This window comes from Gallinula chloropus (genome assembly GCF_964237585.1).
Source record: "Gallinula chloropus genome assembly, chromosome: 3".
Classification (NCBI taxonomy): domain Eukaryota; kingdom Metazoa; phylum Chordata; class Aves; order Gruiformes; family Rallidae; genus Gallinula; species Gallinula chloropus.
The window spans coordinates 10,814,738-10,886,513 of NC_140087.1; the positions used below are offsets into that span (position 1 = coordinate 10,814,738).

Consider the following 71,776-nt stretch of genomic DNA (forward strand, 5'->3'; position numbering starts at 1 on the left):
AAATTTTATTATAATATGTTTTGCTTATGTGAAACTGGGAAGTAATAAAGGGCAGAAGTACACTTGGAGAAACAGAATTTTCTAAGGAAAACAGGCAATGAAGAACACTTTTTAGAATGGGGAAAAAACAAGTAATAGTCATAAACATAGAATGGAATTAGTGTATTGTGACCTGTGAACTGTGCTTAAATTTAGTATCAGGAACAAGGATTTAACTGGATTTAAGATGGAGCTTGATTAATTTAATTTATGAATGGGATTATACAGTGTTGTCCTCTGCATTGCACAGGATTAGATTTTTGGTTTAAGGATGACGAATCCTAGCCAAATAGCAATTTAGCCTCTCAAAATATTTGCACCTCAGTCAAATCTGTTTATTTTCCAAATCTATTTTCCAGGACTGCTTTACACTCTGTATATAAATACATCTAGGTGAGACATTTAACTTCAGTCACCCACAGATGCTTAGAGGTGCCTAATTTGTTTAGGTATCTGGACAGCCTCCTAAATTCTCTCTCATTCCCAGGAGAAGCTTGAAAAGGTGCTCTGGGGATTAGATCTGTGACTGATCTCATCTCATGTGAGAGTGGTCATTCTGTCCCTGACAGCTAGAGCATTCAGGTGATGATGCCATGTTAGAGGACTGATAAATATGGGTGCAGTACTCAAGCTAGGTGATTTAAACCTATGTCTTCACCTTCTTAGGAGAGAAAGAGCTAGGCATTAGAGGAAAAATGCCTTTCAAGTAACCAGCACATTAAGCTGGAAGGATGCATATCTAATTTTCTAATCAATAATTCTGGAGATGGTTTTGTCTAATAATAATATATACATTTGGTTTAAAGCATAATTATTTTCTGGGATTAAGATCTGGAAATTTAGTTCTGCTGCTTGCAGCTAATACCCAAATTTCTGGCTAAGATTCACCTTTCTTATTTCCTTGCTCATTTCCAAGTGCTTTAACACAAAATATTCTGTGGCTTAATGCTTTTGCTTACTGCAATTAGGGAGGCATGAATTTATTCCTCTTAATCTGCCTTCCATCCTTTAATCAGCCTTTCCATTTCTCAAGCGAGTTCTCTGAACAGCAGGCTGTTCAGAAGGCAAGAGCCATCCTTCCTTTGGTGTTTTTGCTTCAAAGAGGGTAGATAGAGTTAATCTGAAGTACATGGCAGCCTTTTAGATTTCCTTTTGGTTCCATACTTGTTAGAAAAAAAATAATAATGTAAATGGACTGGATTGCTCTTTGTAGGTACCTGTGATTTCTGTGCAGGGCATTCAGCTAGGTATGGTGATTTCCAACTGCTAAGGGGACTATGGTCCCAGCCATGCCCATCTCCTCCCCTTCTCCCTGCTTGAAACCAACATGTTGATGACAGCAGCAATATTTGATAATCACAATTTTATACAGTTGTATTCCAGTACTGTGTCCTACATTCTCTGAATATCTACACTTAACATATCTTAAATGCAGAAGGAATTATAAAATTGAGTTCCTTGGTTCTTATGTTACCTACCCCTAAGGCAAACAGGTATCTTTATTATTTCATAATTACATGTACTATTTCAAAGCCTAACAATTCCAAGCTATCTTTTCAGAGCTCCCTGTAGAGACAGCTAAAGATAATCTCATTTCTCCATCCCTGTTCAGTCGCTATCTACCCTTTGCTAAATACTTGTAAGAGAGGAGGACACAACTTTATTAACTCTCTTACTAAGTGTGGCCTTCCTCTTGCCTGGCTGGGCTTACCTGTTCGCTGTATTGTAGTGAATAAACAGACTCACCTTACTTTCCTTTTCACATCTGTAGTACCTCCACGCCCTCAAAGGAGTCAGCAGAGATCTGTGGCTACTGTTTCCCTTCTCAGGGCATGTTTTATGAGTACCACATACAAAGGTTCTGAGGGCCATGAATGTTTTCTCTGAAAGCTGAGAACGCCTTATTTTCCCTGATAAATATGTAAATGGAGGGGTGTGTTATAGTGATTTAGTAATGTTGATGCCATAAGCTTTGTAGGTGTGCCTTTGCTGTCTCTTTATTAAGAATTCTGATGTAAGAGGAATGCATGATTGAAAAGTCTTTTCACCCCATCAAGATAAGTTCCTTTGCAAAGCTTCCAAATACAAATAGTTTGTTTCTCCTTGAAATTCAGACAGGATCTCCAGTTCAGTGACTAGTTTTCATTTTGTATTTCCAGGCCCAAATCAGAGAGTGCAAAAATGTAGGAATTTCAAAATGTTTGTGCCTGCAGTTATTTAAGCTAGTAACTTTAATTGTTATTTGAAGCGTGACACAAAACTAGATTATTTCAAAAATCAAGTTTCCAAACCTGGGGTCAAAAGAAAGCAGTAAATGCAGTATCTTTGTCTGTTTCACCATCATACCCATTTCATCCCAGTGATTTCTAAACTTCTGTCTGATTTGAGCCAAATCTCATAGGGGAGCAGGTATTTGAAAGGTTGTCAAACTCCTGCACTTATTATGAAAATTTATGTCTTTGCAAATGTTATGGGCAGTGGAAAGGTGACAGTGTTAGTTTACATGTAAATAGATACAGGAAACCAGAGAGGAAAGGCATCTTACAGATATCCCAATTATGGGAACAGCTTTAGTTAAAGCTCACAATCAACCATGACACAAAAGCCTTGAGAGGAGTAGCTTTAATTAGTTCTAGTGTTCACAAAAAGAAAAAAAAATTAGTTTTCCCTGCAATATTTATTCCTTTTCTGGCAAGACTATTTCTCAAACTCAGGCATGGACAACAAAAGTAAATGCTGGCTAGAATTAATTCTAGTATTTAAATTTGGAAAAAATACATATGTAAATATGAGATCTTTTAATGCTGCTTATGAAATTACAAGGAAATTAATTTGTCTAGAAAATAAGTTTTTTCTGTGATATTTCAAGGTGTTGAAATTATAACTTGCAGAAATCATGAAATACAAATAATTTATTAAAATTTAGCACATTTTAAAACTTTCATGCAGGTAACACCTACTTGCTATAAACTTTGCTAAATAAGTACTGATTCTTTTATAGGCCAAAGGATGCAACCTTATTTATCTTTCATCACAATGTTATAACAGAAAGGCAAATATCATCACATTCCTGTTAGTAAATACTGGTGTGAGCAGTTTCTTTAATTTTCTTTTAATTTTTCTAATAGGAAAAAACCTTCCTACTGCAACTTAAAATGTTGGCCCACAAAGAATCTCTAGCTTTAGAATAGCTACATAAAGGACTGGGAGTCTGGGAGTCCAGACCTCAGACTTCAAAGGACATAGAAACCAGAAACTTAATCAGGGAGGAAAAAAAATCCTTACTTGCAAAGTTGAATTTATGCCAATGTGAGTTTAGAGTAGGTTATAGCAACAACTAATGGTATAACTGAAAGAATTCATAGAACCATAGAACGGTTTGGGTTGTTAGGGGCCTGAAAGATCATCTAGTTCTACCCCCCTGCCACGTGCTAGGACACCCTTCACTACACCAGGGTGCCCAAAGCCCCATCCAGCCTGACTTTGAACACTGCCATTGAGGGGGCACCCACAGCTTCTCTGGGCAGCCTGTGCCAGGGCCTCACAGCCCTCACAGGGAAGAATTTCTGATACCTCATCTAAATCTGTCCTCCTTCAGCTTAAAGCCATTACCCCTTGTCCTATCACTGAGTGCCCTGATACACCCCCTCTCCAGCTTTCCTGTAGCTCCCTTTAGATACTGGAAGGCTGCTGTAAGGTCTCTCTGGAGCCTTCTCTTCTCCAGGCTGAACAAGCCCAGCACTCTCAGCCTGTCTTCATAGGAGAGGTGCTTCAGCCCTCTGATCATCTTCATGGTCCTCCTCTGGTCTCAGTCCCACAGGTCCATATCTGTCTTTTACTGGGGACCCCAGAGCTGGACGCTTTATTCAAGGTGGGGTCTCACCAAAGCAGAGCAGAGGGACAAAATCTCCTCCCTTGACCAGGGACACTGGTTTTGATGCAGCCCAGAATACAGTTGGCACACACTGCTGGCTAAACACTATCCTGATACTTAGACTTGTTTAGGTATGCTCATGTAATGCAAATGCATCCAGAATGCTGTTGCAGCTTTTGGATACCATATTGCTAGAATAATGCTGATTAATAGATGGTACTTGAGTAAGAGTAATAAAACGTTACTGGAATTAGTGGCGCTTATATTGCTTTACTCCTAAGTAAGAACTAAAATTTATAACTGGAGAATTGCTAGTAAAGAAAGGGTATGACACCTATAAATGCCAGAACATTACAAGCAGTGAGAAATAAGAACCTAGTGTGTCTAATCTGAAAGTATAAGGGAAAAAAACCTCAGAGGACAGGAGGGAGAACTAACACATTTTCATACATACAGGTTGTAGTTGGTTGTAGAAGAGTTTACCCAAGAAATTACTGGAAACCCCCTACCTAGAATGATTAAAATTGAATGAGAGGAATACTAGAAAAGCTATTGCCTCCAGCAGCACTGCACTGGGTAGGAAATTGGCATGTCTGAGTCCTCCAGTCTTGACTAAGCAAATCTCTCACTTCAGTGGGGAGTTTTGACATTATGCTGAGTGAAGGATGAAATGATCAGTTTCTAGTCTTCAACAAAATAAATCATCAGTGTTTCTGGACTGTTGAATATTTAATAACAATTCTGTTCAAAGGTAAACAACTTCTCTTTGAGTGTGAATACCTTTTTCTCTGCAACATGTCTGTTCAAACATATTAAGTGGCATAAGTGGCTGTAGACAGGGAAAAACATTGTTTATGCACATTCACTTTTTTTTGCAGCACATGCTCTTCTGAGAAATTCTGTTGTTCACAAAGGGGAAAAAATCTACAGAGAAGCTCAGCTGGCACTAAGGTGATTATTACAGATCTGTACATCCTGCTCGATAGTTGGTGTATCTTGATTCTTCTAAAACTGTGGAAAAGAAAATCAAAACCAGCAATCTGTCTGTCGTTTATGCGTTTGGTATCAGCATGAAATGCATTTGTGTGTTTGATGCCACAGCGTAAAGTGCAGTGAAAGTTTCTTTTTTTAAATACATGGCTTATCTCTGGCTCTTGCAGTGCTGACATCACTTCTTCAACTCTCTGGTAATGTTTTCAGGCATGACAAGGTTCTGGTAGTCATTGTTGACACTGTTACTTAGCGAGTACTAGTTAGTATAGTGTGTATCAGTGGTGCATTATTATATGGGAACCACATGAGTAGCTCCTGCACTGGATGAGGTTTCTTAGTCACAGCCCTCTGTACAGTGGTCTCACTGCTACTGTAGATTCCCAACATTATTTATTATTTCATTAGCATCCAATTTCCTTCTCCGATTCAGCTGTGAGGTCGGCACGATGAAAGGCTCAGAGGGTTGTATTCCCCCTTCCTTCCTTTCCTCACCCATGCACCACTCATTTCTTTCCTTTTTTGGCACATCATAATTTAATATTTACCAGTTGTAGCCTGGTACCAAAGGAATAATTATTTCTTAATCACTCTGCCTTCAGGGGGTTTTCCACTTGTGTCTGGGGGGAAAAGGGCAGGCTTTGGCCACCAGCAGCGAGTGCTTCTCTGTTCCCTTTGTGAGGACAGCTCTGTTGTTAAGGCAGGGCACTGTGCCTTGAATTCCAATTCCCTTGTGCGAGGGCCAGCCTGTTTGGAAGCAGCCCCACGCGGGAGGTGTTGCCTGGCATTAATAGTGCCGGCACCCGGGGGATCCCTGGAAGTTGGCGGGGCACCGCCGTAGGGAGCGTCGCGCTTCAGTGCTGTAGTCAGGGTGGAAAACCTCCCCTTCCCAGCACCCACCTGATTATTTTAGCAGCTGGGAAGTTCAGGTACCATTGCTTTAAATATTCATTATTTACTGCCACGAAATCCTGTGCATTCCAAAGCAGGTGGTGGTATCTGTGCAGTAGAAGCGTGTTGGGCATTCATTTTGCATGCCTTTGGTAAATTTTATAAAATGAAGTTATACAATCGATGTGTGCATTTAACAGGTCTCATCCTGAACTGATAAAGGACAGTGTGACACAGCAAGCTCTTACTATATGGAATGCACGTTTTTCAAGGAAAATCTGTGGAAATTTTTCCCAGGTAGCACATTATAGTAGATATGCTAGAACCACAGAAGCCCTACCCTTAGTTCTGGTACTAAGGTTTTTATTTTAACTTAAGACTGGGTTAGTTATCTGTCTCTGTCAAGACTATAATAAAGGGCTTTTGTTGCAATCCGTCATAGAGCTTTTGTGTTATCAAACCATACGTAGAAACTGTTAACAGGAAGACCAGATTAATGCTGAGAGAAAAATGTCATCAGATAAAACATAGGTCTCAAAAAGCAATTTTGGATCACATAGCATGGTATGCATTAATACATTTTTAGCCTTTGGGGAACGGAGGAAAACTTGTAATCAAAAATTAATTTGAGCATTCTTGGCTGTACCTAAATTAGAACCGAGGATACTTCCAAAGTTGTTTTTAAGCAAATGACCTGACAGGAGCTCACTATGAGAAAACTAATGCTGATAAGAAATTTTTCAGCTCTCTTTTCAAATCTTAAATGTAATAATGGAAAAGATTTATTTGAAGGCAGCAGTATGTGTGTGTACTTGTATATAATGCAAATATGTTGTGCATATGTTTTACATTTTTAAAATTAACTTCTGCAGAAAGCTTAATAAAATACAAGTGCAAGGAGGCAATTTTTTTTTCTTGACTAATGTCCTAACAATAAAAAGCAGTGTGGTTCCACATGACTTCAATATTTCTCCATTAATTTATAGGCACATAAAATGAATTTAATTAACCGTTCTTTTGCGGTAAGGTATCACTAGAGCTTGTGCCTGATTTGGGACAGTAATTCTACAGTCTCTTCTGTGAAGTATTCACAGATTGGTTTTGGTTTTGTAATTCTTCGCTGTAGTTTAATACTGTAGTTTCAATTCCAGAAGGAAAATAATTAGTTTTGTGCCTTTAAGATTTTATTTGGAGTTGAAAAATACATTTCTGTCCAGTTTCTGATGATTGACTGTTTTCATACATAACAAAAGTATTAGTTGAACTGTACTGGGGAGTAATCTTGTAAGGGAGGAAAAATCCCCAATTGCAAATAATTCTAATCTAATGTCTGGAAATCTATAGGGGGTTTTGGGGAGGGCGGGGGGAGTGGGGAATTTTTTTGGTGGCCGTTAAATATACTTAAGGATTTTTTTTTAACAGAAATTTTATTTTTTGTGTGTTCCTTGGTTTTTATGTTAAATGTATTTTGGAAGGAAGTTGTTACATAAAAAAAAAAAAAATCACTATGTTTTTCTTTTCCTTTTTTTTTGTTTCCTTTTCTGTTTAAGATATTTAATGTGGAGGAAATTTATAGGAAGGAGGAAATGTGCTGTAGACATGCTAAACAGTGTGAGGTCTAACTTAGTTCATTAAATTTTGTCTGTGAGCCAAAAACACAACTAGCTTAGTGCCTTATTGCCCCCAGCAGTCTGCTGTTCAGGTAGGTAGTGTTGAACCTTTTTTACCAAGGGCGATTTGATTTGATTCACGTAGCTTCTTTATTAAGACAAACAAACAGTTTTACATTAGTAAGGCATTAAATAACTGCACTTCTGGATTATTTTTTTATTTTTGCTTTTGCTTTAGCAAAATTTGATACGAACAACTTCACTATGGAAGGCATCTTTTAAATGTCAGAGAGAAGCTGTTGGTCAGGGCCAGAGGGACATAAAGGAAGCAACATGGTTGAAAGAATCTATGCTTAACAGGTTGACAAATCCGTAGGTACTTCCTTATATTCCAGAAAATCAGAGGTGAAAACACTGGAAAAAGCTTCAGTTAGGTGAAATCATGCTGAGCTTACCCTTGTAGAAAGAAACTATCTAAAAAAGCCGGTTTGTGAGCAGCTCTGTTCTGCATTGTGTGTGTTTGAATTCCACCTTGTTAATAGGAATTTTCCTTAACAAAAGGGACGAGACTTGGAAATTCTGCATGCTGCTTCTGTAACCCTATTTTGAACCTGTACTGGGAAAAAGGAACCAATATTGAGTTGAATATTCTTTTATATCCCTTTATTTAGGATATCATAGGTTTTTGCTTAGTACACTTGGTTGGAGTGGAATCTTTCACTAGTGCTCAAGGAGAGGAGAGGGTGGTAAAAATGATGGTGACAGCCTCTGTCATCTGCGTACTGGGACCAGAGGGGATGGTGACAGCACAAACAAAACAGGGGAGAGGAGTCTGACAAAGTGTGTGAGGACCCTGAGCAAGCCCAAACCCACACAAACAGGTTGTAGCTGGAGTCGAGCTCTAAAGATCTTCCCCAGCAAAAATGGTGTGGAAGGCCTGAGGCCTTCTGAGCAAGCTCAGTAGAAAGCGGTTCCTGCGTGCTGTGGTGCTGTGTTTTGTTAGGAGTAGCTCGCTGACCCCAAGTGCAGCATCTTCTGAAAATACGCTGTTGCCTCCTCTAAAACTTGAGGTGGCCCATGTAGAATTGGCACCTTGGCTTTCTCCCCTGAAATATTGCTGCAGCTTCTGTTAACAAAGCTGCACTTTCTGCATTAGCAGCACTACTGGGCTGTTACTGGGGGGTTGTGTTTTGCAGTGCTGCCTGTGCTGGGAGTTTGGCTGTTGCTGACATTACTGGAGTTATCTCAGTGACAGCAACTATTTCAGATTTTCTGGAAAAGACTAATTTATTGTAGATAAAGCCCTTAAAAGTTAGCAAACAAATAATTAATCAGTCCATTTCTTCTAATCCATAACTTTACAAAATTGCCTTTGTATTTATTGCACTGTTTCATGACAGTCACAGCCAGTGTGGATCTGAAAATATGAGCTTGGTTTGTTTCAGTGAAAAAAAATTACTGACACCTTTTTCATTAGTTTAGCTGAATAAAGGTGAAACTTAAAATGCTTCAGCAAAGAAATAGATGCAGCTGTGGCTTGTATCCATGATCAAAGCCATAATTTCTGAATGTTTTTTTCCATGTGCCTCTGTGTGTGTGTGTGTGTGTGTGTGTGTGTGTAGGTGTGCATGCATGGGGAAGAGATTGTAGTTTTACAATACACACCTGGGAGTAAATTGACTGCATGGTAGCTGCAGAAAAGTACTTCCTTAGCACTTTCTGTGATCTGAACTCAAGTCCTGCCCATTTTTTGACTCTGTCATGACAGGTGTACTGAGGTGGTTACAGGCTGTTCCTTGGGAAGAAAATCATAATGTCACAGGCAATTAAAACAATACAGAAGTCAGTCAGCATTAAATACAGACTAAAATTACAAATGCATTTTAAAATAAGTTTTATAATTCTGTGAGTTATAAATCTCATCACTATTATCTTGCAAATCAAATGCTTTATTATGCAGCGTTGCTGAGAGAGACTTCAGTGGCCCCTTGACGTACGAATCCATCCCTGCATAATCTTGTCTTCAGTTCAACAGAATATTAAGAGAATGTTTGAGAGACAGTTATTGGTATTTCTTTGGGATTTGGGTTTGTTGGGTTTTTTTATATTTGTGGCTACAAATAAAAGAAGAAATATTTTACTAGTGACTCCTTGGTTGAATAAAAAAAGAAAATATCAATTTCTTACATATACTCTGCATAGTTATTGTTCCTTACATTGACCAAATGCGTAACGAGTTTTTTGAAGAAACTGTAGGAAATACCAAGATATAAACAATTCCTTTTGCACTCATTGCTAAGCACCAATGATGTCAACATCACTCTCTAGTAATGTGTTTTTCATTTATTTTCTTTGACACTGATTTTAGTTACAATAAGGTCATCTTGTCCTGGGCATCTGCAGCTAGAAAAATTACTCAGAGCAAGTTGCAGAAGACTGAGATTTGAGGGAAGCCTTCCAAGGAGAATATCTCTCGTTCTGTGACATGGTTCATAACAGAAAGGATTGCAAAACTGTAATTTTAACAGATTTCTGTTGAATTGTCAATTTAAGATGTCAGTTGTCATCTTGTCGGTTCCAAGATGTATCCTCTAAGGGGTGTTAATTGCCTTCAGGGTTTTAAAATCGTTATGTTGACTCAGCAGTAGGTGGTAGTGGCCTACTTTCTTGAAGGACGCCATACTGCTGGTGTCTGGTGTTTTCTCAAGCTTTTACCTGGAACTTTATCTTGCAGCGAGAGCTGTGGGAGAAACAAGCTGCATGAAGTCTTTCCAGGCTTGCCTCCTCATAGTAGAGGTGTGTATTATAAAATCTTTGTCTTCGAATTTTCTGCAACTGGTAGTATAGTTAAAAGAAAATCTGACAAGAGGACAAACTCGTTATTATTAACTGATACAGTTCTGATTTTACCAGACTTGTTAACACACTTGGGGATTTTTATTAGCTGCTTCTATTCCATCCCATAGTCAGTGTAGTGTAGGTGCAGTTAGTACGTGATTGTGTAAGTATAAAAACTATTGTATATTCTATTTCTGTTTCTAAGGGTGGGTGGGGGAAGCGTTAAATTGATTGTTGCGTTTCAAACTGCGGTCTGTGCTGCCAGCAGCTAGAACGTGATCAATTAAATGAGGCATATGAAAGGCATTGCTGTTGCACATTGTAAAGGAAAATTACAAGAAGTAGGGTAATATTAAGGCATAAAAAGATGTGCTGTGGAAGTGGTTGTTATTAAATTTGACCCTGCAAAAGCAAGGGCATTTAGTGCTGCATTATTGGTATAGTATATTAAGAATATAGTTTAATGTCTTGAATGCCAAGAAAATAATGTCAAACTGAGTAAGGATGAAATGTAACCTAATCAGAAGTAAGCTTTCATTTAAAAAGACAGGTGATTGTAAATTTCCAAAGGAAAACTGGAGTGTAGTTTAATTACCAGTAAACTGTCAGGCAGATTGGTTAGTTAGTTTTCCCCACCTTAATGCTAGGCTGTCCTTCCTGCTTGTGTCCTGTACTTGCAAGGTATCAGTACGGTGACAACTGACACTTCAGATTTTTCCTAAGCTGCTGGCAGTGCACCGTTTCTCCATGTACCTCCCAATCCTGAGGTTATTTCTGCAGTCACGTGTTAAAGGGAAATGGATACGGTTCATCTACCTGTGCTTGCCAGGGCCTTCCCTTGGCACCAGCAGCAGGGTACCGGTCGGAGCGGTGGGAGCAGCGCTGCTCCTGCAGTGTGAGCATGGGGATGGGTGTCCCCAGAGCAGGTTTCTCAGCTGCTGCCAGAGGTGTTTGGGGAAGTACAAGACAGAGAGGAGGGTGCCCACCCGTAAGGCCCATCATAGCTGAAGAGGGCCAAGCAGCACACTGAACAACTTGCCTTTTGAAAAGAAGTGTGGTCAAAACTTACTAAGGCTGTTCTTCTAAAAAGATACTAACTTTTATTAGTGCCATTGTTCTGCGATGCTCTAAGTAATAGGAATTACTTTAGAAAGCAACTGGAGCATTTTCACCCAGTTCCTAAAAAATCATGTATTAAAGCATGATAGAATAATAAAAACCATGAGACAGTCATTATGTACACACATTCGTATTCTGTACTCATACCCACAGCCTGTGCATGGGGGGTGAGGTTGTGCCAGCCATTGTGCAACTGAAGTAGCAGAGGGGATTGTAAAGAAGATTAGAGTTGGCTTCTCAAGTGGCTTCAGAGCGCTTCAAAGGATGCATAGGAAGTGGGGGAGAAGAGTTTTCAATAGTGGCTCTGAGAAAGAGGTCGGCATCTCTTTGTAAACAGGAGTTTCTGTTTAGGATCAGCCCAGAGTAAAGCACTCCCATTTAACTCGAGTGTAAACTAAGTCTGCTGCGTAAGAATTACCTCAGAGATTTGTCCGGGACTGTAGAGAAGAGGCTCTTGTGTTTGAGGATCCCTTCCCCTCTCTGAGTTTTGAGCTGGGGAGCAGTGGGGCTGAGGGAAGGGAGAGCTCCCAGACTTGTGAGACCAGGAGGACAATGAGCCTCTGAGGGGGTGTCATATAACCTGTCAGAGGAGGGACAGATCTTCTGCACTGAGGAGCTGCTGCTCTCCTGCCTGGCTGGGCTTAGCTGCAGTATCCAGGGCTTACTTGGGAGCAGCATGGTCACGGCATTTATGATCTAGGAATGAATTTTTCCTTTGCTGCCCGAGAGCCTTGGGTAATGTATGGTTTGGGAGCGGGGTGTGTGTGTGTGTAATTTTTTGCTTTTCGCCTTAAGGATATACTAGATTGTAACTGCCTGTTTTGCTTTTTCCCCTTTCACAGCTCTAAAGCTGCATAATAGATGTAGTGGCTTCAGAATTTTTCAGCTTGCTTGATAAAGAACTGCATTAGGAAAGACACCTTTTATAGGAGCGAAGAAATTGTTTGGGTACAGTAAAACTCCATTTGCTGTTGCACACCTGTTGCTCCCCGTGCTGGGATCGCTAAATACAACTGGGGAGGAATCATCAGGACCTTCTAGTAGTTGCAACAAACCCCAAAGAATATGTGGTCCTTGGTGGACAAATTACCGGCAGGTATTTTTGTTGTGTACAGCATCCTGTGGTGACGAGTTCCACAATTTATTAAACGTTGTCTGAAATGCCTTTTCAGTTGTTCTAAGCATGTTTGATATTTTCCTTAATTGCATTCTTGCTCCTGTTTCTGGGGGAAATGGGGAAATAGTCTCTGCTCAGGCTTTGCACAGTTTTCAAACATGGTACATAATTTGGGAGGTTGCAGTTGTATCTTCCGTCATTTGTTTCCCAAGTTCATTCTCGTTTTAAAACTATACCTTTTACTATACTTACTGTTCCTTCTGCTACCTTTTCTTGTTATAGTGCATCTTTGAGTAGGACAACCATGACTGTTAGTCAGATATTAACAAATAGTATTTATGGGGTTTGGGGGAGGAGAAAAAGATGAAAGACTAGTTTTGCTGCAAAATCTAGAGAGGTCAAAGAAAGAAAATTTCTTATGTCTTAATATGGACAAATTTGGAGGTTCAGTGTTGTAGATCTTGAGGTCCATGGACTTCTGGCTTAATCTCTGCTTGTGTGGCATTTTTTTAACCCTGTTGCAGGAAATGTTTGAGCCAATACGGTGTCTTTGCAGCTGTTTTGTTAAGTGTTTTATCCTAGAGACAAACCAAAGTGGTAAAGGTAAAAAAACCACTCAAATGCTGTTACTTAAAATCTAGCTAACTGTTGGCTGGAATTACTTTGAAGATTCTCTTTTTTTCAATTGCTATCATAGGCAGTTTTCTAAAGAATCTGTTACTTGAGCATCTGAAACTTTATGATCTAAACATATTATAAATTGGCAAGTTTTTTCATGACTGATGCAAAATCAAAGAGGGAGACCAATATTGTCACTTACATCTTGGTTACATAAGATGAAATAAAAAGTGCACTAGGTATCAACTGCTTTTATGCTTGTTATTTACAGATTTGGTTTTACTTCTATAACCCAGATCTGTAATAGTTAGAAATAGGGGCTATTTCAGTTTCTTTTTGAAGTAGACTGTTACGTGCTTGTTTGGACCTTTCTTTAAAAGATGTGCCTCCTGTCCCATTTATGCAAGAGTATCATTAAAGCAGTAATCAAGAAAGGGCTTAACTCTGGAATTAATATTTAATTGCCTCTGTAGAACATTGCTCATGTATCATTTGTTGCGTTTCTTTTACAGTGACAGAACAGTTCTTTTATTTTCTGTTGGGGAACCACGATAAGGAACCTGTAGTTAAGGATTTCTTCAGGGGCTTGTTACGGGTGGGGAGAGGGATTTCGTGCTCCTAAGACAGCAGCAGCTCTGCTGGTGGGCCCTGTTTGATCTCCCTTGCTTTGTGCTACACCTGTGTCTTCCACAAGCAGGTATAAAGTCTCACCTTCACTATGAACACTTTAATTTTGCCTTTGTCTGGAGCAGTGTTCAGATTTGCACCTTTTATTTTCATTAGCTTCTGTGTAGCAACTAGCCTCTTATGTATTTAGGGCCTGGAAAGGTTTGGGATATTGCTAGAAAATAAGCATAAAAATCGGTTCTTGTGTTTTTCCCATGTACACTTCCATAGTTACTTACTATTAATATTGAAAACGAAAAACATTTTAAGAAATTTATGATCTTTCCCTTAAGCCAGTGGCCGGAACAATTATTTTCATTGTGTTTTATCCTTGAAAACCATAAAATGCTTTTGATTGTTCTCTCAAGAAAGTAAGAGCAACAGACATGATGTTAAAAATGCAGTAAATAAAGTTTAATCAGATCCTGGAAACACAGAGGTCTTTCTCAGGTAGATCCTGCTTGGGTCCCTCAGCTATGAGCCCTGGCTTTGCTGAAAGAGTATACTCCCAGGAAAAACATCAAGGAGAAATCTAAGCAGTCTGTGAGAGGAAAATACTCCATTACAGTCGTCTTTGACTCTTAATTCCCCGTGCCATTCTAGGTCAGCAGAATTTCAGCTCTACAACCATGATACTCTTTTATCCAAGAAATCTCTCTCTTTCAACCAAGGAAAGATGATAGTGGTAAATACATACTGCAAAGCCCTGGCTGCATCCTGGGAACGTTTTGGAATAAAGCTTCTAAGTGGAGGATGGATGAAGCTGTGTCAGGATGTCTGGTTGAGGGACTGGGACTGCAGGATGCATTCACTGCCTTGCCATCAGGAGAAAGTGCAATCCCTTCCACAATCCCAAGTGTGTCCATTTTCAGTGTATCACGTGGGAGTTCAGCATCGGTCATTCAGTTTCACGGGACAGATGAGGGACAAATTGCAGAATTTTAGGAAATGTATTTTTCATGAAGGGAGGTTTTAATAGATCTTAATAAGCAGCACGAATAAGATGAGAGGCATAACTTGTCCCCTGGGAAACTGCTTCTGATCAGTGCTGTGGGTGCAGAAAATGACAAGCCTGGGATTCATGGCTTGAAGATTCTTATGCTGTTTGCAAAACTTGTAAAGGCTCTCAGTAAAGTTAACATACATGGATTTGGAAAGGTGCAGAGAGTTGGGATGTCTGAATCGTGGAGGACTTTGCACTCCAAGTTTCCTGAGAAGACTTCTGTATTTGGAAGATGTATTCTTAGCTGAATTTATTGCCAGTAGCAGTGTAGGTGGAAGGGAAACATCTTCTCTTTCCTTATTTTAATTTAGGTATGGTTTAGAAGTGGTATTTAGACTAAAAAGTGACTCTTACTAGTAGTATGACATTACAGAAAAAGTGGATCATGTCTGCCTTTCAGGTGGAATAGACAACTAGTTTGACTTTGACCTTGTAATAAAGGGAATTTGTTGCTGGACTTTGCCTGGCCTGAATAAGGAAGTAGTCCATCAAGCAGGAAATAATTAATGTTTTTGTACTGCAAAGATTTTCCTGTCTTTTTTTACAGGGGGAAAAAGAAAAAAGCATGAACTGTAAAAAATTATTTGTCACTTCACTGGCATCTGAGTCAGGTAAAGGTTTAAAGAGAGAGAATGAAATAATCTTTCATTGGGCAAAGAAGAAAAGATTAATGTACTCACAGAGCAATGAATCCCATCAGTACTATTGAGGTATTTTTGTTTTGTTAGGATTAGTCAATTGAACTTAAGACATAATGTGAATTTTAATTACAATTAAACTTACACAGTATTTTGTCTCCTCTACAGGTTTGCTGGTCCTCTGATACATTTCACAATGCCGCTGGTAAAAAGAAACATAGACCCCAGGCACCTGTGCCACACGGCTCTGCCCCGAGGTATCAAGAATGAATTGGAATGTGTCACCAATATCTCCTTGGCAAACATAATCAGGCAACTGAGTAGCCTAAGTGAGTACTTTGTTCTAATAGCTGTATTTAGAACTAATGTATCTTACAGTTGTTGTAGTTTTTGTGGTTGAAGTAGGAACACCTTTTCAGATTCTCCCTGGAAAACTGTGTCTGAGACTTGAACGTATTCCTTTTGTGGCTAGTGACTAGTGTGGACTTTTGTGAAAGAAAGCTTGGGATTTTTCCAGCAGCATGTCTTGAAACTGTTCAGCCATATTTTTCTACCAGCAGAACATGACAGAGAAAGATACCTGGTAATTAACGAACGCACTAATTGCTAGTCTTAGAACGATTCTTGAGTACAGAGTATGACATGAGGACTATATCACCGGTTGCTTAATCCTTGTTAAGGTAAACTTCTTGTCATGTTGTGGTCATTCAGAAAACAAAGTAGTTGTCTTTTAAAATAATAAACCTTGAAATGTAGTTACTACATGGCATTTTAAACAGCTAAAGGTTTTTCTTTCCCTCCTCCTCCTCCTTTCTGTCAACAGTTTTTCCCTTGGTCCATTTGAGAGGTTAGTACCTCTCAGGCTCTAGAACTCTGAAGGCATTTTTTCTGAAAAAAAGGATTGTTTCTGGGTTGTTTTTTCTTTAAAAAGTTGTCAGATAAAGCAGTATGATAGCATTTTGAATTTCCAATACTACAGGTACTTTTTCATCACTAGGACTTGAGTATTTTCCAGACTACCAACACATTAAATATTAAAGTGTGCATGTATATACATCTACAATGTGAAAAGCCTTTCAGCTCTGTCAGTAACTTAAGGTCATAGGTGATACTGCCTAATTTGTTAATTAGATTGATTTAGTTATTGGTTTGATGGTATACTGTTTGGTGACTCTGTTTTGGCAGCTTTTCAAAGCTGTTAGGGTGCTATTAGGTTGAAGGCTCTAATTGAGGGCACTAAATTATGCAATCGAGACAGTGATGCTTACAGCACATAAATATGAACATTATTAGTATAGCTGCTGCAACAGCAAGGAAAAGAACTGTTTAAATTCTTTTCAGTGAACTACAAGCGTATCAGATTTCCATCTGTGGTCTTCATTCTGCCAAAAGCCCTTCTCAGACTAGCTACTTGTGTACTAGTCTCCCCTTCCCAGTCACTCTTATGAATATTGTATTCATTTATTTTAGTTTGCTTGGTTTATAAATTCTTTGTCTATATACTCCATCTAGGATTATTTCTTTCCTAGGTAGCACACCAAATTCACATTCCAAATTTTCATTTGGAAGTTCCATTTGATCTTAAAAAGCCTCAGCAAATCACTTTTAATTTTGAAGAACAGCAACTTCTAATCCAACGCTGTCACCTCAGTGCTTACCTATTGGCATTCAACTGCCTCTGCTGTGTTTCCTCAATATATAAACCTTATGTTTGACGTTGTGTATAGAACTGTTCAGTAAGAGGTCAGGACTAAGCAATAAGAGAACAGAAAGAATCCAATTAAGGGAGAAAAAAAAGAAATTCTAAAACTATTGAAGAATATCCATGGAATGCTCCCACATTGTTACGTGGAATCTATCAGTAATTATGCAAACTCCTTGTCTGTGAAAGGAATGCAGTTCTACATAAAGCCAGCATACATAGGGATGAGCCCTAAATTAGCTGTTTTCACCTCAGAGGAGCTTCTGTCATGAAGTAGTGACTCACTAGTGGTCAGAAAGGCACATGATGTTGGCAATAAGGAGGAAGGTAAAAGAGAAGGGAAAAGGTACTAACTTACTGTGTAACAACAAGCCCAGAATAGGTCACGCAGGAGGTTGTTTTTATATGTCAGAAACTGATGAACAGGACCTGCTACTTCAATTATTTTTTTTTCTTCATCCCTCCAAATAGCATCGTTGTGCTTGGAGGTTTTCTGTGGGCAGAGTTTAGCACCAGCTGAACTACTGAATGGCAAATGTTCCTTTTCTGAGTTGCATTTTAAATCAGCAGCTTCAGTTTTTCAACCTGTACGTGTTGGGGTGTTTTCATACTGTGTGTGGTGGTAATAACAGGTATTTATTCCGACAGTTTTGCAACAAGAATGTGTTTTGCAAAAATAATCCTTGTTTCTCAGCAATGTTAAGGATTGCTCTTTGAAAATGGAGATAGGTTTACAAAGGTGTGGGTACCTATGAAAGTATTTTATTCCAGAATTCTTTGTTTTCTGCCCATTTGTGTGAACAGGAACACAAATTCAATACGATTTGGGAGTTCTGGTGGAGGAATTCTGTCTCCCACGTGCTCAAACCCAAATAATCAGCCTTTGCTTGGTGTGTCACTGCTACCGGTCTGCAGTGAGGTCTGCTGACAGGCAGATAAATTTTAGTAGCTGTCTGTGAGTCACAGCCAGCAGGCATGGTTTTGCAGCAGTCCCCTGGCAACCAGCTTCTCTGCAGTCCTTCCCTTTTTGTTTTCTGTGGATAATGTATAGTTTGAGAATCAGCCTTTAAGTTGCAGATGAAATGAGGCTTTACTCCGCAAGCAGAAAAACCAGTGTTGTGGTAGGGTTCAATTTCCTTTAAACCAAAGCTGCCTTTGCTTTTGAGAGCAAAGTTATGCAAATTTAAATGAACGGTCTTTGACCTGATTAGCACTTAGTCATTTCTGCCTCTAAGATTTTTCAGTTACCAGCCCTCAAATCGAGTATTAAACTCCTGCCATTATGACTCAAGACCAACCATTCTTAACCTTTCTTCTGATATGATATGGACAAAGAGCACTGTGATGGAATTAGAGCCTCCAGTGTTTTAAATTACACATTTTTATTTTAGAAACTCTAGGTGTAGAGTTTTGTTATGTATGTGGCTGGATCTCCATTCCGGCATAGTAATAACTCGATTGGATTGGTCAAGCAACCAGATCTAATTGGATCTGCTTTGAGCAGGATGTTGGTTTAGACTTGTGGAGGTCCTTTCAACCTGGACAGAACTGTGTACCTGTAATCTTGGATACCATGTGTAAGTAGGACATGCCTGAAGAAACAACACCTATAAAATTACAGGAATCCTGCTTTCCCATGTTTTAATATAAAATGAAAAGAGCTTTACATCAGTGTGTCAGCAGTAGCTGCTCTGTGTCTCCATAGGAAATCTTGGTCCTTTCATAGCTTATTTGATGTGTTGCTTTTAATTGTTCAGTTTGAGACAATTTCTGACCTTTAAAAAGAGTAGAGATGAAAGGATGAAATACTTATTTCTGCTTTGAGTGATAGCCCTTGCCTTTCCCTGGAGCATGAAAACACATCAGTCTGTCTTGACACAACACACAGAATTGCCAGTAAGTAATTTCCCCCCACTGTCTATTCCCAGTGTTCTCTAACTTCATAAAAGGATCTGTCTTCTGACAGCTTTTCTTAGCACTATGGCAACAGAAAGTCTCTGGACAACAGCAACAGCTGGTTTAGTTTCCTAGCCATTCTTCCCGGTGTTTCATCCCTTCTGACTGTGGAGAAGTGCTTACCTATTGCTTTCAGCAGTATTGCAGATACAGGAATAGTCTGGTGCTGCCTGAGTTGATGTATGTTGGGGTGTGGGGGGCTGTAGCATTCCAGCCTACATGAAACACTGTGCAGCTGTGCCATTGTTAGAAGCTGGATAAATAGTTCTATTGTCTGCATGTAACCTCCTCGTTTTGTTCACAGCTATTGACCAATCTTGTTTTTCCTTTTGTTCAGCTGTTCCCTGTACACAGAATCTCAGTACAACATAAGAAACCTAACTGGTGGGGTTTGTTCTTGGCCCTGGTCTCTGACACCTCCATCTGGGGAGGAGAATGTTTCTCCTTTTGAGTATATTCCTTTAATGAACATTTATATCGCAGGAATTCAAATCAGAACTTTCATTCAATCATAGAAAAACGTAGTTTCCTTTTTATCCCCTACCTCTGTATAAAGAGACTGTTGCGTAACTCTGCTAAGCTGGAGTGCTGTTTATGCTAGTGCAAAGAAATCCCCATTAACATTGAACCTTTGCTAGCCTTTCCCCTCTTTACCTATTTTTACCACGTTCTCCTAGTGAGTTATTTCTTTTCCTCGTCCATTATTCGTTGGTTTTAAGGAATGAAACCCTGACTTTTGAGCATATTGTTTCTCCCTCTTACTTTTTTTTTTTCCCTTCTCAGGTGCTTTTAACTTCTCTTCCTTATTGTTTGCTCACCATGCCATCACCTAGAGGGTTTTAAATGCTTCTCATCTTCTGCAAGACATTTTCTTACTTCAGGAAAACCTTCCGTTTGCCGTGGCTTATAGTGTTAACATTCGTTAAGTGGGAAGTGTTCCTCCAGAAATTCTTACCAGTGAGGTGCCTGGACTGCAGCGAATCTTTAGAATCAGGCCTTTTCATCCCAAAGACCAGCCTCTCTCTCCTCACCCTGCGTAGACAACATCTTCAGCACACAGTGAGGCCCCTGTGTGTTGTGTGATTGGAAGTTGGTCGCTGCAGATCTGCAGCTCGATCTTCAGTCTAGAATTCCAGATTCAGACAATCCTGCCCTGGGAATCCTCCTCCTTACTGGGCTCACAGGTGTATTCAGTATTCTCTGTGAGTTTTCTTCATTAGTAACTCCTCTTTCTCCTGATGGCCAGGGAACACTAAGCAAGTGCCCTTACACACATGAGGTAAGGGAACTGATAGATTTGAAGACTAAAAGCTTATTCAACTTTCCAGAGACCCTCACCCTCTCAAAGACCTCTTTCTGATTTCACTGTTATCTCCCCAGCAGCAGTATTGGTGGCGTGATGCCGTTTCACCTCCACCTCGAATGATCATGAGGGGATGAGCAAATAAATGGTCAGTAATACCTCACTGAAGAAAACCTGGGTGTTAGCTGAACAAAGTCCTGCCTGTCATTAATTGCTTGCCTACGCAGTGAATTCAGGTGATACTATTGAAGGAAAGGAAGAGCAAGACTTCCCTGTGAAATGAACTTTAGGAATGATGTCTTCAGCATCAGGTTCAGCTCTCAGCAGTCTTTCCCAGATTTCCAGATACATAATGGATAATCTCAGCCAGTTTACGTGCTGGTGTCCTAAGTGGGAGTTAAGAAGTGATATGTCAGACCTCCATGACTGGAGATTTTTGATGGCTGACTTTTTCTTCTTGGATGTTACCAAGAAGCATTAGGCCCACTCCAGAAGCAGCCTGTAGCAGAGTTTGATTCTTTTGATTCCCTGATAAATGCCTGGTTCGGTTCTGCTGGCTAAAGGAGCCAAGTTGTTTCTTCAGTACTCTGATATTCCAGTTACAATCCTTAAATCCAGTCCTCGTGGACTAACCTTACACCTTCCTACTGATAGGTTCCTAATTGGCATTGTTGAACTGCATTTAGTACTTTGTTTTTCAGAGCTCACTCAGCCATAGCCACTAAATTTCTCAAGGATCTGCCAAGGTTCTTATCTCCGAGCCTGGGAGACAGTTCAGTCTCCCAGCTTTTAGTCTGTCTCCTACTCACTCAGCTGTGAGATTGAAACAATCTGATGAGAAGCAAGCCTAGGGCTTCAACTCAGATATACTGTGATTTTTGCTAAAACATTAAATTAAATAGAATTAATGTAGTGAAGACTTGACACTGGTAGCTACTAGCTGGCATTCTGCTTTCAGCTCAAAGGTCTGTTTCAAAAGTCAGGAAAATAATTGTCCAAAATGGGCTGTCAAAACACACGCATGTTCTGTTCTCATGGGAGGGGGGAAGGACTACACATCTCTTCCCAGACGTTTTATTTGGCAGTCACAAAAAAAAGGACGTTGAGTGACAGCAGAGGGAGCTGCATTCCTGTATCCCTTTCTTACTGAAGGGTTAATTGTGAATAAACCCCCTTGACACAAGAAAAATGTTGTGAAAAGAATAATAAGGTAACTAGTACATGCCTTAATTCAAAATAAATAATAATGTATCCTCTTACTTAAATGGTAAATAAAAGCCAAACAAACAACAGACTTGTGCTCTGTTAATAACATTAAATCCTGGACTGAAAGGAATGACTAGTAATATTGGAGGGAACATGACTTTTAAAAATGACAGAATTTTGTTAAGTGTCTGTTCAGTTAAGCAAGCTTGCAGGTACAGTCACATGAGCTTCTCAGAGATGTGAAAATAATTTATTTGGAGAAGTCTATTGTCATTTAATTTAATGGCAAACAAGATCACTGGTCTTTCTAATCTGGTATTTTGTATCCAGCTGTGACCAGGATCCTAAGGCGTTACTGTTTTAATTGTCACAGTCATCATCCTCTTTATTGCCCTGAATTCATCAAGCAGTCCCATAATGATCCTAAGTTTTCTGAAGTGGTAATATTACTTTGAAATATTAATTCTATAGAACTGAATTAATTTTGATTCCTTACTCTTCTGACCTATTACCTGTAAATTAAGCGGAACGAGATCAGCTTTGGTTACTAATATATGGGGTTGGGTTTTATTTCTGTTTGAGTCTTCATGACACTTTGTTCAGTATTATCATGTGTGATCACATCTATCAAAATCGAGGTTACATTCATATGGAACACACACAAGCACAAAGCAGATTGTAAATGCAGTTACACACGTTACACATCCACACTCAGCGTTCTTTTGAGCGGCAGTTGTACCTTTCACTGAATGCAAACGTTTTGCTCTGCTTGGGAAAGTGTTTGGCTAAGTATACCTCAGGCTAAGTAAAGAGGCTGCCAGGAGGCATGGAGGTAGAGCTGTTAGGGTTGGCACACCACTTCAAACACGACAGGTGGGTTTTAATGTATTCCCCGTTTGAGGATTAGTGTTCACGAGCGTGGTGTTCAAATTATTCCTTGCAGGATGTTTTGTGGCTGCATGCAACGTAATGGAAAGATTTTTGGGACAGATTATTTGCAATTGGAGCTCATTAATGGGGTAGATGAATTGTAAGCCTGATGAAATGATACAGATAAAACAAACTATAGCCTTAAAATACACCTATAAAGGGGAAGTTGTTAGAGTTTACAGCCCTGCAATTTACTTTTTATTCTATACGTGAAATTTTACACTTGACCTTAATTTTTATTTGCAAATCTCTGAATATTTTGAGAGTTGTCTAATTAAAATGAATAATGTATCTGAATATATTACAAGAAATACATTAAAGTTGTCGTAAATGTGTATTAAAAGTTCAGTAATCTTGCTCTTGGTGGTTCATGTTTTTAAGTTATTTCTCTTGCTGCAAGTACTGGTTAAAGAACATAAATTTTTCAGAGTTTCAAGATAGGTATTAGAAAGTCTTAGGTTAGCTAAGTAGACATCACCAACTTTCTATTTTACTATGGACTGGTAATGAAAGACAAAGTTTTGAAGAATGGCTGCTCCTCCGATCTGCTTCTCACTGTGGCTAATAGTTGGTGCTCCAAGAATCAGTGCAAGGAGAGTGTGGACAACACTCCCACTGCTCCCACTGATCTCCCAGCCTCCAGCTCTTTCCAGCATCAAAACGTCTTCAGCCAGCTGTGGGTTTTGTGTATTTAGCCATGCTTTGTGTGTTTCTCTTCAGTGACTTGGTATCATTGGCAAACTTCAATCTCTGTTTTTTTTCTTTTCAAGTCATTTAGAGATATCTTGAATAGCATAGGTCCTGGTACAGAACACAATGAAAACTCACCTTTCCCAGATGCAAAGGCCAATAATTTACTCCTGTCCTCTGTTTTGTAGCTTTTGAGGAATTACTTGTCCATGCCATATTGTTTCTTTTTCATGCCCCATCTGTTAAGTTTTCCTAAAAAGCTTTGATTAAGGACTTTAAAAACTCTGTTGGAAACCTAAATAAATCATAGCTCTTCATCCATGTGCTTATAAACCCCTGGAAAAGTTGTGTTGTCTCTTCTTTAATGAGTCATCCAGGTGGCTGCTAATTCAGTTCTTCATAATAATTTATACTAATTTGTCTGGATGTCAGGCTTTCAGGGCCTGTAGCTCTCAAAATATTCTATGAAAAAATTTTTGAACCTTACTCTTGTGCTTGCCACCCATCAGTGTGCATTAAGGGAATTCAGAAATTTAATATTTGTAATACTAGTTAAAATATTCTGTAATATATTTTACTATTATATTTAATACATTACTGGTCACTTTGTCCATTTAGTTTTGTAACTTTTATGTAGTCCTTTCAGGTTCTTTCAGCCTCCCACAAAGAAGAGTTCTGGCATGAGGGTTCCTTTCTCCAGTTCCTTTCACCGAATGTCAGTGGAAAGCGTTGAATTAGCTTGTCTGCAGTAGTCTTGTCTTCTCTGAGTGCTCCTTTATACCTTCATTATCTGTTGGCTCAGGCTCCCTGCCAGGCTTTCGTGCTCCTCACGTCTTTGAAGGAAAATTTATTATTCCTTGGGGTATTTGGGGGACACACACACTATGTTTTATATGTCAGAATTTATGACCCTTTCCATTTTCTTCATATGTACATTTCTTCTTAATCTCCCCTTTTATATTCTGTTGTTCATAGTCATGTTGATTTTCTGTTGCCGTTACCTAGTTCTTAATAAATGGTGTGCACTGGCCTTGTGCTGGCTATGCTGCCATTAAGTAGTTGCCACAGTACCTGTAGGGATTTAATTTTTATCCTCTTGCTATGTTTATTTTAAAATGTCCTAATTTTTATGTATACTTCCAGATTTATTGTGCACCAAAGGCAACATTGTCTTAGCTATCCTTTCCTGATGTACCTGTCGGAATTCATGTGTGAGCCAGGTAGTCAGGACTTGGTGGGATTTATGCTTCCAAAACCAATGTAAGTGCACACACAGTGCACAAATTACACAGGCACAGTATGGTAGGAAGTTGTTTAAGCTATGGCACGTTGTATTTCAGAAATGCAGCTGCAGATTTTGCTAGGCAGTCTGGTGGGCTTTTTTCCATGGCACTGGTAGACCGCCCAAGCTGAGTTTATGGGGCATCAGAAGCACTATATGGAGCATCCCATCTGTAGAAGAGGAACTTATTACTGATGCTTTTCTTGTGCTACCTGCATCTCATGCTCTTTTGGTCTAAATGTGTGATGCCCTTTGAAGAGAACAAAGGGGATTCTTCTTTTAACTCAGCATAAATAAGTCGGTTGCTAGAATTTTGGTCCTTCAAAGTAGGAAGTCCGTATTCCTTAATAGGTTGGTTCTAATTAACCTGGATATATATATACCTGATCTTCTGGTTTTGAGAGGTCCTATGTATCGTTGGAGTGAAAACTGTGCTTTGTTTTGAGAAATGTTGAGATAAGGAAGATTAGTTCTTGCTCGTACAGGCACCGCTTCAGATGTTGGAAATCATCCTGTTATATGTACCCAGGAGACTAATGACTCTAGTTCCTTACACACCAGCATAGATAAATCAGTTTATACCAGATGAATATCTGTTCTGTAATGTGTTAAATAATTTCATTTATGATAAATTGCAAATTAAATACTTAACTTTTATTTACTTCTATGAAGCATTCTTAACGAGCTCAGTAATACAGATTGTTACAAGTGATATTCATTCATCTTAGACTTAAGCAGATAGCTTTTTCACAGCAAACTCATTTGACTGTCTTTTAGAATGCTTGAATATTCCTTTTTTCGTATTTCAGGTAAATATGCTGAAGATATATTTGGTGAACTTTTCAATGAAGCACACAGTTTCTCATTTAGAGTCAACTCCTTACAAGAACGTGTAGATCGCTTATCTGTCAGTGTTACACAGCTCGATCCAAAGGAAGAGGAATGTAAGTTAACTCCTGCTTTGAAGATGGCTTATTTTGTCACTCAGACACCCCTGATACATGAAATGGAAATAATAATAGTTGAAATTGTGTTTATAAGAACACAGAGAAAAGCATCTTGAGGGAGAGGTCTGTTTCTGCTACAGGTTTCTCTTACAGCCTGGAGCAGCTTTCTGAGCTCAGCATTTTCATGGTTGCCAATGAATTTACATAAAAACTGCCACAGGAGTATGTCACTTCAGTAGTATTATATATTAATGTAAATAGTTAACAATATGTAATACTGCTTGGAGGTAAGTCTTTACTGGGGTTTTTTAACCTTCATACTAATTCCTATGGGATGTAACTACTTGCATTCATTAGCATCTTACTTTCTGTATGATGTTGTTGTTTTGCAACTCCATTTATTGACACTACATACCCCCTTGGATACTTCCTAATTAGCTTTAAGAGAAAACAAGTACTTCCAATATTCAATAGGGTATGGCTCATGTCTGTAAGATTTGTATGGAATTTGAATGATGCAAATGCTTTGTGATGACTACAGGAACATTGACCACCTTAATATTTAAATGCCACGAAGCTTTTCTGCCTTCCTGGGTATCTGTTGGTTACAGGTGGAACAAAAGTTCTTGTAACCCCAAACAGTTTTAGGGTGTTCTAGACTATATGGCTAAGACCTAGGAAGCAGAGCAACAACTTAGATCCTACAATATGCAAAATTATTTCAGATTCCTTGTGGGATCCAGTTTTACTCTGTTCTGAGTAGCTAGGTATAATAGTTGTGTATCACTCAGGAAAAACAAAGCATCACAGCAGGAGCATGGTCTCAGGCTGTGTTCAGTTACCATTGTCCAAATTTCACTAATAGCAAATTTAAGCTAAAGAAGTTTTGATTCTGTCATTTGGGTGACATGAATTTTAGAGCAGGCTTTGGAAGACAGCTGTTTACAGCTAGTAGCAGATTTTCCATGAAATTGTGACTTGCCTCGGGGAGTTCTTACATTAATGGGATTTTCCAAGTCTCTTGACAACTGAGCATAAATCATACACATGCACCTCTTTTTTTTCCAGTAAAACACCATGTTTACTGTGGTTGGATAATGGCAAAAATCCTTTTTCTGTACAGTAACAAACTGTCAGCAATTGTAATCTTGTAAAAGCTGTAGTGCTTGGGAGCGTTAATGTCACTTCTGCCTTTACCCTCGACAGCCTAGTTTTTGGGTCTAAATCAGAGCTGGATGTATGTTGATAATGGCATGTCCAGTGTGGCAGCCATGTGCAGCTCAGGAAACCAAGAGAGACCAAATTAAATCATTGAGTTAAAGCTTTTAGGTGTGATGCAGGACAGCAAGATGGAAAAATTGCATTTTGCCATGTAAAAGGCCTTTGGCAAGCTTGTAGGTTTCAAAACTCAATATCCATCACTGCTTGATGTTAGAGAATTAAAAGAAAGGGACAGACAGGGCAGTTAAAACAGGGCTGGGAAGAAATCTGCTTGATCGTGTCCGGGGTGGTTAAGCACGACTTGGATCTGACACCCTGGATTTGTCTCCTACGCCATGGGATAGCAGTGACTGCTCGTACTTCAGAGGAACGCTTCCAGTCCTCAGTGTCAGGAACCATGAAGTGACAGGTTTATTAACCTAAGCATATCCAGTCCTTGAGCCATACCCAGATGATTCTTATTCACCAATGTCTGAGCAGAACGAGCCATCAGATTAGGACAAAGGAGATAAGGAAAAAACCTGGTATTTCCAAAAAAATTTAGGATCAGGCAGGTGTTCCTCCTTCAGTATCCTATTTTTGGCTTGAAATTTAGAAATTCATAACAAATGGTTTTGGTTTAGTTGTGATCTGAGCTAAAACAGGTGGAGAACCGTAAAGCATGAAGGTGTGGGGAAAAGATTTGGGTTTACCTTTCTTGCCTTTCTTAACCCTCTGTGCAAGAATTAAGCAAATCTCCATATTTCTGCTCAGCTAACAGCACATGTAAAATGGGCTGTACTTGTAAAATGAGTCTCATTTGCTAGCTCTTTGCCAGAAGGCAATAATAGAAGACATAATGTGTTCCTTTGGGCCCATGCTATTGCACAAGAGGAAGAAGCTTAAGATTCAGTTAAAGCTAAATGGCATGAGCAAAACCAGACTGAGTCAGACTCATTGAACGAGGGTGGATTTACTTGACAAGATGTGACTGGTAGAGTCAAAGTAATAAAAAGCTCTGAAGTTTTTGAATAATTTGCGTGTTTTCTCATTTTGAATTGTTAAAATACCTCTGAGAAAGCATGAAACTAAATGTGGAACCAAGGTTAGGATCGTATCCTGAAGAGGCTTAACTCCTGGTACACAATCTTTCTGTCACAGAAGAATTGCTGTGAACTTGGTTTGAATTATTACATGGTTTTCTTGATTTCACAGCATTATGGATGTCATATTAGAGTTTATTATTTTTTCATAATTTAGTCTTTTTACATACATGTGATTTTTTTTTTTCAGAAGACATACTAAACTTGCACACAGGTACGAAGAAATTCTCAGCTTTCCTGCAGTCTATTCCAATTGTATGGGAAAATAGCCTTTATGTATTCTAGGGTTATCATATCTAGTGTCTTCCTAGGACTTAGAAAACACATTGTTTCTATGGAGGTGAACTGAGGATGGTGGTTTCAGTAGCCCTGCAATGTGAGATATCCTAGTAGGTCAGAAAATAAACCCCAAGAGTAAAGTTTCTCTGCAAAATTTTTTACTTTCAGTATTTATATATAACATTGCTAACTCTTCCATAATGCAAATTTTATTAAGTATTTTTTTTATAATTTACCACACTTCTTGGTGAATTTGTTTGTGGCATTAAACTTGGAGTACTACTACAGGTAAATAATTTAATATCTTTGAAACCTGACAGCTTTAAAAAAGAATATTCACTCCAGCTTTTATGATCTTTTTTGCAGTGCACAACTCTGATGTGCAGTGTAATGAAGTATCAGAAAACAGTTGTGTATCACTCAGAAATAAACAGTATCAGGCAGAAGGAGAATTGATAAACTAAGAGTTTATCTGCATATTAATTCAGTGAGTTTTTAAATGTGAACTGCATAATTCTGTTTAAATCTCAGACTGGAGAGGATTTTAATCTCAAAGGCAGTGTATCAAATTCTTGATTTTTACAGCGTATCTGTTACAACTGTGACAAGGAACTTAAAAAGCCTAAGGGCAGAAGTGCTTTGAGTGGGCAGCCTGGGGTGCTTTTCCAGAAAGAAATCAGTGAGTGTTGTGATTCTTCTCTGTAGGTTTCTGGCTTTGAATATATATGTTTGGTTGGTTTGGGTTTTATCCCAAGAGTTCTAAAAATACTGCTGTGTCATAGAAAGGGTAGTAGTTCAGAATTTTGCTGGATTGATGCTGAAGAGAGATCAGGGGTTTTGGTATAGGCAAAAAAGGCAGCAACCTTTGGGGAGAAACCTGAGAAGCTTGGCATCTAACTGTGGTCTGTGTGTTTCTGGAAATGGGAGACTAGGTCAACTTTCAAATTGGGATCTTCAGCCCATTTTGAGACTTAGAAGGTGGTAAATCCTATTTTAAGGGGCAGCTCACTTCCCATCTCTAATTTCTGAAGAATTTGGTGACTCCAGTAGAGATGTAAGCAAAGTTAAGAACAGGCAGCACATGAAAATTGGGTCATGGCCTCCATGTGCAATATGTTAATGTGGGGCATATCTCTCAACTCATGAGAAATTTTACCCCCAAAGTTAACTAAACAGACTGTTAAATTGTATAGTAGGTCGCTTTTTCTGGCACATCTCTCTTTAACTGAACATTGGATTTGAGTGTGTCTCCCTCTCAAAGATCCATGCAGATGGAGCAGAGCTCCGACTGCTCTCTGTGCTTTTTCTTCCCATTTTCTTAGCCTCTGATTCAATCTACTGATTTAGTAAGTAAATCAGCTTTAAATTAGTGTGTCCAAGGCTTAATAGTTCAATGATAAAGCCATTATGTCGCATAACTTGTGTTTTGTATATGAAAAGGGGGATCTGGACAAAATGTCATTTGCTAGATGATGTGGCAGTTCTGTTGAGTCACCAGCAGATTCACTGCATGATGCAGGTGGGTGATTTGCATCTTCCCTGAGGGGCTGCTCAGGGCTCCCCTGGTTCCACACCCTGCATTTAAAGCAGCTGCTGAGTCCTCTTAACATGATCGCTCTAGTATTTACAACTTCTTGGTTTTACCTGTAGTAGTTAAGCTACATACTTCTCTATTCCAAGAGTGCTTGAGCTGTTTTGGATTCTTTTTAAATCAGTATGTCAGAAAGCTTTCATTTCTTGTGTTGAGGACTAGCCCTGAGGAGTGTAGCTTCTATTCTGGAGAAGTCATCCGTCTGCTTAACAGCTATTAAACCTGCAGTTACCACTAAGAAATATTCTGTTGGCAGAGAAACATCATAGGGGTGTGATTCTAAGAATTGTTTAAGTGGATAATCATTGATACATATGTAAATAATATATAATCTATATAAAAATAGATATATATATAATCATTGATACATATGTAAATTATATATTATATATATAAAAGTAGAAATCACACTTGAAGATTGAAGCATCTTTAGGAATTGAATCACAGAAATCTTTACCAGAGACAATTTTCAGTGTCTTTTTGTTTGACTAAGTTGTTAATTCAGTACTGTCATTCTTTCTTCCCTGCACTTTTCAAATCTCTGGGTAAGATTTTGAACAGAGCAATGGGATTGTGGGCAATTGAGCCCATTGACTTGTGTCTGATTTCCCGTAGTCATTCAGTTCTCCAGAGAGTCATAGAGTTGTCCGAAAAGCGGGTTCATGACCCTGTGTGCAGTCGGTTCCCACACACAGGAGGTGCTGCTTTTATTCGTGCCTAGGTGATCAGTGGATGTCCACAGCTCAGGCAGACCCAGAGCTGGTGCTTTCATTACACACAAAATGCCAGGAGGTAATACACTCCCAGTTATAATGATTGGCTGGTAATTTACATGTAATTATAATTATTGCTGTGTCATCTTCTTCACCTGGATGAGCGTTGTCTTGATCTGTGGGCAGAGAGTTCAGCTAGGGACACCTGGATTTGAGTTTTCACTGGCACACTGGCTGTGTGTGGAGATACCATGCTGGGATGTTCTTGGTGTTCCAGGACAGTTAGCTTACAGGTACTCCTGTAAGCAATGCCCGTTGATCCTTTCCTTAGCAACCTCCTAGCAACTGTCTACAATAATTCTTAATTACAGAGCCATTGTAATACAGAGCCATGGTTAACTTTTAAGCTTGATGATAGATACCAATATCTGTGGCACTCAAACGTTCATGGTCTTAAAAGTTGACAGGATGAACAATAGACACGGTAACAATAAACTAGCATTCAAGGCTGTTGATGAATGCTTAACTTAAATTGTGAACATCTCAAATACTTAAGGCTATTATTTAAGATCCCATTTTTTGTTCATTGCAGTAAACACAAGTGGTATATCAGATGGGTGTTCAGGGAAATGTATCTGTATGAAATTTAGGATCTTAGGCTGTAGGAAGGTTCTCATACTAGCCAGGAATTAGACAACTGGAAACTTAAATGTATCAGCATCAAGTCAAATGCCTGCAAACGCCTGCAGCACTTCCAACTCTTCCTTCAGTGTCTTGTCTCTTCTCACACCTGAATTCATACGACTCATCTGTTTGACCTGTCCCTTTGCTGTGCCGAGTTGTCAGTCAGACAAAGCCAAGTGGCTGGGTGACCAGCCAGGTTTTCACATACTGTGCCCCCTGAGGTGGCACGCCACGCAGGCTTCTGCCTCTTAGCCAGCTGGCACGCCAGGCAAACAGCTTTGTAAGCCAAACTGTGCACGGCTCAGGATTACGCTGTGCTCGCAACATGGGATTTGCCTGATCCCTGTCTGTAGGCAAGCTATATGAGTGTCATGATTCTCAGTAGTTTGCATGCCACAGCCTTTCATTTCCTCAGTAATGCTGTCCTAATGCAGCCAGTTGTTTTCAGTAATGGCGTGCTTTCCAGTGAAAGCTTTTCCCTTTTCTGTGAAGACCTTAGCTGTGGAGCTTAGTTTCAGAAAGTAAGTAATCTGCACTTACTGTTGGGGATGGATTGACTATCCTCAGGTACAGTATCCCCTTGTACATGTTGACAAAATTGGAGTTTTAAAGAAGAAAATGGAGGTTGTATTTGCTCAGAATGCTAATATGTCCGTGTCCATAATAAGGTGTCACATAAGCTGTGAGTGCTTTAATATTAAAACAAAGAGCCACCTGTCTTTATTGGAAGAAATGAATTTACTTCATTACTGCCCTCAGAATGTGTGCAGGTTCAAAGAGAAGTGTGCTGACTTTTATTCTGTTGGCATAGTTTCCAATAAGTGATAGACAGTTTGAAGACTTGCAGGATTGCCAAGCAACTCTGAACAAGTGCATTTGGGGACATTTGTAAAATAAACAAGCCAAAGGAAAAACAGCTGAAATGCGAAAGAATCTGAGACCAGGTTTTCAGATGAGGTAAACCCCAGTTGTTTTAATTGTGTATTTTTGCCAGCATATAATGACCCATACTTCATGACAGGTACAAAACATATATGGTTATTTATGAGTGTAAAAATACCTGCAGAAATTGAGGCTCCCAGCTGAATTTCATACATTATAATGCTTTTTTTCATGCATTTAAGAAGCAGCTAATTAAAGGTATTAAAGAGAATAAAAGACACTGTAATGAAATAGAACCTCAGGGTAAAAAGGAGGGAACTTCTCCAGGAATACACAACCTTGCCAACTGTAATAAACTTCAAAAGCCCATCTGAAAATCAAATAAATCTCATCTTTAGCCTCACAAAGGATGCTGCCAATGCGCTATGGTAAGAAAGAACATTTCAGGAACTGCAGGCCCTCTGGAAAAAATCTTGCCATCTGCCCCTTTGCAATCATACAATAGAAATCCAGCTCTGTATGTGAGCATGTGTGTAGGTACCTATGTGTACACTCGTAGGTGTTACAGGAACCAGAGTAAAATGCAACTTCCAGCTTAAACAGCAGATGCACTCCTAAAAAATTGTAGAAAAGGGGGAAATGGGGGGCTTATCTTGAGTAAAAGGGCTCCACTATCAACCTGTTTGTACAAAATAAACATAGTTATTTATAGATAAAATACATGTGCTGAAAATACTGTCTTTGCAGCTGTGTCTTAAAACTGTTTTCAGCATTGTTTGTGATTTAAAAACACAAAACCCATAAAAAAACCTCAAACAATTTAAAAGGCTCAAGCCAGTGAAAAGGACTGCTGCTCTATTTAGTCAGACACTGGCTGCAGAGTTAGTCTTGAAACACAGCTGGGCTTCCCAGAGGTGGTAGCTGAACTTCAGGGAGGGAGAGAAACCGCAGGTACACTGTTCCCACAAGTGAAAGCACAGGTTTCATCAGTTGTGGTCACTTTTCCATTTGTGTCTTTCTAAATTTTAGTGGTTATGAAACAGAAAAGGTCTGTGGGCTTTCACAACAGTAAGTCAGGTTCTGTCAAATCACCATTTAATCTTTTGTGTTCTCCGGGTGTTATTTTCCTTTGAATCTTACATAAAGTTATTCCTACCAGGCCTAAAAACCTCAAGGTGCCTCACTGGAATTTAACAGAGAAGTTTCATCTTGGTTAAAGGGTCTGAGGTAAAAAAACCAGCATTTGACAAGTTTCACATGTTGGAACATGGTATCGTTTCCCACTAAACTTCCCTGGGAGCGGTAGCGTGAGCGTAATGGGGGGTATGCTGGCGGGACATGGCAGTGGGGCTGCGCGGAGCTGCTGCCTGCGTGCAGGGAATGCCCACTTCAGCTTGCTGATGAGATAGAGAGTACATTTTTTTTAGTACTAAAAGGACTGTGAAATGGAGTTGGTAAATGTTATTAGGCACTTCTGAACTTCAGAATGAGGCTTTATATGAGCAATTTGTTGAGCAGCTTCCGAGAGACCGAGTTCTGCTATATGCCCAGGTGAGCAGGAATTTCATGTGAGGCTGAATAGAGGACAGTGCCCTGGAACATTGCAAGCCTGCTTCCACACAATCTGGCAGTTTCTTGCTGTGGCATTAGTGCTAGGTGAATGTTTACTTGCTGTAAAACGCACAAGGTACTAGTAGCAATGCTTAATATTTATACTCTAACCAGCATGAAGCAATTCCAGATTAATCCAAATCAACTCTCTGGTGCTTTTTTTAAAATGGCAATATCCCCTTCCAGTGTCACTGCAGGACATTACCATGAGGAAAGCTTTCCGGAGTTCCACCATCCAAGACCAACAGCTGTTCGATCGCAAAACTCTGCCTATTCCTTTGCAAGAAACATACGACATCTGTGAACAGCCTCCTCCACTTAACATTCTCACCCCTTACAGGTAAGCAAAATAAAACTAATCACAAACAATTTCTAGCTTATTTTGTGTAATAGAGATGCTGTATCCAGGCACCTTGCTCATGTGGGTTAGCACTTGAGTATTTAAGGAACCACTCCAGAAAACTCTGAAACTGCTGGAGGAATTCAGGCAGCAGAAGATACTTGCAAGCATTAAAATTTACTCCATTTACTCAAGTTTTACCACAGTGTAACAAAGGTGGGAAGAAGCTGGTTTTACTGTCTGCATCTGCTAAACTGCTTAATGGTCTTAGATGCAAAGGGAAAAACATACGCTGTTAAGTGTATAGAAAGAAAGGTCTTAATGGAAATCAACATTCTTTGCTGTCCCAAAGTCAGTTTGAAACAGTAGTTGAATGCAAGCAACCACACAAATTTGCTCCTTATTTTAAGACCAAAGTTTGAGTCATTGGAATGGGAGTCCTCTGATTTGTGGTACTCTTTGGGGTTTATCATCTGTAGCTTGCATTAAAAGTTACTTTTCTAAAATCAGCACCTCGATTACAAGGAAAGATAGTAAAGAATGGCACAGGAGGTCAAGGTTCATCTTTTTAATGTTCTTCAGTAAAATATTCCAGGGTCTGAGTTACTTGATATTCCTTAATGGGCCTTTCCTTTGCCTTAATGTTTGGATTCATGTGTTGGCAAGTAAATAATAGGCCCTGTTTGTGTCACTGTATTTCAGGGATGATGGAAAAGAGGGTTTGAAGTTTTATACCAATCCTTCATACTTCTTTGATCTGTGGAAGGAAAAAATGTTGCAGGACACCGAGGACAAAAGGAAAGAAAAGAGGAAGCAGAAGGTGTGTGTGTTTGCTTTATATAGCTTCTGGCTGGTTTTCCTTGCAAAGGGTTTACTTGTGGATACAGTACTGTTTTGGTTATGCAATTAATACCAATCCAAACTTTACTGAGTCATCTTCATTCAACTAAAACTGCTCGTATTCATTCAATTCCATCAACTCAAACATTTTCATCATCATCATAACAGAACGGCCTAGAGCTTTCATGCTGTCTTAATGTAACTAGCAGCAGGTTTGCCAAAACTTCTAAGTCTTCCAGCAATGACTCAGAAAGGAGGAAGACAGCAAGAATAAAGAATTTCACCGGAACGCTTTCCTAATACAAAATTCTGACAGTCTTACAGGTGAAAAAGCTTAAATGGCATATTCTAATAAATATGTCTGCTCTGCACTAGAAGTAAATTAGTACGAATAAGAGCACTGGTTTATATTTTCTTAATTAAACAAGCACTTTTGCAAAGGTAACGCTGCCTTTTGTTTCACCACTATTCTGTATATTTCATGCACAGAGACAGCAAATACGTCAGATTCATAATTTCATTCATTTCAGACTTAGAATAAATAGCTGCTTATGCAGCCGTGTTTCTCTGCATTACTCAGCTTATTGTCCACTAGGCTGAAGCTCCTGCCTTTTCCAAGCCTTTTTGGTTTACTATCATATTTAGACTGAAAGTAAATTTTTCTTACACTTGAATTTTCTCATTATTTCGTGGCTGATGTTTTAAATGTGACCAATTAAAAAATCCTGTCTCAGCTGTCAGTTTTGTTTGCACAACTCTCCTGCAGCAGAAGAATCTAGATCGCCCTCATGAACCAGAAAAAGTGCCCAGGGCACCTCACGACCGACGGAGAGAGTGGCAGAAGTTAGCCCAAGGCCCGGAGCTTGCAGAAGATGATGCTAACCTCTTACATAAGCACATTGAAGTTGCTAATGGCCCAGCTTCACACTTTGAATCAAGGTTCCTTTTTACTTTTTTCCTATTCTTTACTAAGTACAGATATTTGTGTTACATAGTGAACACGCTTGAGAAATGGTAAATAATGAGATGCCGCTGCTGTGCTTGGAAACTCTGGAAATCATCAATTTAGCTGAATGCAAGTTCAGTTTTAAAAAACTTTGCATGCCCTTAAAGGAGTAGTTACTAACTTGTTATTACTAAGAGTAGTGTGTATCCTATTTGTTGTATCCTTGAGGCTGCCTTGTCTTCTGCACCTTGGAGAAGGTGTAGTGTCACTGTTGCTGGCTTGCACCCCGGTGTGTCACGGCTTTCCAGTCTTGACCTAAAAAATTCCTATTATTCCAGTCTCTTGATTTTAATTCAGCAGACACTGCCAAGACTATATGGTGGGTGTGATGTGAACAAACGTCCACTTGGAACTCAGATGAGATCACTGAGCTTCTCTTCACTCTTGAGCAAATCCGAGATTTGATTGATGTGTCTGGTTATAGTCTATTAGAAAACCCAACCTGTTGGATTCTCGTTTCGCAGCACGTATTGGCTGGTGGCTAAAAGTAGCATTTCACATGGTAAACGCCTGCTGTGCTTGTGCTTCTGGTGCTCGTGCAAAACCAGCTGAGAGATTTCTGATAGGAAGGAGGGCTGACAACTAATCTCAGGAGTTTTGGTGGTGTGCTTTTGGGTGGCTGGTTCATTGTTGGGTTTTTTTAATTAAAAAAACATTACTTGTCGTCCAAAACCAGTTAAATTTCCCCCCTATCCTTCACTGGCTGAAAGTACCATAAGAGAGCCATGTATGTTTAGCTTCATAAGGCCTTAATTCTAGGAGATAGTGTTGTCTGTCTGAAAATTTGAAAATAGCTATTTGTAGAAAACTTAGCTCTCTGAATTTAGAAAGTAAAACGTCTCATTGCATTTCAGTCAGTGGGATACAACTCAAGTTATGGTGATGAGCTCTTTTCTGAGAGCAACTTTATGGTATCATGTCTTTGTAAACTGCTGTGCCAGATTGTTGGCAGAAACATCTGCTTTCCTCCTGCCCTCCTGTTGGGTTGTACATCAGATTCCACGTTAGACACGCTTTTGTGGCAGGAGTCCTTTTGTAGCCAGGACCCTGGTCTAAACCTTGATTACCTCTGTCCTAGCAGTGCCATTACGAGTAACGCTGTAGTGCTTGGGAGCACTGCTTGTGTGGAGCACATTGCTCTCTTACAGAACAGTGCTGTGCTTTTGGGTGAGACTTCAGCCCCTGAAGAACAGCTGGTGACAGTATGTGGAAGACACAGTAATGCTTTACTAGCTGGGAAGTGTTCTGCACATGTTCTCTGAATTTAATAGGGAATTTAATACTCTTTAAAAATAAAATCTCATCTAAATTTTTTTCATTTAAAATTAGTAGTTCATTAATATTTCAAATGTGTCTGAAGGTGTTGTTAACAAGGAAGATGAATCATTTTAAGCTGCAGCTATCTTTATTTACTGCTACTACTCAGTAGTAGATACTTAGATGATCTTTCTTATATCTGCTGTATAGCTACAGCTTAAAATAGTGGCTTCTCTGGAACACAGATACTCCGACAGAAGTTGAGCTGTATTTATTCAGTAAGTTCTACCATTCTCTCATGGATGGTCATTACATGAATGGCATAAAGTATTATCATTGTAGGTGTGTAGGGACTGAGGAGCAGAAACAATTACTGAGTCTAATGTCTGCTTCATAATACCCTCTGGTATATGTGTACTTGTGATTGTATTGCTACATCTACTTCACTCAAAATCATGTGACTAATAAGCACTAAGATCACACACATACTGTAGCATTTGTCTGATGTAGCTGCCAAAAGCATTAAACCCTTGAGCTGCTAGAAGCAGTGGCATGGAAAGTGAGATCCGTCACTAAAAAGCCATGAAGTGCACTGTGCGACATGGGCAAAGAGAAGCCACTTGAATTCAGAAATCAAACCTGAGCGCAGAGCATCAGCTGAGGGCACGAATGCTTTTGCCAAAGCTTGCACTGGACCCTTTTTCCCTGTTTTCCTACAGATCCCAAGCCTACGTGGACCATATGGATGGGTCGTATTCGCTTTCTGCATTGCCTTACAGCCAGATGTCTGAACTGCTGAACAGAGCCGAGGAGCGAGTGCTGGTCAGACCGCACGAACCGCCGCCGCCGCCTCCGATGCACGGAGCAGGAGAAGTGAAACCCGTGCCTCCTTGTGTTAGGTACGAAGCGGTCAAGCCACGTGCAGATTTTTTTTTGAGAGTTTTAGTTGTCCAGCACCCCCCTAATAGTTCATTTTATTATTTCCATGCAGCCCAGGCAGTGCACACATCCTAGGGGCTATGTCAGTCCAGAGCCCTGACGCGTCTGCAGCTGCAGGGCCATGCAGGAGTTGGAGAGAAAGGTCAGAATCTAAACCCCATAGGGTGCCATCACTGTGGGGACAGGCATCACCTTGCCATTAGTGTTGTGACTGTGTCACCTTCGGAGTTAAATGGCAAGACAAAAAAAAAAACATATGGAAAACATTTCTGTGCAAGATGTTGGAACCTCAGGATTTAGCTTGGGAGACTTGAAAGTCTGAAATCTGTACTACTGAGCTGTGCTTCAGCCTACATGGAAGGAAGGATATATCGCAGTAAGACAGTCAGCTGTCAAAGCTATATATTCATCCCACTTGCTAAATTGCAACTGCTTCCCCCCCACACATCCCCCAAGCATTTTTATTTTGTATTTCTCTATCTCTGTGCCTTTCCAGAACTGGAGAGATAGCTATAGCATTTTCTGGAGTGAGGCTTCCCTGTTAGATACCCAAAATCTTAAATTTACAGTCAGGTACCTACAACTTGGAATACAGAGGACAGTTAATTCAGAAGTGGTTGTTATATTAGCGAGATGTTAGTCTCCTGAGAATAATGTCTTTTTGTAGTTCAGGAGATTATATGCAGAAATGCATAACTCGTTAGATTAATTCTCCCCAACAGCTGAAAAATCCTCTGGTGGTCTCTCAGGAAAACAATTTCACCGTTCCCTTTGTTTACTTCAGTTCACACCTATTCATTGCACTAGAAATTGTATCTGGCAGATAAACATACCCCTGTGTACCCAGAATTGATGACCCTTGATACCAGCCTTGCTCACCCTGTCACCCAACCTAGAATATGTATTTCAAACATAGCTTGTCCTCATTGCTTGTACTATTTTGTTTTGGCTTTGGAGTTCTGAATCAATGCAGTTAATCAACTGCTAGTTCCCTTTGTTCAGAGAAATAATTTGGATTTACTCAGGGATGGGAGAATTACACCAGTGTAGGAAACCTTTGGTAAAGATGCAGATTCATGTAAGAGCATAAACTTGGTAACAGCTGAATTTGAGCAGAGGTCTGTTGGAAGTCTGATGCATACTCCATCTAGATTTCCTTGTATTTGAGGTATGAACACCTTGAAACCATCACAGTGCATAATGCTCTTTGATGCCCAGCATTCCATATTCTTCAGCTGTAGAAATTAATCTATTACTATTTTTTCCACTCTCCAGCTCTACTAACTTTGTCCTGTTATTGGATATTTCAGTTCTACTACTGGCTTGGTAGAAAATCGTCCTCAATCACCAGCAACAGGCAGAACACCGGTGTTCGTGAGCCCCACGCCGCCGCCGCCGCCACCACCACCTCTTCCATCTGCTTTGTCAACTTCATCATTAAGAGCTGCAATGACTTCCACTCCTCCACCCCCGGTCCCACCACCCCCGCCCCCTCCCACAGCTGCTCTTCAGGCCCCAGCTGTGCCACCTCCACCGGCTCCTCTCCAGATAGCTCCTGGAGTCCTACATCCAGCTCCGCCTCCAATCGCTCCTCCCCTAGCACAGCCCTCTCCTCCTGTCACTAGAGCCGCCCAAGTGTGTGAAGCCGTACCAGTTCACCCAGTTCCTCCTCAAGCTGAAGTACAGGGACTTCCTCCGCCGCCCCCACCTCCTCCCTTGCCGCCTCCTGGCATTCGACCCTCCTCTCCTGTCACAGTTGCAGCCCTTTCTCACCCACCTCCTGTTCTGCACCCTCCTCCCACAACCATTGTCCCTGGTCCTCACGCCCCCCTGATGCCTCCATCTCCACCATCCCAAGTGATTCCTGCTCCTGAACCCAAACGCCATCCTTCAACTCTCCCTGTCATCAGCGATGCTAGAAGCGTTCTGCTGGAAGCAATACGGAAAGGTAATGCTTGGCTACTGAGGGGCAAAAGGAACGGTCTTGGGGCCTTGCTAAAAAGGCATTAGCTTTGAGAGATGGAGTATTTCAGGTGTGTAGAAGTTAGTTCAGAGGAGCACACCTTCAGTCTGTTTCTGCATTTTATTCTCTACAGCCCAAGTCTTGCCAAGCAGATGTTTTTCTCAGTTTGCAGTGGTGCTTATCAGCTGTCTCGTTTGGATGGCAAAACTGGTTCTCTGTGGAAGTTAGATTAAAAAAAAACAAAAGTACCTGTGTTTATAGATGATCTGTGGAGATGATCTCTTCATTTCTGGTTACCTGAAAATGTAGGTAACCTTCTGATAACCTCGGGAGTGTGGAAGATGCAAACGTCTTTCACAGACTGTGAGATAAAAGCAGCATGGATCAGTTGGCCCTGGGATTTTGATCGTGTATCAGTGTATTCCAACAGCGTAGAAGTGTCAGTCAGAAATACTCAATACTGAAAGCTGTAAGGTGTCTAATCCTGAGAAGCCTCAGCGCAGTAGTGGAGCAGCCTTTATGTTGCCAGGTGCCCTGCTGGCAGGGTGCAGGGAACGGCAGAGGTGTGGGGCGGTGTTTGCACATCAGGGAGCTCTGTGCACAAGCTGTGCCTTTCAGTTCGTGTGCCTATGGCCAGAGAAGTCCCTGCCACCCTGTGAGCAGCGTGGCTGTTTGGCTGAGTGGTACCTTTGAATAGTTAATCCTTCTCAGACATTTCAGGTACTACAGTCTTAGGCTTTCCCCCTGCAGCTACAACACAGTACAGAACCTGTACGGTACCATAGTATCGGTCTGCAGGCTATACTGCTAATCCATAATGTTTTTAAAGCATCTGTATGCACATGAATTGAGAACACCACTGACTCTAAAGAAGTTGTCAGCAGCAGTTGAAGCATGACAGTGGTGCATGAACGTCAGTAGAGAATGTCAGCAAAACATGTTATGAAACAGATAGAGCCTGCTGGTGTAACCTGGGTGATTCCTGAAAGGGCTTTTGGCCAAGCCTTGCACAAGAAACAAAGGCTCGAGTTACCATGGCTTTCATTCCACTAGGGACTTGTGCTTGTGTTACCTGTCAGTTGACATCTACAGGATGTAGGTCATATTTAGACCGTGCCAGTCTGTGGTGCCCTGAGGATAAAAGTGAAATGCATCACCTTTGTCATGTTTTTGACTCGGTTACCAGATTTAATTTTCTCATGCTACCGGTATGTGTTATTGCTCACATAGTAAGTTATCCCAGAACAGATGGCTGCATGATCAAAACTGAGCTACAGGAAATCCTGTCTCGTGAGGATACCCAAATAGCTGTAACTTCTAATGGAGACCATGAGGAGAGAGTATACACGTTGTTTGGAAATGCAAATAGTAAAATTACTTAATTGCTTACCAGTGGTACTGAAACTGTGGGTGTCTTTCTAATGGGAACTCTGGAGCAGGATATTGTAGTGTGACTGGCGTGGCGTGTCACTGCACTTCTGACCACCTTGCTCTCTTTAAAAACTTGGCAGAGAACTTCTGCCTGAGGAGGACCTGGGTCCTCAGCCTTCGCTTTTGCTCGCAAAGCGTTTTGTGAGTTGTGAGTTAGATGCTTTGTGTACAGGAGGAGAGTAACACACCTGTGGTTTGGTGTTCTGTAGGCATTCAGCTGCGCAAAGTGGAAGAGCAGCGTGAACAGGAAGCTAAGCACGAGCGCATTGAGAACGACGTCGCCACGATACTTTCCCGCCGCATCGCTGTGGAGTACAGTGATTCAGAGGATGACTCAGAATTCGATGAAGTGGATTGGTTAGAGTAAAATTATTACATTGCTGTACACTGCAAGTTTGAATGCTAATGTCCATTGTGGTGCTTGTCCTTTGAACGTTTGATGGTCATTTCTAGTGTTTTTTGTATTCTTTTCTTTACATAATTAATCCACGTTTTTCTACTTTTCAGTTTACAGAAAGCTCCTAGTGCATCTTTGAAACTAAATGTTTTACAGTGGCTTTTCTTACACATCTTTTTTGAGAGAACATCCTTTGTTCCAATAGACCACTAAGTATTAAGCATGGGCAGCTGTTGGTAGAGTAGCGGTTTCAATTTTTTGGCATATCTTAACTGTGCACTTTGTGAATTTTAAGTTAATGAAGGCAACCGAGATTGACATTCCAAGGGCAGCTGTATGTACTAATGAGCCTTATTCCACTTCTGGTAGTGTTCTAAAACATTAAACCTAGCTATCAAGATGCCACTGCCTCGATTACATCTGCACACTTAAAAAGTACATATAGTTAGCAGCACTGAACACACTGAAAGGAAAATGGATCTTTCGGGGGTTTTATTATTGTTTTATTGTTGTTTTTAAATAATTATGGCCTTATTTGAATGTTTAGAGAGTCCCCTTCCCTTCTTCCCTGTCAGGTACATATTGTGTGGTACTATTTTTGCCTGCATAATAAAAGTTTAAATTTTTTTCCTTGTGAAATCTTTTGACTTAAACATGCTGTGTAACTTATGTAACTGTTAAAATAACAGTTTGATTTAATAAATGGTTCATTTTAAATGTGTCCTGGTTGTTGCTGTTTCAGTGAAGCCTGCTTTTCACTGGTATACCTCAGGGACCCTTGGATTGTGAAGATTGAATCTGCGCTCTACACAGTTGCAATAAATATTCTGCACTCGATCTAAGGACACATATTAAACAAGAAAACGTGTGGTCAAGTGAGATCTGTGTGCAGGTTGAAAAGAAAACTGTGATTGCTGTGATGAAAAATCAGGGGGTTGTGGTTTACATGATATTTAGAGTGGTTTGTTGGGGTTTTTTTGAAATCTTTACAGTCAATGTATCTTGTCCAGAGGAGGATGATGAAGCTGGTGAAGGGTTTGGAGCACAAGTCCTACGAGGAACAGCTGACGGAGCTGGGGCGCTTTAGCCTTAAGAAAAGGAGGCTGAGGGGACACCTTATCACTCTCTACAACTACCTGCAAGGCAGTTGCAGAGATGTTGGGGTTGGTATCTTCTCTCCAGGTGACAATCGATAGAACAAGAGGTAATGGCTTAAAATTGCACCACGGGAGATTTAGGTTAGATAGCAGGAGGAATTTCTTTACTGAAGGGGTTGTCAAGCATTGGAACAGGCTGCCTGGTGTGGTGGTGGAGGCACCATCCCTGGAGGTATTTGAAAGGCATGTAGATGAAGTCCCTAAGGGCATGATCTAGAGGTGGACTAGTCAGGGTTAGGCTGTGATTGGAGTCAATCTAAAGGGTGTCTTCCAACTCAGGTGATTCTGTGATTCAGTGAAGAGAAGAAGGGGAGATGCCACAGTCAAAACTGTGGTAATGAAAGATGACAAAGAACATGGGTGATACTGCACAGTCTTTTTTAAGTGCTACCTAGCAGTGTACAGCATGTTGTGTGGAGCTCCTGTGTTTCCCTTCTCTGGAGTAACTCCTTCAAGTCTGAGCACGTAGTCAAAAGCTGATTGAGAAGGGAAGTGTGAGGGTGTGAGAGCACTCTCTACCTTGCGAACTTGTTCCTGGAAGAGGGAATTGTGTAATAGAGGAAAACAAGTGTTGAAAAGGCAGAATGATATCTCTGAAGGTGGAACATGAAACATTCTACAGGCTACAGCACAGCTTAGGGAGGGATGTGGTTATTAACCTACTCTTGGGACTGGGCAGGGCTCCAGAGATACAGACTGGAGTTGGAATGTTGTGCAGCAGCCCTTCCACTTTTACTGTCACCATCTCAGCTGCCACTATATTTTGTACAGAGCCTGCTACCTGGCCAAGACTTTTTCCACTGCGATGGCAATGACTTTAGTTGTGTTTGCAGGAGAAAAGCCCTTGTCACAATTGGTCAATCTGCATCTTTATAGCTAGGGATGCAGTTCTTCTCTGCGTTCTTAACTCAGCCTGTCTTCCTGGTAACACCATCTGCTTTATTCTGCCATACTCGGCTAACTTTCCACATGTGTGTCCTTAATAGTGCCTCCTAATGTTGGAGAGGAGATGTCAGAAGCACCCCTGCATGATTATTCATTAAATTTTCAATCTAGGCATTTTCTTGGATCTCAGTAATCCTCGACTGCTGAATCTGGCCCAGTAACTACGAGTGAGAATCTCATTTACAGAGCTTGAAAGGATCGAGATCTTCGAGCTCAAGCGCAGGACATGCACCTGCAGCTGCCCTTTCAGCAGAGTAAGATCTACACTTCAGACAGCTGGAAGAAGAGTTTGTGCCTAAATTCCACGTGCAGGTAGTTCTGCCGCTCGGCTACTTCTCAGCTGATGTTTATACCTGTTCCTTGCTGAAGTCTCTGAGCTCCCGATTTTCCTGCTGGGTACCACAGGCAGCAGGTGACATTGTCACTTAAACAGAGCAGCAGAGTGGCTGTGCCCAGGCTGTGGCTGTTGAAGTAGGGGATGTCCTCCTCATCAGGCCTGCGCTGACAGGAACTATGCTCTGAGCGCATCCAGGCACTGTGAACTGCCTAAAACTTTGCCTAAAGGAAGGAGAAGGGTTGGGTGGGGAGAAGAGAAAGGAAACAAGGCCTACAAGACTGCAGCTATCACGTACTGGACTTGAATTTATAGAGAAAAGAAAGATCCTTGTTGACAAAGGGTTGTTATTGACCTGCTTTGCTGTCCCGGTGATTAATAATATGCCTTCCAAATGGGTACCCAGGGCAGACAAGGCGCTTGTTTAATACGACACAGTCAGGCGAAGTGATGAACCTTGTCTGAGAAAAGTCAGGAGTTAAATTCCGTTACCATTTCAAAGGCAGGATTCCTGGCTGCCTGCCACCGCCACAGCTTTCTGCCATAGCAACTGCTCTCCAGATAGCAGTAGTGTGATTCACTAGTAGCAAGGGGTGACTGTTGAATTTAAATATTTGCATGTATAGACCTACTCGGAGCGATGCATTTGCAATGCCAGTGGTTTGTGTCCCTCTCCCCAGGGTCTCCGACTGCCCTTCTCATCTGGTGGGATGCTGCACGGAGCGCTGCTGGGCTATTCATGCCTGTGATTAGATGTCTAATAGATTATTGATTGCTTTGTCTTGTAAGGTGCTCAATCAAGTCTTCTGTATTGAACTGTTTATAGATTCTGTTGTTTACCTCTGTATGTTTACAGCAGCTGGTTAAAATCAAAGGCTCCAAGTCTGCCACAGGAGTAACGTGTCAGTAATGTTCAGTGTAAGCAAAGAGAAACCTTTGTTCAACTTCACGCCTTTCTTGAACTGTAATCTGGGACAGTTCAAAATTATCTACTTCTGCTACAAAACGGGGGGGAAAAAACCCAACTAAATTTAAAAAAAGCACAGAAAGAAGAAACAAAAGGTAGGTGGTGGCAGAACTGGAGCAGAAGACTAGGGAGGTGCAAAATCGGTCACTTGGGGCTTTTGTGAAAAGAGTAAGTGGTAACAGTGACAGAGCCATCACAGACCAGAAATAAATAGCTACACAGAAAAGAACAAGTGCTGAAAAGACAAAAACCATGAGGAGGCATAATTCTGATCCTTATTGTAGTGTTACTTTGTGAACAGTGACCAATATATGCTGCATAACTTCGAGGGAGTCTATGTAATGCCTCATTAAATTGGGATTAAGCAAGCAGAACGCTTTTAAAAAGACCTTTAGCTGGTAAAATCATCTTTCCCTGCATGTGGCACAGGGGTGTGCTCCTCTGCATTCAGGTGGATGCTGATTCATCACTGGCTGATGAATGCACAGACTAATGCAGAGTCGGCTTCAAAAGGTGCCGGGGGACCCGAGTTGTGCAAACAGGTACTGGCGGCCCCAATTTTGCTCCAGTGGGCATTCTCCATGATGCTGGGACTGTCTCGGCTTGGGTGCAGCATCTCCTGAAGCACATCCCCACTTGCTTTACCTGCTCTGAGGATGCAGACAGAAATGCGAGCTCTGTAGTGGGCTGCCACACCTCAGTCTCCACAGCAGGTGCATCACCACAGGGAGCGGGGGCTCAGCACCAGCTTTGGAGCATGGCACAGAGCCCCCTGCTCTGACAGCCAGGTACAGCTCTGCAAAGCTCCTGGCTTCGAGCAGCATCCCCAGAGCAGCCCGAGCCCTGAAGCCCGGCGTTTGCACGAACTAGAGTGGTTCTGAGAGGAGACACCCCGCAGGCTCTGCAGCCGACGTCTGCATCAGCGAAAGATATGACTGGATTCGACTCGAGCTCCATCAAGTGTCTGCTCTGCTCTGTCTCCTCAGCCGCAGAGTAGAGCAGGAGGGTTCCTCTCTTTTGCAGGTGGCGATGTTAAACAGGAGAGGACTCAAAGCTGGAGACCAGGGGCAGCAATAGCAGCACTCAGCTGCTTTTCCCCCTCTCCTTTCTACTCCTGACTGCTCTTCACACTGACCAACTCTCAGGCACGGTAGCCTGTCCGTGGGGGACATTTCATCCCCCTTCTGTGGCTCCAGCTGGGATGGACCTTACTGACTCCCAAGTGTTCCTCGGGTACATCGTCAGATCTCAGTAGATGTCAGTGCTCCCCACCTGCCCCCTGGGCTGCTTAAAAAGCAGGTTCCTGGCAGCCCAGCTTGCTTTGGCAGCATGCATCCAGGGAGCTTTCCTGTGAGCTCTCCCAAATTCTTATTTTTAGAGAAGGCAAGCTCTGGGCAGCTGCTCTGCAGTCAGAAGTACCTGGGTACAGATCGGAGCAGGCATCAAGCATCTCTTGCCAAACAGGGATGGAAATTGCCCTCCTTATGTTTCCTTCTCCAATGGTTCAATAGCTTCACCTTCAGGCACAGGATACCCAAAATGTTGACAACAGACATGTTGTTTCCACTCCTCACCCCTTCCCCCATTTTAATGTCTTTAATGACAGCATTTGTTATGGCAAAACCTGTATCATTTTGACACAGATTCATGGCAACTCCACTCCAAGAAAAGCTTCAAAAATTCTCCCTGTTCAGTGCAATGACAGTGTGCTGTAGCCATTTCCACTCCTCTGCAAGGCATTTTCCTCCCCACAATTTTAAAATCCCAGAACAGGACTTCCTGGGGCACCCCACATTGCTCCCATGGAGCGAGCATCCAGGCTCAATGATGGAATATCACAGCTTGGTTTTGCACTTCTGTACCAGACAGGGGTAACTCCAGCAAACTGCCCAAGACTGCTAACTTCCAGAGAAAGCCAGGCCCAGCCCAAGTGTCAGCATGTGACTCTGTGCTCCTGTGCAGCTTCAGCACTGCCCTTCCACACCAAGCAAACAGTGAACTTTCCTGGTTGTGTTTTGGCAAATGCCAAAACCAGTTTGCACATGTCACCAGCAGGACATGTGGCCAACTCGTGGCAGGATGTGGGGGGGCTGTCAAGCAGATGGATATGGGGCTGTCCTCCCTCCCAATGCCCTGGAGTGAGACAGGTCTTTTGGGTTTTAAAAGTGTGAAGATGCTACCAATGCCCTCAACTGGGACAGGTGTTGCCCACAGCCGGCATCCTTGGCTGCCCAGCAGGATTCCTGGCAGTAATTCAGCAGTGATTAATTAGAAGAAAACATTAGGATAACTCCTTCACTGCTGAATACTTTGTTCTCTGCAGGGCTGCTGTGCCCCAGCGCCCATGGGAGGAGGTTCAGTGACGATGATTCATCTTTGGATGAATCAGAGGTGGAGAGCAGCAGCTCAGTCCCCGGCTCCCCTTCCCGCAGGGAGAGCCCAGCTCTGGGAGAAACTAAATATATCTGGACCTCCCAGGCAGCTCCTGCAGGTCACCCCCTCTGTCAGTCTCTCTGACAGAGACCTCTAAGACCATACAGAGAAGTTACCACCCTAAATACCAGGGATTTTCAGATTAGGCTTGGATGCCTCTTTAGTTTCTGAGGCTTCCCACTGACTTGCCAGCTCTCTGCAGCTTGCATGATCCCAAGGTGTGAGGGTCTCCAGAGGACCATGGGGTACAGCCAGCCTGGCTCCCACAGCCACAGCAAGGCCAACTTTACGCCCCCCTGCAACCAGGAGGTGTTTTGGGGAGCATCAGGGAGGAGGCCTTGCACCAGTGGTACCTGTGGTGCCTTCTGCTATGTGGCCTGAGCAGGTCCCACGGGACAAACCAAAGGGGTTCACAGGGCTGCAGCCACACAGGGCTGTCACCCCATGTTCAGGCTAAACAGAAATCCTGCTGGAGCACCCTGCTGTCATCCGCATCAGCTCCCAGTGTTGGCACAGTCAGCGACACCTACAAGGTGTTTAACAGAGGTCAGCTGGCAAACCAGCCTCCCAACACACACGGGAGTGGTTACTTTTGTATTCTCCCCCATTTTAATAGTCCTTACACTCTACGTAAATTTCATTAGCTAGATTCATGTGGTCAGTAAACTGCTTGATACAGTATTATGTTCACAGCAGGAAATTATTTGCCATTCTGGTGAAAATAAGCATTTCCTAGTTTTGTCAGCACAGAGAATTACATTATCAGGGAAATAATAACCAGCTGAACTGAAGGAGGGTTTGATTCATGGTAATTACTGATTATATGCAGATTAGTCTATGGCTTTAATTCTTTGGTCTCCCACTGTTTGCTTGCTAAACCTCTAAAAAAAAAAGGTGTGGGGGAGGAAGTGAGTGTATGAGCATCTTGTTTGTAAGGTAAATTACAGATCCTAATTTGTTGATTACATGAAAGGTAGAGCTCTGCACAGACCAGGACAGTGGTGGGAGGGACCTGTCAGCAAGCCACACTTGCACCCGTCACTGCTTGCTGCCACTCCTGTGCAGCCCTTAGCACCCAACCCACGTCCCCATGACTGCAGCCCTCACCTGCCCTTGTAGCTGCTTTTACTGGAACCACAGCAGGGGCTGACCCTGATGAAACACCCATGAGCATAAGCAGAGGTATGTCAAGGTAAGGTGGTTTCTTGCTCCTCCAGCTCACAGCACCCCCTTCTCTGTCCCTTCTCTGCTTTCACCCATTTGCCAGATGGAGGTAAGCGGATGTATTGATTAATTTGTGCTCAAAATGCCCCTAAAAAACACTGCTTCCATTTAAGTGCAGCAGAAAGGCCCTTGCAAACCTTCAGTTTTAACTAGGACCATGCTCTAAAACATCAGAAGCTGGTTAGCAAACTCCAAACTGCCTTTGACAGAAAGCTCTCCAAAAATAGTCTTTCCAAAACAGCTCTTCTCCGATTTCCTGCAGCAAACCTTCAGCAGACTCACGATCCCCAGAGATGAAACAGGCCTTTTGATCATACATATTATTCTTAGCATGCGTTGCTGGAGCACAGTTTCAGCCCCTGCTCTCCCTGTAAGGGAGAGATGGGAAGTGTGGCCGTGCTCCCTCTGCCCCCGCTGCCTTCCTGTTGTGCCCAGGCAGCATGCTGACTGTGTGCTGCATTTACTCTTAAAATACATATCTATACCCTCTTAAGTGACAAACACCCCCAGGGCTGCTGGGGTTTGAATCCAAAAATATCACCCCATGTCGGAGCAGGCTCAGAAGTGCAGCCAGTGGCTGGGCACTCTGAAGCAGCTCACTGTTTGTCTGCAGCTGGGATCTTCCAACTGCAAGTGATTTATCTAATAGATGAAAGGGAGAGAGAGGGAAAATGCTGTAGTTACCAGCACAAATGCCAGCTCTGCCTGCCTGTGCCCCAGGGGAAGGCAGCGGAGAGGAATGGGGGTGAACAGCAACCACTGGACCCAGCAAGGACAGCCCAGAGCCAGCACTTGCAGCCTGTGGGAGCACTGTCCCACTGTGGCATGGCACAGGGCCACAGACAGGCTCTGGGATGGAGGGGTGAATCTACCAGCACCCTTATGGGAGCATCCAGAAAAGCATCCTGTACCCTTGGTCTGTACCAGCTGTGATGGCTGACTCAGCCCAACCATGGAGCCACGCTGTTCCTTCAGTCTGCACCATCACCCTCACTAGTAGAGATCCCCCTTCCAGATGCAAAATTGGTCCTGAGCCATTCCTGGGTGCCCCAGCAGATGAAACACCCTGACCCTGTGCCCCACTTGCTGCAGCAATCAGCCCCACTCCTGGGACCGGGGCTTCAGGTGTGGTGGTTCCCATTCCTGCCACCATGTCAGCTGTGACGCTTTACCCTTTCTGTTTAGCTGGGGAGAGCTGAAGGCAGGCAGGCAGGCAGGCAGGCCCAGCAGCAGACTTCTATCCATCTGAGTAGGACAGTCCCCCTCTGGATTTCTGATCTTTGCCTTCTCCCTTCGCCTGTCCTAAGCCTTTAGAAGAACTATATATGCCACTTTCCACTGACCAGTAAGAGTTGTTAATCCCCACATTTACCAACTTATTTCTCTGCCTTCCTTCAGAGCAAGACTAATAATGAAACTGTAATAATAACAAAATAAATACAATGAAAAGAGAGCTGCTTTCCTTTTGGCCATTTGCTATGCGAAGGCTGCTTCTTCCCTGCCTTCCCCTGTTGTTTCACTCACACCTGCTGGCAGATAATGTTTGATCAACCACCGCAAATTAGCAGAGCGCAAATTATTTATCATTTCCACGCTGCTGGTGCCTGGAGACGGCGTGCAGGGTTCCGCCTTACCCCTGAGCTGGCTTGTCCCGGGGCTAAGCATAAACCACTGCGGGCCACGCTGAAAACCATTGAGGCGATGATGGTGTTTCACAAACCCCAAAACCTCAAGCATTGCCCCCAAAAACCTTGACAGGAGGCAGCCGCGGCGGCTCCGGAGTCGGCCCCTCCGCCCAGCCGGAGGGGCTCGTCAGGAGGTGGCAGCATTTCCCCGCCTTGCAGAGCCTGGCCCCGAGCGCAGGCGGGCCGGGCCGCGCCGCTCCTGACAGGCCTGAGCGCTCCGTTTAACACAAAAGAAGCGATTTGGGTTGGGGTTTTTTTGTTGTTGTTGGTTGGTTGTGGGGGTGTTTTTTTGTTACTTTTTGCTTTTTCGAGGGGACGGGAGGCTGGACGCCCTCAGCGTGGGGCTGTGGTGGGATTCCTCAGCCTCCTGCTCTCCCAGGGACCGGGGAACGAGCCCCAGGGCGTCCTGTGACAGGTGAGAAATCCCTCTCCTCCCGTACCTCGGAGAGGGATCTTTCCAAACGCCTTCCCGAGAAGCCGCGGCCCAATTCTGTACACATAGCCCGGCCCCGTCAGTCTCTGGGGTTCAGGTATAGGAAGGCAGGCAGGACGTTGCCGGCGTTTAAGTGCAGAAGAGCGGCGGAGCCGGAGTTTACCTACATGTAAACTGGTGGGAGGGATGTTGGTCCCAGCGGAGCAGCAGCACGGCTCTCAGGTGCAGGAAAAGGCACCGGGAATCTGCCCGAGTGCTAATCACCAAATAAACTAGACCGCTCAGGAATGGCAAAGGCATGTCCTGTAGGGCGAGCAAGCCGTTCCCGCTCACACACGTGTCTGGCTCTTCCCTGGCAGAGAGCCGTGGTCTTCACAGCACGGATGAGGAAATGCAGGGCATTAAGTAAGATTTAATTCCTAACAGGCTGGTATCATCTTTTATAAATACTTAAAGATGAGGTTTCCACCTCATTAACTTTCCCTTGTACCTGGCAGGTAACATAATTGCCAGTCATGTCTTTGTGAATTCATTATGTCATGGCCCTGCTGCGCGGGGCTTTACTTACACATCTTTACCATGGCCTGGGGTTTGCAGCAAAGCCCCAGTGGTACTTGCTGCTGCAGAGGTGTGTTACTGCAGGCCTGGCTGGTGTTCAGGCTCCCCAAGCAGCTTCCCTGGCACATCTCTGGCACCGCTGCCTGGACAGATTCACCCCTGAGCAAAAGCATTCAAGGCTGCTCCCCAAAACTCAAGCCCAGAGCCCTGGTTGCAAGCCCCTGGTAACTTCATGTGTGCAACAGCCATGGCTGAACACCTTGTTCATGCTCCAGTGGAACAAGTACTCTAACACCAGCATAGACACAGACAGTGGCCTGGATCTGAACCTGGCATGTGTTTACTGGAATGACACAAGGCAAGGGGAACCCTGTTGGCTCCCAGGCACTGCCTGGGAGTACTGATCCCCAGGGCTCAGAAAGTCCCGAGTGTTTCCCTGAGGTTTCGCCACTCTGCATGACCCTTGAATGCAGCCAGGCATTGCACTGCTGAGGTGACTACCTCAGGCCATGGCTGCTGTGCTGGAATGCTGTCCTCCCCATGACTGTCACTTTAACACCAGCCTTTTGGTGACAGACACTTTAACATCACTCTCTTCGTTTATGCAAAGATGGCAGAGCAGTTCATACCCTCCTGTGCTTTGCGGAGGTAAGAGCTGGTGGGAGCTGCCCGTGCATTTTGGTCTCTGTGTACACCAAAAAACTAGACTAAAACTATGGAAACTGAGCTCCTAGGTCCTGGTTTAAGCATCGAAATAGAGGAGCTGACTGTGACAAGTTGAATGCCAGCATCTCCCAGAGATTTCTGGGGAGCAGGAAATGGCTTTTATTCTTCCTTGGAAATGCTGGAAAGCAGGGAAGCATAATTTTGCTAAAAATATTTGCAGCACTCAAGAAAATTAAAGTATTTTTGAATATCCATTTTGTCTGTAAGCATGAGACACTGAAAGAAAATGTAAATTTTTAATCAGGTCTTTGAGGACAGGTGGGCTGCCATATGGGCTTTGCCTGAGAGCATCATTCAGGTTACAACAGCGAGCAACCTATGGGCAAACACACCAAGAAATCCCTGACCCTTTACTCATTGCTGCCATAGCTGTCTCCTAACACACATCCAGCACTGAGGAAGAGCAACCCTCATGGAGTGGCTCTTTCCACCCCTGGGAAAGAGAGGGGGAATGTCAGGGACAATGCTGAGACCTCTCTGCATCTCAGACTCGCAGGACAAGCCTCAAACCTCCATCTAGGTGAACTGCTTGTTCATGTTGACCAGCTCACAGAGACACTTCTCCATGCAGAACTGTGCAAAAGACATTTCATAAAAAGAAACCAGTGAGTATGTATAAATTCAGAGCCTGCTGCCCCGAAACACTGCCCTTGTGTGCATGGAGTAGTATTACTCCTTGGTTTGTGCCTGTCCTGGCCCTTTCAGTGAGGCTGGGCAAGCAGTGGCAGGGCTGAGCAGCGGTGGGAGGCAGTGTGGCTTCAGCCAAAAGGCCAGCCTGCTCAGAAATAAACATGGCTGGCAAGGCAAGCAGCCCTTTGGGTCTCTTTAATGAAATAACTGACCCCCTCTCATAAACAGCAGCATGCAAACAGCAGCAGACGCACCTTTATCAGCAACCGGATATTGAGGTATCGGTGCCTGTGATTTCAGCAGCTTGTTTAAGCACAGATTTTCCTTTGATGGGCTGCAATAAATCAGGCCAATTATGCTGCTAGTTTTCTTTTGGCTGGTTGTCTGTAGATTGGGGTTTTACTATCACTGATAACTGTACTCCTGTGCCACATACCGTTCTAACATGAACGGTTCTAATAGTGTGGAAAGAAAATGCTGTAAGAGGTTTCCTTCCTTCCCTTCGAGGCAAAACCAACACAAAGAGGAGCCAGGGAGCAGCGTGAACTCTTATTGCAGTCACGTGGCTGTGCTAAATGGCTTTATGAACCTCATGTTCGCAGGAAAGTAAATACTCTGTCAATATACCAACAAGGGTGATATGTTTTATTTAGCAGTTGATCACACATGACTGCTACGTGCTTCACTATGACCATGTTAAAGCCGATTACCAGTAACACTGGGTATTCGCAGCAGAGTGAGCCCAAAGAGAGTGCCCTACAGATGTCTGCTACCAGAAGGGAAAGACCAATGAATAAAGTCCATAACCCTAACCCAAACCCTGGCCACAGAGCAGGATCGTGTAGAGGGAATAGCCAACCTACTCCTGTCTGAGGAGTCAATGCTTGGAGTCCTGCAGCAACCTGTGTGCTGTGGATCTTGTATCCAGATGTATCCATATAAGAAATGTCCTTTTTGGGTGACAGCCACCTCTGAGCAGGACCTTGCTGCCACACACTTCCCTACATGCTCGCCCGCCCCAGAAACAAGCGTCTCCATGACCCCACTCATACCTTTTCCACTGCCCAAGAAGCCTTCTGCCTTTTCTTCCTTCATTCAGTTCTTGCATCTCTGCCCATTTTGTCAGTGGGATGGTCCTGGAACTCTCATACACTTGAAAAGCTACACCAGTCCCAGTGTACTTGCTCTGTAATACAGATCTTCTAAAGCCAAAGAAGGGCTTTCATTCAACAGTGGTTTAGGGTACTGAATGAGTAGGTTTCTGAGGGGGTGACCAGAGCAACTCACAGGTCTGTGGGTGTTGGATGGCACCTGGGCCCTTATCCTTCTTTGAAATGCATCCTGTTAGCATCCCTCAGGGGTCTCAGCAAACTGCATGCTTGACTTTTTTATAGCTAACAAAGTTTGACTAATTCAAACTCAGCAGCATGAGCATCTGAATAGATTGTCTCCCCACAGGTTTTCTACAAGGTTCTTTGTCAAAAGTTACTATAACTTAGATAAATATCTACTGTCGTCACCAAGCCTATAGCTTTGACAAAGGCAGCTATTGATTTTGTCTGATGTGATCTATCCCGTACGAACACACGCAGCTTCTCACTCATCAGCTTGTTATCTGCTACATTATTACATATTGATTCCCTTATTTGTTTCGTGTTTACCAGCTGCACAGGTTGGTCGAGCTGTTTGGCAATTCTGGAGACCAACAAAGGCTCTTTGCTCTACTCCAGTTCTCTCATAGCAAAGCTTGGCCAAAGCTTGTCAGAGTGGCGGCATTATTTTGTGCCAGTTTCCACAGGTTCCCTGAATGGCCTGAGCAGAAAGAGAACCCTTAAGATCCCTCCTACCTTTCTGTTGAAGACATAAGGCCTGTCTTCTGTGGTTGCAGACCCTGACTTGTGCACATGTGCACGTGCACACCTACCTTAATCCTCCTGCCAGACACCATTACATTAAAATGAATGGCTGTGTCATAATGACATGGACTAGAATTTGACCCCATTTGTTCACCGCTGTCCACATCAGTATGATTTCATTTACAGTCTTTGTATGCTATGCCAGTTGCTACAGAGCACGTACAACAGACCTGAGCATCTCAAGGAGATTTTCTTCAACTCCCTGATGGTTTTGCTAGCACTGACCCCTGCTTGCTGGGGGGCCCTTTGCTCCTCCTGGTGAGCCATCAGCCCTGCCACCATATCAGTAGAAAGGGCTCAGAAGAGCAGTGATGAGCAAGAGCTGGCAGTCAGCATCCTAGGAGCTCACAGGGGTTCAACAACCCTTCCCACTGGTTGTAGAAACCTTAGAGTAAACAACAGCTCCATGTAAATCACTTTACTTGGGACATTTTTCTTAGACCGTTACCTTTTTATGACCAGTTTCCAAATGCAGGTTTAGTTCAAGTGGAAAGGTGGTTTACTCCATAACCTTTTTGCACAGGGCTCAAAGAGGAGAGCTTCAGTTCGTACCTGCAGGTACAACTGTCCTCAGACGACTCCAGTCATTTCTCTATAACAACTTGGAGGTCAGCTGGGTGTAATCATTATAGGAAATGCACCAAAGCAGCTCCTGCCGTGAAGGGATGATTGGCAGCTCTCCCTCCTAGCAATGGGCTTGCACACAAAGAAATCCAACAAAAGGAAGCTTGATTTTAAAGAATGTGTATACATGCACACATACACACATGCAAACTCAGAGTTCAGTCCTTGGTTAAGAAGGTGCTGGAGGAAATATTTTGGAGGGGGAGGAAAAGCCAGCCATATTTATTCATAAACAATTCTTCTCATACATGTCCCATTCCGGTGTCTAGACATTATGTGAGTTGGGAGGTGAATTGCTGGCCCTGGGAGGTCAGCAGTACAAAACAAAGTAATCACAAAGCCTGGGCTAAGCAGAAGGTAGAGCTGCAGCATCTGTGGTGTCTGAGTACCTGCTACGTAAGTACTGGCAAACAGCAAGTTGAAGATGTGTATGGGACTGTAACAGGGCCACAGGAAAACAGTGCTGGAAGAGACCTCACAAGTTTATTCAACCTGTTGCTTTGTCTGGAGAAATTCTGGAGACACTCGCTCCCCCTGTGTTCTTACTGGCAGATACTTGTGACTTGCTTCCAGTGCAGGAGGTCTCTACCACCTCCCTACACCGGCTGTTCCAGTGCTCCATTATTTCTGCCCATTTTCCAGTGTCAAGCCTCTGCCTTTCTGTCATTTAAGTCCATTGTTCATTGTTCTACAAACCATGAATATCGGATGCACAAGATTTTCTTCCACTCTTTCAGCAGCTTTCACCCACCAGAGGAGCCCCCTGAGGTGGTGCTGTTGACCAAGCTCAGCTCATGTGGACAGTCCTCCATGGGTTTGCTACGTGGCTGGTCACTCCCTGCCCTGGATTTGCACAGCTGATTGTCCCATTCAGCAGTGATGCTTGTAGACTACCTCTTCTTTTTTTCTTCCAGATTCTCTCTCAGCCTCGATAAGACTGTTGAACAGCAAGTCAGTCCTCTGAGGTAACTGCAGCCCCTCCCAGCTGCCTGACAGCTGCAGAGGGAGTAAGCATTCTCCCTGCTCCATCTTCCAAGTCATTTATGAAAAATGAATCACGCTTCGTCTGAGACAGACACCTGTGAAACATGACTCAGTACAACCTCCTGTGCCAGTGGCACACCCCCTGTGATTGCTCTCTCAGGGGGGTTTACAGAGAAATTTCACCCAAACCAAGTTCTCCTCCCTTGCTCGCCCTCCATGCTCTTGAGAGGTTGCACAGAAGAATTAGGGCTTGTGCCAGACTTTCTTCCTTCCCCAGTAGTTATGAAGGACGTTTGCATAAAGCAGCTATCACATTTGTAGGAAGAAGAAGAAACCAAATCAACTCAGCGATGGGAGAAGAGGCACAAAGGAGCAACAAACCAGTTCTCAGGCTCTGCAGATCCACTGGTCATGCTGCCTACATCAGCTCCAAGTAATTCATCTGCAGACCATAACAATTAGAACCAGAAGAAGACTAATATAAAACATAGAGCATTCCACTATATCCCTGTGCAAAGGAGGAGTTTCAAAAGCCAGAGACCACCTCTGTGGGGTCATGGCAGAAGGGAGCTTGCAGAAAGACGGGCAGTGTCTATGTGAGGGATGAAGCACACAAGCAGCTCTTGAGAAATACAGCTTGGCAGGAAGCTGCACTGAGCAATAGTTCTCTCTCACTTGCTTGGGGTGAACTGGGGGGGACGGGCCTGGTTAACCACAGCACAGCGAGCGCATCGCAGCCGATCGATAGCCCAAAGTGCTGGAACAGCCAAGAAATTGTTGCTATGGATTTATATAGGGTCATAAATTTTAAAGGGAGGTCACCTGAGAGTAATCTTAAGAAGCAGGAACAGCAACTTCTCTTCTATGTGGAAGCAAAGAGAGGTGATACCGGGACAGACAAAGCTGTAAGCGTCATATTAAGGCATTTGGGAACAGAGCAAAGGCAAGATGATGTAGAAGCTGGCTTAGGTTATTTAAAAGGTATTGTTATTGCCCGCGGGGGGTACATTCAAGGACATAAACATGGATTTCTCAGTCTCAGGTTCTGATTCAGAAAGCCAGCAAATTCAGACCCTGATTGGAGGAGCAAGAGAGAGTGGGGAGGGAGCCTCTCAAGCCACATGGCACCATCACCTGCCCCAGAGTTGGGTTCCATGTGACCTGAGTGGGAGAGACAGGACACCCTCCTCCCTGAGGGAGCCACAGAGGGGCTTGTGGCAAAGCTGGCTGCTGCATCCTCCCTGTCCTGTCCAGTCTGCCCCCTCCCCTGCCACCTCCTGCCCACAGCCAGGCAGCCAGGCTTGTGTGTCCCTATTAGAAGTGAGCTGTCAGCAGAAGCGCTGACACAGGGGAGAGCATTTACTTGCTCCAAAGAGTCTGAACAACCTCTCTGATAATGTGTCAACACAGCTCATGGTGTGTTTTTAGATCAACCTGAAGGTGCTTGTGTGTTGTCTGTGCTCTATAAGTGGGACTCCACCACTACACCCACGTGAATCTGTTCTGCTCCTACCTTGGAACCTGGAAAAATTGATCCACAGGGCATTGTGCTGCCTATCACACCACAAAAGCAAGCCTTGAGGTATCCTTCAGATAGCCCAACAGCATGGTGTGCCCTTTAGGATTATCATGGCCACAAATCACCACATAACAGTGAGGCAGGCTAAGCCTTCAGTTCTTGCTCTGAACACTTTAGGGATGTACCATTCTGGGTATCCTGCAAAACAGCACTGCTGTGTCTTTTCCCTTCTAGTGATAGGTGACTTTCAAAAGACAGAGAATAAACTCTACCAGTAACTTACTGTGGTGGCTTGACCCTGGCTTGGAGGCCAGATGCCCACCAAAGTTGCCCTTCTGAGGAGCACTGGGAGACAAAGCAAGCTGCAGATCTGATAGGACCAGGCATTTTTGTTTGCAAGGTGTCCAGCTCTCACCTGTTGCTATGTAGGGGTGATCCACAAAGTGGGATAAGACCCTTTCCATGTACTGAACTGTCCAGTGATGTGCTGTACTCGTGAGAAGCACCCGCAGCACTGAGTGCCACCAACACACTCCTTGATTTGTGGTAGGGATGAAATGGGGAGGGGGAAACAGTGACATAGTTTGGCTGGTAAATGGGATAAGCAACTTGTTGGGCAGAAAATGACTTTTGCTGCTTGCATGATAGAGAACCTGGACTGGCATCGCCAAGTCAGGTGTCAGGCACATTCAGCATGTTTCTGCCTGCTCAGACACAGTACAAGGTGCTCATTTCAGACCAAGCATGGCAGGATGGAAGAGTATTATCAGGAAGCTGTCACAGATCTGGTCAATACTACAGACATCTTACAGTCAGGCAAAAGGTCCCAGTTCTAGTGATGATGAAGGCAGAACCAGGGCCTTCCCTAACTTCTGGAAATATGATAGAAAAAAAGAGAAATGGAGCTGTTCTGGTTGGCACGATAACTGCCATGTGCTGCTAACACATCAGTGGGTTTCAGCACACAGGCTAGCAGCCAGGCTACTTACCCAAACACGACTGGGAGAGTTGTGGTGCTTTACAGAGTCTTTATTTCCCACAAATTAATCTCCTGTGGAACCGATGCTGTCTGGCAGCACGGCCACCACAACAGGATATGCTAATTGCTCCAATTTCATTCCAAATGCAAATAATGCAGCGAGCAGTTCTCATTCACAAACAGGCAGCTTCTACTCTTAGGGCTCATTATCCGTTTTCTAAGCAAGGCTCCATACAATGGATTGCTCGGCAAGTGCCTGTCTCCCACATGATGGTCTCTGACTGCCATGGAGCAGTTCAGATCCCCAGTAGAAAGGAGTCCATCTCCAGCCACATCAAGCTGGGGAGCCACTCCAAGTCTCGGGTTTATGCTCGGTGCACAGATCGTACCTCGTCCCTAAACCTTCCCTGAGAAAGGCTTTCTGGTGTGTGTTTAATTTGACAGCATAATTCAATCATCTCTATTATTTTCTTTTGAGCCATTTATAGAACAGCAAGTGTACAAGAAGGTGGGGCCCTTAATTTACTTGTCTCCTGTTCTCCTTATTTGCCCCTGCACAATGACATTTAAAGCAGAATGCATCAATCCTTGGAGAAATCACAAATCCTTTAGCAAAACGTAACTTCCTACTGATTAAGAAGAATTAGCAGAGGGTCAAAAGTTAAAGGCTGATATTGGGAAGGAGCAAGGTCCTGATATTTACCGATACACTCAATTTCCAACAGAAGAGACTTCTTTTGACAGCTTCTCAATATTACCTGGGTGCATTTCTTTCTATAAAAAGCAGCAGCAGCAGCTAGAAGTGACAAATTATGTCTGCCTGCAGGTATACAATCACATTATCTCACTATGATGCAAAGGATAACATGTCACTGAAGGTGATGATTAAAAAAAAATCATTCACAGCGTGTCATAGATCTAATTACATTTTATAGGGGACTCAACTTTAAACGATCTGCATCTTGGAGAATGTCTTGTTACCTGAGCCTCTCCTTCTGCCTTGGTTTCACATGTAATTGTTAATCTGCATGCCATCATCTTCTTGGTGAGGAAATGAGTAGTGATCCATACAAAATATGCCTTATCTCAAGAGGCAGAGGGTTCAAGATAACTTCAAAACACCTTTTTCCAAATATTCCTAGAAAGCTACAAATGGAGGCAACCACACAACAAGCAGGGCACTGGGAGACACTCCTTCCCAGGAAGGGAACAAAAAGTTGCAAAAAACCAACTTTGTTTTAAACAAGCCAAGAACTAGATGGCGAGTAGCAGGGAAAAGCATGAATAACCCCCCAGCTCAGGTTTTCTTTCCTTCCCCCAGAGCTGATTTGCCTCCACCTGGCCCCATCCAGCCCCTGTGCCTGAAGCTCTACAGCCAGCTCACCCTTGCTATTCTGCCTCACTGAACCAAAACACCCCATACTAGAGGATGTTTCCAACAGTGCTGACAAACCTCCCTTGCATCAAAGTCCCTCTGCTAATACCCTGGGCTCATCCCCATCCTCTGCTGGAGGTAACTTAAGCCCATGGAAACACTGTCCAGTGCAGAGAGTTAAAAAAGCCTGGTTCTTATCCCACAGAATGTTCCCGTGCTTTCCTACCAGACAGACCCACATGGAAACCACAGGTGTAGGGATACAGAGCTCCTGAATCGTGCTGAGTTGAGGGGGTACAAGCAGCTTGCAGGCTGCTTGGGCCATGAAAAATTAAAGCGCCCTGCCCATGTAGCGCTGCCTGGCTGCAAGGATGCAGGGGATAAGAATGTAAAGCTCCAACTGATTGGGTACTTGTAGGTCCTGTGGGTAAGCCAGATTGCTGAGGAGCCCATCTTTAGGAATATGTGTGCTTAAATGCTTTTCCTCATTCTGATACCAAGCATCTAATTCTCTACTTTTAAGTGCCGACGCATCTTAAAAAAATCTGCCCTTGTACAAATTTTACATGTAAAATGAGGAATCCTCTTTCCTTTCTGAGTAAAGCTGATGCTGAGAACGGGGAGCTCAATCCACACAGTACTGTGTCGTGATTACAGAACCATGATTCTTATTGACTTGCTTATAAAGAAATGCATGTGTAGGGAGACACAGTTCGATTCAGATAACCACCCTCAATAGTCATCAGATTTGCTGTTTCCACTCAACACCTCCTGTAGTGCCTGTGGGCACTAGCAACGGGCAAAAGCTGGGTACTGAAGTGCAGCCAAACGTAGGTGGGTATTTTCCTGGGTATTTCCTCATCAGCCAGGTTCTGATGCTGTGCCCAGCCATGAGCGAGGTCAAGAGCAAGCTCACGTCGTCTGATACTGCTGTAGGAGACAGCATCTTCAGGAGATGCTTCAGTAACTGAAAGACCCATAACAGGGCTCAGCTTTCTGGAGATGAAGGCACAAACCAGAGCTTGTGTCATGTAACAGGGTATGGCAATGATCCATTGGTGTTGGTGACATAAAGCACACGGCAAAACAAGGATAAAGCCAGCAAACCTGAATGGGATGTAACAAAGACATCAAGGACACCTCTTACTTTCTGTGTCATTGGGACATTATCTTTTTGGTTTCTTTTTTTTCATGATCTTGGTCTTTTTCATCCTTTTAATGCACCACAATTGGATGCTGCACGTTCCTGCCCTGGACCCAAACATACATGATAGAAGCACAGGCTCCTCTGAAAACAAAATAAAACATGTTTTTTTAAGGAGAACAGCATGGACCATGGGCTAATCAGGGTGGGCTGTGCTCAGGTGCAGGGGGTGATGGTGGGCACAGCACCTCCGTCTCACTCTGGGCAGAGAGAAAGCCCATGCTGCAGGGGAGGTGTGAAGATGCTCTGCCCTGGCCCCTTGTGTCAGGGGCACAGAGGGCAGCAGGGGATGAAAAAGGCATGTCTTCTTATGGTTCTGGGCTTGCTAAATCTGGGCTTGCACCTGAAGTTTGTGTTCAAAAGCAGGGTGAATGGTGGGTCTGGGCTGTGTTTTATTCCTTCCCAGGGGTGTACAGTATGTTGGGTAGCTCAGGGGATGGGCCTGTTGTCACAGTTGTTTACCCAAGTGGGTCTAGGATTGATGATAACTCAAGTGATGCTGCAAGGAAGAAATGTTTTCTTGTCTTTTGCCTTGTATGTGGCACCAACCCATTGCTGGAAGGGGGCACCACATTCAGCTGAGGTACTTTGTCACAGGAACTCTTTCCATGTTGTGCATCATACCTTGAACCACTGCATTCTTCCCCTAACACAAATATTAGCATGTTTGTCTTTTCTCTTGGTCCTTCTCTCCCACCACATGTATTATGATGGCAACAAAGTAGAATTTAAAAAAAAAAAAAAAAACAAAACACAAAAGGATGGGAATCTACTGGAAAACTCCCTTCACTATTGGACTTTGCTGAAATGTGTGAGCCCTGAAGAGACCACACCACTGCTTCACCTCTCGCTGCCTTCTGTCACTTCTTTGCAGAAGACAGAGCTGACATGAGCAGACCTGCCTCTGCTGAACCAGTTGCCACATCTGCCGTCAGTGCCCAGCCAGCGCTTATGGCTCTCCAGGTGCCCCAGCAGCAGCTGGATCATTTCCATGCCAAGATACTGCCCTCGGTAATCGAAACTGCGCCCGGGGAATGTTTTCCCTGGGAGAGCTTTCTGCAGTCAGGGGAAAGAGTTTAAACATTGTGAGGACAGTGAAAGGCATGTGGGGTTTCCACCCAGGGGAGGTTCGTGTGGCACTCTGGAGCAAAGAGCAGCAGCCTGGGAGATGCTCTGCAAGGTTTCAGCTGCCACAGGTCACGGGGAGGCATTCACTCAATGAGGACCCAGCAGTGGGGAGACATGTCCCAGCTCTGAGTCACCCAATCCCAGCAGGGGTTAAGGTGAACTTTAGATGTGCTCATCCTCTGTGCAGAGCTGAAGCAGACCTGTTGGGTCACTCCTCATCCTCAGATCTGTTGGGTTGCTCCTTGCCCTCCGCATAGCATGTCCCCGACATGAAGCAGACAAGAAGGAGAAAACACGTTTTTCTGCTTTCCCCCTTGTCTTTTTTTTCCCTTCTTTTAAAATGACTACCACAAAAGCTAGCTGAAGAGCTTGGGAGCAGCTGTACTATCAGAAATTATTTTTACCTCATTAAAAAAATGTATCCTTTTAAAATGAGAGCAGCAGAATGGAGATTAGAGCTTCTAGTGCTTCGCCGGGTGTTACTTAGTACCTGTGGATCATTACATTGATAAAAATATGTACAGACTCACTTTTCAGGTTTAAAAGTGTTTTGTCCTTTTGTTTGCTTAGCTAAATAAAGAGGTTTTGTTTGACCTGTGATTTTGAATCCAGCTGGCTTTTAATATACAGTGACTCATACAAAGCAGCCCGCAGAGTCGGTCTTGTTTCCACCGTTACACCGCTGATTTCGGCAGAAGCCCCATAGAAAATCAAGCGGTGTGTGGGGCTTTCAGCTTGCCCTTCCTCACCAGAGCTGTGCTCTTCTTTCTGTAATTGCACCCACAAAAACCGAGGGAGCTAATCACAGAGAGATGCACTTCACGCAGGACAAATTGTCAGGATCTGGACTTTCAAGGCACTGCAAGTCCCGTAAGATTTGTCAAGGTTAGTAATAAACCATTAGTTTCTAATGAAAGTTGGAGCTGAGGCCAAGGACTTCCTGGCTCAAAATGGTAATTTTTTATAATGAGATACTGTCATTATATTGGCTGATGTGCAATAGAGCACCACTGGTTTTAGTGGGAGCAGGCTGGGGGCTCTTTAGACCAAGACTGAAATTATTTTTCTCTACTTCAGAGTAAGCAGGAAAATTTTCAAGTGTGGCAAAGCAGAAAAACCTCATTTCCTTTTTCAGTAAAGGCTACATCATTCCCAAACGCTGGGCCTGATCCTCACACATAACTCAGTGCACGTTTGCTCCCCTCACAGACTGCACCACTGATGTGAGAACACCAAAACCCACTGAGCCTGCAGGAAAGACCTGTGCTCACCAGTGGCAATGCACTTTTCTGCTGCAGCTCTATGGCCTCTGCATAGGCAAACTTGCTTGTTGACACGTGGAAATCCAAGATCAAAACCAGCCCATGGTTGTTCCCCCCCTATCTGGCTCCCCCATTGTCACAACGATGACTGGCACTGGAGGCTCCAGGGACTTTTGTCTTCCACAAATCATTTCATGACCAAGGTAGAAGTGCCATCATCTGACAACAGGAGGAATTTGTGGGTCTGGATACTGCAAACGTAATGCTGTTTCCTCAAAGATATGCCTGCTGTTTCGAGAAAAACCTCAGCAAGGAAAATACAGGCACTGTGCAATACACCACTCCTGGGCTTCCTCCATCAGGAACTGCAGCTTTTCTAAAGCAAGATGTTTTTTGGGGAGGCAAAAGATTATGTAGCTTGCTTTATCTTATTCTGCTCAGGTATCCCTGCAGATCGGGACTGGCTTAGAAAATGAAGGCCGTATTTTACTGCAAGTGGGTTGACGTCAATTCTGCTCTCAGGGCTAACCAAAACCCATCAAAATACTCTCTCCTCTTTTTCTTTAGTCTTTCCCAGATATTGTGAGTCAGCAAAAGCTTTCTGAACATGGTGTAAAGAAAAAAGCCTCACATTCATATCTTCCCGACAAAATGTGTGGCTAAGATCACTGCAACCCAAATTTACTTCCTACAAGCAGGGAAGAATGCTCAGGAAAATACTTGGAAAGTGTCTCATTTTTTGGGAGGAGGAATCCAGATTAATTTTGTAGATGCAGTAAATCACTGGGGTAAGTGCTAAGCTGAAAATGCGGTCATATAGCAAACAAAGTACATGAAGTGTGGGATTAAAAATGGAAGAGTAACTCATGCAAGTCCTTTTCTCTCCTGGATCAAGTGGCTTGTTACTGATGTAGGGTTCTAGCTATCTAAGTTTTCTATATCTAATTTCTATACAGGTTGTCACTGCTTAATGAATTTGTGGTGAAAATCCCCTATGCCCTGTTGTTCCTGTTAGTTACTGGAGGGAAGTGGCATCGGTGGTGGTGGTGGTCTCTAGCAGATTCCGTCTCCCTAACTTCAGGGTCTAAAAGTGTGCCTATGAAGTTTCTCCTGGGAGCTTTTAGAGTGAGTCAACACTGGTCTTTGGAGCCTGTACAGGGCTCCCAGGAACATCATAAGATCTGGTTTAAATGTATTTTATTTGTACTGTATGTTATTTGTAACATCACTGCAGCTGGGCCTCGATGAACTGCATGCCTGAAGGTATTCACCAATTACAATGTCACATTGGGGGTTATTAGAATTGGTAAAAAAATGGGTCTAGCAGAGTTTGGAATACAGGGTAATGGAAGTTTAGTTGAAGGATTTTTGTGTTATTAGTGAACTGATGCCAGTTTTCATAATAGACACCAGATACAGAGAAGGTGGAGTTACTGAATGTATTCTTTGCTCCAGTCCTTACTGCAACAGACAACCCTCGGGAAACCCAGGCCCTGGAAGTAGGAGACTCAGTCTTGAGAATGGAAGACCTTTCCTTGGTTGAGGAGGATCAGGTTAGAGAACATCAAGGCAAACTCAACATCCACAGATCTGTGGGCCCTGACCAGATGCACCCATGAACACTCAGGGAGCTGGCAGATGTTCTTGCTTGGCCATTCTCAATCGTCTTTGAAAGGTCATGGAAAACAAGAGAGGTGCCTGAGAACTGAAGGAAAGACAATGTCACTACGGTCTTCAAAAAAAGGGCAGGAAGGAGGACATAGGAAACTATAGGCCAGTCAGCCACGCCTCCATCCCCAGAAAGGTGATGGAGCAGCTTATTCCAGGAGTGGGGGGGAACAGCTTATTCTCCTTTACTTCAGCAAGGCTTTTGACACCATCTCTCATAACATCCTCATAAGCAAGCTTAGGAAGTGTGGGTCATATCAGTGAACAGTGAGGTGGGTTGAGAACTGGCTGAATGGCAGAGCCCAGAGGGTTGTGATACATGGTGCAGAGTCCAGTTGGAGGCCTGTATCTAATGGTATGTCCCACTGGTCAGTGCTGGGTTGGGTCTTGCTCAACATATTCATCAGTGACCTGGACGAGGGGACAGAGTGTACCTTCAGCAGCTCTGATGATGATAAAAAACTGGGAGGAGTGGCAGACACACCTGAAGGTTGTGCTGAAATTCAGTGAGGTCTGGAGACACCAGAGAGTTGGGCAAAAAGAAACCAAATGAGGTTCAATAAGGGCACGTGTAGGGTCCTGCCCTTAGGGAGGAATAACCCCAGGCACCAGAACAGGTTAGAGGTTGACCTGCTGGGAAACAGCTCTGTGGAGAAGGACCAGGGAGTCCTGTAGACAAGAAGCCCTCTGTGAGCCAGCAATGTGCCCTCATGGCCAAGGTCAATGGGATCTTAGGAGGCATTGAGAAGAGCGTGGCCAGCAGGTCAAAGGAGGTGATCCTCCCCCTCTGCTCTGCCTTTGTGAGGCCACATCTGGAGTTCTGTGTCCAGTTCTGGACTCCCCAGTTCAAGACAGGGAACTACTGGAGAGGGTCCATCTGAGGGCTACAAGGATGATGAGGGGACTGGAGCATCTCCCTTATGAGGAAAGGCTGAGAGAGTGGGGGCTGTTCCGCCTGAAGAAGGCCAAGAGGGGATCTGATCAATGATTACAAATAAGGGTATGTCTGGAGGGTGGGGGAAGGCTCTTCTCAGTGGTGCCCAGTGACAGGACAAGGGGCAACGGGCACAAACTGGAACACAGGAAGTTCTGTCTCAACATCAGGGTCAAACTTCTTTACTGTGAGGGTGACAGAGCACTGGGACAGGCTGCCCGGAGAGGCTGTGGAGTGTCCTTCTCTGGAGATACTCAAAGCCCACCTGGCCATGATCCTATGCAGCCTGTGCTAGGTGATCCTGCTTTAGCAGTGGGGTTGGACTAGATGATCTCCAGAGGTCCTGTCCAACCCCTAGCCTGTGAATCTGTTCTGTCAGTCTGTTTGTACTAGTACTCACTGATTTGCAGCCTCGCTGGGGCTTTTTGGATCCTTGTGGCCCCAGCTGCTGCTCCATCAGGCAAAGGCTTGACACATTGCCCAGTCAATTCCCATAACCTGGGAACACATTAAGCCAAACTTTTTACAGGGTACCATGCACCTGTTTCAGCCCTTGAATACAAACTGAAGGGACAGTGATACCCTATAACACAACCAGGAGGCAAATGCAGCATGGCTTTATGCTATGACTACTATATGCTATAACTGCTATGTGGCATAACTAACAAGCAGCAACAGTGCTTCCGAAACCTGCCACCCCCCTTAGGGCTCTGAGCAAATCCATCGCTGGTGAATTTCAACCCGAGTGAAGAAGTTTCTGCAAAGTCTGAACAACATTGACCTCTGATGGGCTTTCTGAAGCCACTAAACTGCAGGGTTATCAAAAGACTGTATACTGCTCCGAGAGAGGCAGACAGCAAAGATCCACTTAAATGATTTTTCTACAGCACGAAGTCCAAAAAAAGAATGTGGAGAAACAATTCAGGTTCTCCTCAGAACCACGGATGATAAGGAAAGTCAATTTATTGTGTCATTTTACAGGCTTTTAGGAAAGAAGACTGCGACTTCTTTTCCTTTTTCCCTCACCGCCCCCCCCTTCAACATTAGTCTAAAAGAGGAAAAAAAGAACCCAGCTTAGGGTCTGATTTACCTCCCCCCCCCACCCCCCATGGTTTGAGGACTTTTTAATGGAGCTTTATCATAAATGGGTAACTTACAACTTGAAGGTGAAAGCTACTGGAAACCTGGCGAGTAACTGTAATTAGCAGCCTGTTTGACTGGACTTTTTGTTTCTTTGGTTGCTGGAGAGTAAAAAGGAGTTTCTGCTCTTTGTTAGTCTCTTTGCCAGACTAAAGAAGAGACCAAACAAACAAGAGCGAGCAGGAAGGTGCCTTTCTTGGTGCAGTGTTTCATCTCCATAGTGAATGATGATCTCTTTAGGCAGAATTACTCGGAGAGCTTTCAAAAGTAAACAAAGGGACTTCGCTCACCCGGCACATTTGCCAGCTCTCCTATTTCTCAAAGCATCTAAACACAGAGACTTATATTACATCTTACATGTTTTTATTTGTATACAAAATGTTATAATTTATCAATATTGTGCAGCAAAGTATAGATACACACAGACATACAGACATACGTACGCTCCCCCCAGCACACACACAGACACACGCACAAACACAACACAAACACGACTTTCTTTCCCTCTGCCCTTCAGAAAGGCAACACTGTTTTGGCAGGTCAGCAGCTAGAAATAAGGTGCTATAATCAAGCGGTCTCGGAATGTCTTCACTTTACAAATGTGATGTGCAAATTTATATACAACCACTTTTTAAAAATCCTTTTTTTTTTTTTTTTTCATGGAACCCAAAACTCCATACCCCGAACCACTGTCAGAGATACAAACATGTATAAAGTGCTAATACTTAAGCATGTTTCCAACGACTTCACGACGTAGTTTGAAGTTTAGAACAGGCACTGTAATAGTTCACTGGGTAGATTGTCACTCGGTGCGGTACGACAGAGAGAAGAGTCACTCAGACATCGCTGGGGGACCGGGAACGGAAGGACACTTTAGCCTGAAAGCAGCCGCAGAGGAGCACCCACATGGACCTCTGGATTTCCTGGTTTCTGTAGGCGTAGATGATGGGGTTGATCATGGAGTTGTAGGTGGCGGGTAGAAGCGTGGCATAGGTGTACACGGAAGGGTAGTCGGGATCCCCCACTACACAGTAGATGGCAAAAGGCAGCCAGCTGGCTCCAAAGGTCCCGAGGATTATAGCGAGGGTAGAGACTCCTTTTTTGGTGGCGACGTAGTGCGAAGCAGTCAGAAAGTGCTGCTGGAGGGCTATCTGGTGGGCATGCCTGCAAACGATCTTGCAGATCTCGATGTAGAGATGGAGCATGATGAGGAAAATGAGGAAGAAAGAGGCGGACAGCAGCGTCACGTTGCTCTTGGTCAAGGGTCTGACGACGCTGCAGGCGGCGCGGTCGTGGAGGCAGTTCCAGCCCAGGACGGGCAGCAGCCCCAGGCAGAGGGAGACCCCCCAGGCGCCCGCCAGCATGGTGTGAATGCAGAGCACTGTCCTCTCCGAGTAGTAGGTGAGGGCGTTGTAGAGGGAGAGGTAGCGATCGACCGTGATGGCCAGCAAGCTACTCACGGAGGCAGCAAAGGAGGCGACGAGGAAGCCCACCGTCAGCAGGCTGACCGTCTCGGAGCGGATCACGTACTGGAACACAAAGTTGAGGATGAGGCCGAGGCCGGCCAGGAGGTCGGCCGTGGCCAGGCTGCCCACCAGCACGAACATGGGGGTGCGCAGGGCCGGCGAGTAGCAGATGATGGCCACCACCAGGGCGTTCTCGCAGGCGATGGCGGTGCCGGAGACGCAGAGCATCACGTCCCAGGGGTTGAGGGCGGCGGGCGCGGGCGGCCGCGACGACAGCTCCAGCGAGGCGTTGCCGCCGCCGACCGGCAGCCGAGGGGCGGCCGCTCCGCTCTCGTTCAGGGCCGCCGCTGCCTCCATCGCCGCCCGGGCGGCCGCGGCTGTGCGGGGGCAGAGGCGGTGAGCGGGGGCGGCGGGGCGCGCATGCCGGGCGGCGGCGCCGCGCCCGCCCTGTCTCTGGTGCTGAACCCGGAGAAGTTTCCCGCCGGCCCGGCCGCCCCCAGCCCCGCCCCGCCCCGCCCACCGCCGCCGGACCGCCCCCTGCCCGGCAGTGGCGGGACCAGGCGGCCACCGAGGGCGGGGTGGGCTGAGCCGCGCTGACGTCAGCGGCGGCGAAGGGGGATGGCGGTGGCTGCTGTGGGGCGGCGGTGCCGGGCGGGCAGGGGTCCCGGGCGTGGGGGCTCGGGCAGCGCAGGGGTGGCTGTGTGTGGAGGGGGGTGTCTCCGACCGGCCGTGGTGCTGAGGCGGGAGAGTCTTCACCGGCCAGCTCGCCCCGCTGGGCTCTGGGACGAGCCCGGGGCGCAGCAGGGCCCCGGAGCCGGAGGGCTTGCTCGGGGCCAGGAGCGGAGAAGGAGCGGGCGAAGGCCCCTTGCTGCTGCTGGCCGGAAGCATCGCTCCTCCGCCCCTCTCCCGCCGCTCCGCTCCTCCCGCCTTGCGGCAGCTTTTCCCGCTTTGGATCCCATCCACAGCGCCCTGTGGGGACAGTATGGAAGCTGTAGCTTCGTGCGGCGCTCGCCGCGATGGCTCCGAGCCCGGCGGGGAGCTTCCTGCCCTGCCCGAACATAAACGCTGCCAAAGGGCGCTATAAAAAGCCTGCCCGCACTTATCCCCTCCCGAGTACACGCTCCGGGGTCAGCGATCTGCTCAGCGGTGAAAGCACCCGCGCTTTTCCCGGAGGTCTCCTGAAAAGATCAGCTCAAACCAGAGGAGACCCAACGGCTCCTCGCCTCGCCCTTTGTGCCGCCTCCAGCCGATGCGGTTCCTCTCCGAAGCACGCGGATCGATGGAGCTGAGGGTGACCATTCCGTGCCGAGTGCTGCCGAAGGCAGCGTCAGGCAAATATAGGCAGCAACGTGGCTTTGCTGGGCCTAGGGGGGCAAGCCAAAAGCTGCCCCCCACTCTCCCCTGCTCTGGGAGAGTGTGCTTGTTCTGTGACTGCTGATCTATAGAATGTGGAAATGAAATGGGCTCTCAGTGACAGGAACACCATGCAAACCATCTAGACACAACTTTGAAAAATTCCTTGGAAGAAAACATGTTCACTGTCTTGGGCAGTCCCAGCAGAGCAGACAGGCAGGACGTGCTGGGGTACAAAGTAGGCACATTCAATGGGAATTAGTGTCCCTGCTCGTTACATCCATCCCCATCCATGTCCTCCTGCCGGTTAAGCACCAGGAACTGCGGACACTGTGTATCTCTGACAACACCCATAAGCCATTCCTTCCCAGGACTTCTGAAACACCCAGAACACTTCATTTGGAAGGGAACCGTGGAGGTTGGCTCTGGGGCACCTCTGTGGCTTAGAGCAGGGATGGTGTTCAAAGGTTTTCCTTGGTGTCTCATTCAGGTGAGTCCAAGTTATCTCCAGGGAAGGAGATTGTACGGCCTCTCTGTGTAGCACCTGCCTGTACATTGCCTTCAACTTTATATCTGGTTGGACTTTCCTTCACTGCAGGCCCTTGTCCTGCAAGGTGCCCAGTACATTGTCCCATGCCTACCCAGGCGTTACACCACCATTTGTAACCGCTGCAAAAATGCAGTGCTATCTTACTCCTTTCACCACGTAGAGAACGGGTTGGGTACGGTCAGCGTAGGATTAAGATTGAGACCATGAGAATCCCACTGCAGAAACGGGTGCTACTAAGCATGGCAAAAGAAGGTAAGGTAAAACCAAAGGTAAAGTAAAATTTTGGTCTTGCTCAGAGGAAATCCTCCAATCTAGCCCCTGAACAGAGGTGGCTGATTTCAACATTAGTTAAAATGGCAGTGACAAAAACTATTCCGAACATCGGTTCAGAAAGGTACAAAAATGGTGCCATTTACAGTTAGCAGGTCAGGTTTAGGAACATGACCTGGCTGGGCTCCACAGTGAAACCGAAGGATCTGCAGTGGTTTTGTGGCATCTGTGTGGCACAGAGAGGAACAGGCAATTTATTTGCTTTCCAGTACTGCAGGGTGGTGTGCAAGGTCTCGACTGTGGGTGATTTGTCACACCTTTGACCAGACTGTTACCTCTGGGAAACAGGTAAGTGGCAGGTCTTTTCTGTAGTAGCACATCTATCTTAAGGCAATGTGTGCTTTTCATAAACTGGGAGTACATCATTTTAATCCTCCATGTTCTCAAAGACTTTGTCCTCAGCTGAACACATCAAGAGCCCGTCCTATAATGGCAGAAGTCATTTCATGTGCTGCAAGCTTTAGGATCTCAGAGTAAAATGTAGGAAGATCTTCTAGCCCATGAGCCAGTCCAGTTTCACACCCTTTACCTGCCATCATGTATTTCACTCGCTGAAAGAATGGCTCAAGCGTCAAGTCTGTCCCTGAAGGGAAACGC

The 71,776-nt window shown here is 43.8% G+C and overlaps 2 protein-coding genes across 2 annotated transcripts; one reads left to right on the forward strand and one right to left on the reverse strand.

The window, feature by feature from the left end:
* The first annotated feature begins 15,575 nt into the window (after positions 1–15,575).
* Positions 15,576–41,691, forward strand: WASF1 (WASP family member 1). Its single transcript, XM_084261778.1, has 8 exons — positions 15,576–15,732; positions 25,282–25,416; positions 33,669–33,822; positions 34,525–34,642; positions 35,429–35,601; positions 37,645–37,824; positions 39,175–39,812; positions 41,468–41,691. The coding sequence occupies exons 1-8, from the start codon at positions 15,600–15,602 to the stop codon at positions 41,623–41,625; spliced, it is 1,689 nt and encodes a 562-aa protein (XP_084117904.1). The 5' UTR covers positions 15,576–15,599; the 3' UTR covers positions 41,626–41,691.
* Positions 41,692–68,316: 26,625 nt separating this feature from the next.
* On the reverse strand, positions 68,317–69,303 carry GPR6 (G protein-coupled receptor 6; the record flags this gene model as incomplete). Its single annotated transcript, XM_084261460.1, has 1 exon — positions 68,317–69,303. The coding sequence occupies one exon, from the start codon at positions 69,301–69,303 to the stop codon at positions 68,317–68,319; it is 987 nt and encodes a 328-aa protein (XP_084117586.1).
* Between the last annotated feature and the right edge of the window lie 2,473 nt (positions 69,304–71,776).

Bases quoted from the DNA above. Each gene is read 5' to 3' on its own strand.
- WASF1 (XM_084261778.1), top strand. From the start codon at position 15,600: ATGCCGCTGGTAAAAAGAAACATAGACCCCAGGCACCTGTGCCACACG. The intron at 34,643-35,428 runs GTGTGTGTGTTT...ACTCTCCTGCAG, and splicing joins AAGAAAAGAGGAAGCAGAAG to CAGAAGAATCTAGATCGCCC. The intron at 37,825-39,174 runs GTACGAAGCGGT...TGGATATTTCAG, and splicing joins CCCGTGCCTCCTTGTGTTAG to TTCTACTACTGGCTTGGTAG.